This window comes from Dermacentor variabilis, chromosome 5 (genome assembly GCF_050947875.1).
Source record: "Dermacentor variabilis isolate Ectoservices chromosome 5, ASM5094787v1, whole genome shotgun sequence".
Taxonomy (NCBI): domain Eukaryota; kingdom Metazoa; phylum Arthropoda; class Arachnida; order Ixodida; family Ixodidae; genus Dermacentor; species Dermacentor variabilis.
In genome coordinates, this window is record NC_134572.1 from 35,200,094 (window position 1) to 35,272,182 (window position 72,089).

At 45.4% G+C, this 72,089-nt stretch overlaps 1 protein-coding gene across 1 annotated transcript; it reads left to right on the top strand.

Moving 5' to 3' along the window:
* Positions 1–7,983: 7,983 nt before the first annotated feature.
* On the top strand, positions 7,984–52,955 carry LOC142583493 (ATP-binding cassette subfamily G member 4-like). The gene is made up of 13 exons (XM_075693980.1): positions 7,984–8,005; positions 11,784–11,966; positions 12,787–12,946; positions 21,492–21,681; positions 23,930–24,075; positions 33,308–33,431; positions 37,619–37,733; positions 41,331–41,593; positions 42,537–42,614; positions 44,533–44,701; positions 46,874–46,974; positions 49,211–49,366; positions 52,477–52,955. The coding sequence occupies exons 1-13, from the start codon at positions 7,984–7,986 to the stop codon at positions 52,828–52,830; spliced, it is 2,061 nt and encodes a 686-aa protein (XP_075550095.1). The 3' UTR covers positions 52,831–52,955.
* Positions 52,956–72,089: the final 19,134 nt, after the last annotated feature.

Consider the following 72,089-nt stretch of genomic DNA (forward strand, 5'->3'; position numbering starts at 1 on the left):
ATTGGTTCGCACATGCGCACACTGATTTTTGTTGCCGTGCACTATCTCGCAAGCCTCAATGCTTGAAGGTCTCTTGATCCCTGCCCCCCCCCCCCCCCCCCCAAACGTCTCCAGAAACGTTTTCCTTGCTTTTATGCGCAGTTTCATTCTCACTCGCGCACTCCTAATCCCACCCGCACTTATTTCTACAGAAACGCTTTTCCCATACCGTGAGGAAGGGACGCAGCTGTATTTTAGTACAAAGACAATGAAGCCCATCTAGGGTCGCCAAGGGCAGAAGACCCCGAACGCCACCCTTGATTTCGCCGACTGTCCGTTGAGTGACGACAATGGAGCAACGCGCGAGGCTACAAAACCAAAACAGAGAGTGAGCGCGGTCGTTAACCTAAACCGTGCTCCTGGCTCTCGTGCAGGCCATTTTTATGACTTGTGCCTCCAAACGCTATACGTGTAGGATCGTCCGGAACATTCCGCAACAGGGGGGGGGGGGGGGGGGAGGGGAGGGATCCCAGGTTCACAGTCTACACGTGCAGCAATGACCGGCTGGCAGCTGGCTTGGTTTATTATGTTTGTTACGTCCCAGCTGGTGCATTTAATGGGTGAAAGGCAATATCGCTCTGTGTAAAGTGCCGAAAATACACTAAAGTCCTACAGGCGCATGTGCGACGTATATACAGAGAGGTTACTTCGATATTGAAATTGATAGGAATTTATTTAGCGTATAACGATGAATTGCGATGCTTGAAGCTTCCGCGCGAATTTCTCATGCGGGCCATAGACGCTCACTTCATTCGTGTTCGTGAACTTCATGCACCTTCCTTTAACTGCAGTACATAAAATGCTTAGCTTCTAAGCTTGCATTCCTGGTATTCTCGGCTACGGACCTTGAGCGTAACAGTTCATTTTGTGTAAATGGCTTAAGTGAGAACAGTTTACGTATTGTGATCTAAGTTATCTCGCTGCGATTTTATCCCCGTGAGTTTATCGTCATTCTTCAAAAATGTAATTGTAGAATTTTAAGGGCATAATCGACAGGGGGCCTTTAACCATATCGATGAAAGAACGTAGGCAGTCATTCGTTAGCACAGATAAATTTTTGTAGCACACCCTTGCTTCTGCAATGCGCGTAGGCTACTCGAAGAACTTCCGTGCCATTCACCCGTGCTCAAATAACATAACTGCAGGATACACTTTTAAGTTGTTTTTCTTGATTACTAACCCATAACACTTGACAGATTTCTTGCGCATGTCATGACACTAATTTTCTAAGAGAGCCCCCTCACATGCGACGCGTCCAGTTGATACGGAAAGTCTTGGAGATATTAGACCAAGAAGACGGTCATGAGACGGCAATGTAAATATAGGAATCAAACCAAGAGTAAGCACACTGGAAGCTGGGCCGACGTTTGTCCTTATGTACATCGCCGTCATACATAGCGCGAACGCGCCTTAAGCGCAATTTTGATTTTCCTGCGAAGGCACAAGTGATTTCTAAATGGGTTGCCTTGAATTTCTTAATCCAATGCGACTACTTTCCAAAACATCTAATGTTTGTTCATTACAAACAGTGTTTGTCCTAGTTTATCCGCTAGAAATGTGTCTTCCGGGCTCGTGTTAAGTCTGACGGCGGCTGTACATCTTGGACAGTAGTTCTGAAGTGAGCGCGCGTGCGATAGTACGCGTCATTGTCCTGCGTACTGAGCTCTCCAAAGAACTTTCACTACTCCTTACTACAATGAGACAGAAATTCAGAGGGAAAATGGCTGTCCGCTTGGAAAGGCAGTACGGTGAAAGATTTTGTCATATACGGACGGCGCGAACGATATTTAGCATGTCCATATTACACGCCGTGGTTGCTTAGTGGCTATGGTGTTGGGCTGCTAAGAGCGAGGTCGCGGTATCGAATCCCGGCCACGGCGGCCTCATGTCGATGGGGCCGAAAAACGAAAACATCCGTGTACTTATATTTAAGTGCAGGCTAAAGAACTCTTGGTGGTCGAAATTATTCCGGTTCCCCCTCTACGGCGTGCCTCTTAATCAAATCGTGGTTTTGGCACGTGAAACCCCATAATTTAATTAATGTGAACTATACATGGTTATACGTGATGGCACACACACGTGACACAGATTTGAACTTTGAACTTGAACTTTGAACTTTATTTGTATCTATACAACGTACAGATAGCAGGGGCACAGACAAAAAGCCATAAAATCGGCTTGACTAGGTCTGTGTCCCTTATTGGTTTCTTTGGCATCACGTAGCAATGCGTGCACAAGTACAAGATGAACAATAAAAAATATAAACAATATGTGGATAAATGGGACTATTTATACAAAGTTACTTCGCACTGCGGCGAAAAAATTTGTTCTACAAAGTCTGTTATTGTGAAGAACCCGCTTTGGCAAAGATATTTCAGCTGGCTATGTCTGCACGCAAGAAAAAAGAAACTGCTTCCCTTTTTTCCCCTCTGCGCTTGCCTTGGGATAAGGCGTTATGTGCCACTGGGGGTGCAGCCGTTTGTGGCCTAATCTCCAGGATGATTTTGTGCCACTGTGACAGAATGGGCATAAAGTCTTAGATGTATTTACTATTTAGGTTTGTGTTATACTTCTCTGTGCAACGCACTCCTCATCAACATTCTTTCCTCGGAGATCATTAGACATGTTCTTCCTCCTCGTGACGTAGGCACTTAACACCTAGAGGCGATGAGCTCGTGTCATCCGCCACTCTTGCTTTCTTTCGAGGTGAAAAATGCTTCGCATGATTTAAATTTTAACGTTGTGCTGCATCAGCGCGTGTTTATATTAGTTCAAATAGATAGATACACATATGACAACAGACGCAACAACAGGCTCGATATTGACTGGTAGTAGCGATTTTCATGTGCATGGTCGTGTAGTAGTAATATTCTTTATAGTATTGTTCCCGCCTGACGCTTAACTGGTGCATTAATTTGTCAGTACCAGAGATTATAGATTAAAACGAGTTATTACAATGCGAGCTAATTTATCAAAGCCGTTTAATGTACAACAAATTATTTTAGGGAAAACAAAGACAACGAGCGCTGTAAGGCGAAAGAAATTGTAAAAGACGTCGAACGCACTGCTCAATTTAAAAGCTGACTATAAGTAATTATGGCTTCTTCAAAGGCGTTCCGTGGAAAAAGACTTAAGCTGTTGTGGTTAGCTTCTCTGTTATATAATAAAAACGGAAAAGAATACTTTTACACAATTCTCAACCTTGATGCAAACTTAATTTTTTTTTCTTGATTTCTTTGTGCTTCAAATGAAAGGCAAGCTGTTTCGCTTATCGAATAATGCGGAATTTCTCTGTATCATAAATTATAGTGCATAGCTTCTACCGGAACATTTCTTTTCGTGCTTCGGTGACAATTACGGCGTTAGAAAGTTGAATTAAAGACCGAGGAGAAGCGAAGGGGGGAGGGGGAAGGTCTGCTGTGCGCCATGCAGACTGAAGAAGCAGAAGAGAGGAAAAAAATTACTGCACTGTAGTCGCCGGAGGGTAACAAAAGAGAGGATTAGTTATGTGGCGTAACAGTCGGAAATTTTCTTTACTACTTTTGTTCGTTTCTTCTCCTGCACTTTTCATTTAGCCCTTCCTGATGCTCTCGTTTCGGCTTTATCTTATTCATCCCACGTCCACCTCCCTCCCATCCCCCAGCGCCCAGCGGAGCTGTTGGCCCTACGGTGAATTACTGTCGTTGCGGTCCTCGCAAGGCTCCATTCTTAAGCTGTAAGCACCCGAATGGTCACGCTTCGTACAGGGGGCATAAATTGACGTAATATTTTATTCGTCCAGAACGATAGGAAGCTGTGAAGTTGTCGCTCTTTTTTTATATAAATTCGTTCTCGTTGGCTTCGAACGTATAAGTCTTCTTACGCGTTCCCCACTCACACTCTGTTTCGTCTTTCTTTTCTTTATTTTTTGTTTTGGCTGCAGTGTTCATCCGGAAGGAGGGGGATTATTAGGGTCAAACGGAAACCCGTGATTAATGGGCGACATTTTCCTACAGGAAAGCCGCCATAATCATCCTTGGTATGAATGAATCAACCGCTTCGAGCGAGGTCGTTGGTTTTCTGCCTGCCAAATGACTCCCGAATTTCTTCGAAGGAATCTCTAGAGAAACTTTTTTTGTGCTGTTATGGGGAAGGGAGAAAAAGCGCTAGTGCTACCGTTAACTTGAAAATGGAAGGTAACGGTGAGAGTGAAAAGCTGTGTAGTAAAGAGGTGAACGTTTGAAAAAAAGGAAAATAAAGAAAAAGCATTAGTACCGACCTCACAGCCAATATTGCTTCCATAATTCGAGGTTTGCTTCGGGCGCTGGAAAGCACGCAGCCCAGTAAAATACTGCGAATATTTTAAAAGCTAGAACTATATATTAGGCAGCAATAAGTCAAAAATATAAACAGATTTTTGTGAAGGAAACAAAACTGATTGGAATCGGGGCTGCGTGGTTCATACCATTTCTCGTTAAAGTCTCGACGAGGGAGTAAAGGCTGGTTGGGATAAGGTAAAGGTTCTATGCAGCCAAGAAATGGCTCCTTAAAATGCTTTGATTTTCGAAAGCACACGCCAAAGGTAATTAGCTACTCAGAGTGACACTTACGAAGCCTCAGTGGTGGCCTTTCTTTTGTCTTGCACCGCTATGTTCGGGCGCCTCAACACAATCAATTCAAATTCGACGTCAGCACTTGCTGAGTGTATCAGAACAGCTCACACGGTGAGCTGTACAGATATATATATATAACAGCTATATACTATTTCGCGTAATGTTTCGTTTTAACATTCGATTCGACATTTACAGAATGAGATAAGGAGAGAGATGCAAGAAAACAAGATGAACGGTGAACTCGAACTCGAAGATGAACTCGAAGAACTGGTAGTGTTCATTTTAGAGCGCAGCTCTTTGGCGTCCGTTCCTGGGTTTCGCGTCGTCGTCGGCGTTGTCGTCGGCCTCGTAACCAGCTCCGCCCCCCTTTCATCCCCCCAGCGCTAGCAGCGACCGACTGATACCGCTGGATGCCGCTGACGCCGCTAGAGAGTCAAGATAACGAGACTGCATAGAACACCGTCGCCGCCATGCAGAAAGAGGAGGAAAGGGTCCCCCCCCCCTGTTCTTGTGTGGCGGATAGGGTGCTCTTCAGTTGCCGACGCGCCGGTTATTTCACGTAGGCCCCGGCACGTCGACGAATACGTGACCACCTTCCCACGGCTAGACCTGGTTCTTAGCGCTGCGGAAGCGAGGGTATCATATTGTTTGTGTCGGCATCGGCGGCGTTGTCCCTGAAACCAACTCCGCAGCTGGGGTTGACTCACTATCGGCGTCAGCGGCATCAGTCAGTCGCTGCTATCTCTTCCCTCCTCCCTTTATCGTGTTGTCCGCTTGCTGCGCGCGCTTCTGCCCCCATCGTTTGCCGCTGGGTGTACACGCCGCCCCCCTCCCCCCTCTTCCTGCGAGTCTCCGGTTGTCAAAGCACCGGCTCGAACTTAATTCCTTTCTTCGCTCCTCCTCCAATGCAACCCCTGTGCGGTGGCAATCAGAGAGCCAGATCGGTGGCGGCGGATCTGTATATGTGCACCGCCCGAGCCGAAATTGCCGCTGCCGTTCGCCCTGTGCGGTGGCAATCAGAGAGCCAGATCGGTGGCGGCGGATCTGTATATGTGCACCGCCCGAGCCGAAATTGCCGCTGCCGTTCGCCACTGCGAAATTATCTGCCAGTTCTTTCTGAGCCATGAGCGAGACGACCGATGGAAGTCCTCCGTCTGCTGCTGCTGCTGCTGCTGCTAAACGAGCTGCCAGAGCAGAGGCCCAGCGCCGTCGCCGTCAGAATCCAGAGGTGCGTGCCGCCGAAGCAGAAGCTTAGCGTCGCCGCCGTCGAGATGATCCAGGAGTACGGGAAATATAAAAAAAAATTCTTTGATAGCGCGCGCAGGCGGCCGCGTTTCGAATGCTACAAACGGACTCGTATCCTTCACGAGGCCTACTGAGTCACTATAACTCAGACATCCCGGCAAATTGCCCAGACTGCCAAGAACTCTATTGCTCACTCTCGCACATGCTATGGCAATGTACCGCGTTACCAAAGGGCCCTCTCTCTAGTGAGCCCGAATGGGAAGCAGCCCTCAAAAGCCCGGACCTCAAACTCCAGCTCAAGGCCGTCCAGAGGGCCCAAGAACTGGCGGAGCGTCACCACGTTCCCGTCCCGACTTGGGCGTCGCCTACGGTTTCGGCCCGAGGAGCTCCCCGCATGGGATCTCTAACGGCTTGAAACTCCTCAGGACCTCACTGAAGTTCTTGACTGACTGACTGTGATAGCGCATACATGTGTTGCTCGATTTCTTTGCCTCAATCTATCGAAAAGGTGAAACAGCTTATTTGCTGCGCTCAAATTTCGCATTAGGAAGTAACGTAATCGTCGGTAATTTTTTAGAAGAACAATTAAGTGAACGAAGTGATTACAAATATGAAGAATATCAAGGACAAGATTTTATGCCCTCGTTCTTCTTTATACTCGTAGTCTTTTCGTGCGCCGAATTTTCTGAGCTCATCAACGTGAAACCAACTTGCGCATCTTTCTTCATGTCAACTGGCCGTATCTGTGTTTTATATGCATTGATGACACATCACTTCTTTCGACTGCATAGGGTGGACACACGTGTTTTAGGCAACCAGAATCACAAATGCCCGCACTAATTTGAAACACATTACGCAATAGTGATGTTAATATGAGCGAAAATGTACACTCTGGCGTGCGATTAAGAGAGGCGCTTAAGCGCAGTGCTCGCATTACAGGATTTCCTTTTTGAAGACCGGATTATGCGCGCAGGCACAAGCAATGTACATACATTCACCGATCAGGTGCAAACAATGGCGGGAGCCAGGCCTTCATCAGTGCTTATTAGAGCTTCGGCATCTGCTGCCAAATGAAATTTACTCTCTAATCTCAATGTACACAGCAAACGTATTCCCAATTATTGACCTCTGCTGTCAGTGAATGTACGGTTCGCGACGCGCTACTGGAGCAGGTTGAAGCAGCTTCGTTTATTCTGCAGAACATCAGCTTGGTTCTTGCTCTCACGTTCAGCCTGCTCACGTATACTGCCCTGCCTATCCGACCAGAGCCCTGGAGCAAATGAATAACTCGCATGAGGACTTACGAGGAATGAGGCGAAGCCTTTTGAAGAAGCCGATTAAACTTTTTATCATGACAAATCAAACGATCGACATTTGTAACAGCGCGTTTACGGTCCAGGCTGCTCAGACTAGTCCGTTAACAATTTGCACGCAGCCGCTCTGCGAAAGCAATAGTGCGTATTCCCACAACGCTGCTACGCCAACGAAACGCAGAACGCTGCCGACGCTTCGCTACGAAGACGATTAAACGAAGCGGGAGGTTACGTGTATTTGGCTTCTTTGCCGCTTTACAGCCAAGCTAACTTGGAGTGGCTGGCGGTTCTGGGAGACGCGAGGGTTAAAAAGGCGTTATGAGTAACGCTTACAACGCACGTCTTCGCAATTTCACCATTATGGTCGATACTAACGGGATGACCGTATCCAACCCGAAAAGTAATCATGTTAAGCAGGCAAACAGTGTCAGCGGAGCAGAGCGGAGCGTAGGAGAGTATCTGCTAAACTGGCCTAATATATATACTTCGGACCAGGAGCAAAATAAAACGTGCCTCTAAACCGAAAATGAGATCCCTCACGAGATAAACCTTACAACGTATAGAGGGCGTCCTTGGAAATATTGCACTGCGCTGAAGGACACCTCTACGATTTGTATCGTTACCAGTAGAACAGAAGAAATCCGACCTCTTGGTAGCCGTTCTTCTGAACTATATAGCGCACAGTGGGCATTCCAACCAATGGTAAAGAAAAAGGAAAAAGAAAACACAGATGAATATGGCAGTGCGCGCGGTGCGCGTGCCGAACTGGCACCACGCCCAGCAAAAGCGCCAAGATGGCAAGCGTCAACACGTCAGGTAGGCCTTTCTTATACCTTTGCTTAGCTTCTGTAGACCGACGTCCCTCGGGGTTCACTGCACAGTGGCCATTTGGGAATGCTAGCAATGTAGCGGTCAGCTAAAGTGCTTCGTAAGCTGTATACTCTCGTTGTAGGTTTTTCTCGGGTTTTCTTTTTCTTTACACATACTACAACAACGCCTACTCATTTAATGACGGTCAGCAACCAGGCATCGTACGACCAGCGTTAAACTCTGCCAGGTGGAAGCGTTCACGTGGTGTTCCGCTCAGTAGTAGTTCAATTTTGTCGCTCTTTGGTGCGAGCATTCATGAGCCAGCACGCACCTGTCTGTCGACAATGTATCACGTAAGTGAGCATAAACAATCTTGTCAGTAGAAACGCTTCGTGGGTTTGGGACACCTGTCTGTCGACAATGTATCACGTAAGTGAGCATAAACAATCTTGTCAGTAGAAACGCTTCGTGGGTTTGGGACACATGCTTTCAATTTTTTTTTAATATAGCGTGTGCTTACTATGCGACACCACTCACGCTATATAGCGGCATGCACCGTGCACATCTTTATCGAAATTGCAACGTGGTGCGATGAAGGCGTGTTTTTCGTGTGCCTTCACAAATCAGTTCGCCTTTATTCCTCATTTTTCCATGCGAGCGTGCGCGATACCATACTGTCGTAGTTATAGACACTGTCATGTCATATATGGCTTGACCTTGACTTATTTGGTGGAACATTTCAAAAATTTGTTGTGCCGCCAGGACTTACACAAAAACAACAAAAGTCTCACAATACGTACCGTGTTGTTACTATACAGTTACTTTGCCATACGTGCCGTTCTATTACTGTGAGTTGTATCGTCTCTGGGTAAGTCAGTGCGATAGTTTTTGAACTTTTCTATCAGCGCGATTTGGTACATTCTTATCTTGGTGCAAACTATTCTCGATACTTTTGTGAACGCTTTGTTCTTGCTTTCTCATCAGTGAATCACAGAATTTACCAGTTCCTCATAGGGTTGAAAGCATGTTGATATAGACTTCATTAGCATCTGTGCAATAAAAGTCTAATTATATTTGTGTTATTTTTTGTCCATTTACACAGCAGAGAAAGGGACGCCAACATCTCCAACGAAAGATGACCTACAAAGTCAGTGCACCTTCAAGCCTTAGCTTGCAGAAAGTTACTCTTTGTTCGAAATTATGCTCATTTATCATACTTATTGGAAACTGTAAATTTAAAGCTCTTCGTTACTTCATTTTGTGCTGTTAGGATGTGCGAAAGTCTGATCCATGCATGTCATGTCCTATGACAGAACTCCAAGGCGGTAAAGTTGTCTTTCATGACTCGTACTTGTTGTATAAGCTACACACACACACACACACACACACACACACACACACACACACACACACACACACACACACACACACACACACACACACACACACACACACACACACACGCACACACAGATATATATATATATATATATATATATATATATATATATATATATATATATATATATATATATATATATATATAACCTTCAGGTCATTCATCGAAGACCTGGCACAAATGTAATACCCAACCCTCATATAAAACCCCGCACCAGGGGCATTTGGGGTATAAATAAATAAATAAATAAATAAATAAGTGTGTGTGTGTGTGTGTGTGTGTGTGTGTGTGTGTGTGTGTGTGTGTGTGTGTGTGTGTGTGTGTGTGTGTGTGTGTGTGTGTGTGTGTGTGTGTGTGTGTGTGTGTGTGTGTGTGTGTGTGTGTGTGTGTGTGTGTGAGTGTTTTCTTTCTTTTTACGTTCTTGTCGGGTAAACGCACTCCCTTTTCACTTTCATTGTTCGACAAAACTTCGTGTTTTCATTTTTTTTTCTAACTTTTCAGAAAAAGGAGGCGCGGCCAACATCACACCAGCATCCTCTAGTCATGGTAATCGAACGTGACATTCTAAAAATTTTCTAAGTTTTCAACCTTCACGCTACACGTGTGTAAACTTATAGAAACACTTCTTGAATACACTGATGTGGGGTGCCTTCACTTCAACTGTGACGCAATAAAAGAAAAGTGGGCGAGCGTACAAAATTATTCACTGCTATTATAGGTTTTCAGACGTTGAAGGCTATTTCCTAAAGCTAAGACACATTTTCTTTGGACGAGCGAGCACCTTGACGTCGTTTTTATATTTGTTTTTGTGAAAAATGAAGAACTAGGAATTTCTGAAATTAAGCGCGCCTCATTGTACTTCAATACGACCTTCTCTTAAAACATAAAGAGCACTGAGCTGTATAAAAATTACACCAATCACAATTGCCTATACGTTTTCCGTCGCAGTCAGTTTCTTTCCTTGCACCTTTTATTATAAGGAATATACATGTAACCAGTAGAAAATAGAATGTAAAAGAATTTAAACATTTAGTTATAACTTCCTCACCGCAGTGTGAACTCAAACGTAGTTGGACATGAGTAAGATAATTCAAATACTGTGTTTTTACAGAATTAACATTCCCCGTGATTTTCCCCTTCAAATGTAAGATGTGCTTATCGGTGGCATTTGTTTATTTAGAAGCGTGTTGCTACTCAGTCGACACAGATGTGGACAATTTATCTATATTTGGCTAGTTTCCTAATTTAATGTTGAGCCATAATCACCAGTGCAGTGGAAATGCACAACTCAGGAGTTATTTGTCGCGTCTGTCTCTCGCAGATTCTCTTTTTCGGCCTGGAAGCCGCGCTGGTGAAAGCGTAGACACAAATATGGTGAAAATTGTAATTCACCTTATGCAGCGTATCTGTGTTGATATATTGAGATTTGGCGTGAGGTTAAATTTCTGTAAAATGTGAATTCTGGTCGACAGAGAGGCTAAGTAATTTGACGCTGCTTTCTCGCAAGCATTGACCTTAAATGGCCCTGTGTTTACTTTTTCGAGGTTCTTGTTCTATACGTTACAACAGAGCAGGGACATAGTGGATGGTGTAGATTGGATAGAATACCTGTTGGGAACTTGAAGATGAAGAGCTACGGTGGCATTGCTCGTGCGCGACGTTATCTTTGGATTCCATAACAGCAGCAATGCCCTGTATGAGTTTGCTTGACCGGCTTTCTCATCTGACGTGGTGCCATCCACGGCAAATACCTATCTACCACACGGCTATTTGATTGTAATAGACAGCAAAGTAGTGGAACATCAGGTAAAAGAAGCCCCTGGAGGTAGTAGTTTTATTTGTAGTAGACAGTAACGTTACAATCAGTAGAGCCCCTTTAGTCAGTATTTCAGTAGCGAAGCTTCCTAACTGATACTGCCTCTAAAGGGCGAGAGTGAGCGCTGTCTTTAAGAGCACTGCACAGGAACTACAGCTACGCCACAGCAGTTCCAAGCTAAGGAAACATGGTATGGATAAATAGAAGGAAAATGTATAGAACTCAAATGATAATGCTTGCACAACTGTGTAGAGCATTAAAAGAGTCCAGCGCCCAGCTCTCTTATCATGTGGGCGCGATGCCTGCAAAGCGAAGTTTATCGTTCAGCCTTATTCGATCATGCTCCCAGCACCTCTCAAAGTTGCAAGGTAAAGATCAAGTGCTTGTCAAAGTTGCACGCGGACATCGCCTCGTGCCAGTAGAACAGGCTTGCTACTGCCTCATAGGAAAAAATTCATTGCTCGAAATGAGTAGAAAAATTGGAAGCGACATTACTAATCAATGAACTTGTATTTGCACTTTGGTGGAAGCGTCAAACGAGACAGTGCCCGTTCGCTCTCTCCGCACAGCTGACAAAGGCACGGCTACCACATTCTCGGACTCGGAGCTGCTGCGCAAGGTGCAGTTCCCGGTTGCACAGGGCGCGCACGAGACGACCGTCAAGACGGCGCCTCCTGGAAACGGGCTGGCCGAAGAACTGCGCACCACCATACGCTGGAACGACATATCCTGCACCGTGCCCATTGTTAGGGGTACCTTGCCTTCTCCCCTCACGGCCCCGCAGGAGTTGTAGGACGCGCTCCTTTTCTCTCCGCGATACGTGCTGGTATTGAAAGGAGCAGGTCACATTTTTTGTGCCTTTTCTGCGCTAAGCGCTATGTTCTGCTGCAGCTAGCACTAAAAAACAGCAAGGAAATTTACATTTCTACTGCAAACCCTTGAGAACAATTTCACAGCCAGACTTCTTACTATAGATAATACTTTATTAGTATTTTCAATACGGCCGTTCATAATGGAATATTTCAACCTAATAGTGGTGTGCCGCATGTAAAACAAAACACTGCGTGAAAAGAACCCCAAGAGTGCGTGTAATGAGTCTTGCGCAGTCGTTGTACTTTTCGTTTCTAGTTGTGCAGGGTATTCTCGGGCAACAACCATTTATAGCTATCCTTCAGTAGCTAGTCCAGACATGTATATATTGTTAGTGTAGCGATTTGTTCTGTCATGCGCTAATTTCTTCTTTCTAGTGGTGCCCGGTGAAGTTAGCTGGCCGTAAATGTGTAAGGCAGAAACATTCCTTGGTTTATAAATTCAGGAAACATGTCTAACATTTACGTGCGTGCTTTTGCCATTCGTCAATTAGAAGCAAGCTAAAACTTTACTTTCTCCACGAATTTGATGCACATTCCGTAAAGAATCTTTTGTACGGATTTCATACAATGGCGTGCCAAACAGTCAAGTTCATTGAGATCCTTGTGTTGATGAAGTGTGTATAATGTTCCTTATAATCACGCGCGAGAGGCGGCCGGGGCTGTGTTTAATCTGGTTCAATTCTCACACCCACACGCGCAGGGATTTTTGAGAAGACAGTGGACTCGATCACGAAGCCATCGCGGAGGAAGACGGCTGTGCGGAGCATGAGCGGTTGCGCCGGGCCAGGTGACTTGGTCGCCATCTTGGGACCACCAAACAGCGGGAAGTCCACGCTGCTCAATATACTGTCCGGATATTGGTAATGTGGCACGCGCATAACTTGGCTTCCTTTCTTTCTCACCAATGACTGTGAACGTGCCGTGCCGTTATACGCGACAACTAAAACACAAAGACGAATCGAAAAGCGCAGCTACGCCATACTTCAACCGCGGCACTCGCCATGCGCTGAAATTACACCGCATGTTAGGAAAACGCGGGAACCTGGAATCCTTCGCACTAGCCGGGGCTGACGCCTTGCAAAGAGCGCGAACTAAGGACGACAGCCGCTTGGCGTAAAGAAAAAAATAAGTGATGCAAGGTACAACTGAGACACGTGGTATCGCAACTGTAGGATTCGTACTTCTCTTATTATAAAGCATCCCAAGGTGGTTTTCTACAAAAAAAGAAAAAACACCATGCAAATGAAATACGCCCGTAATACGACGGCTGAGTACAGTTCAGCTATATTACTACTCTCCGTGCACGTAACTGTTCTCAGTCAAGTAGCATTTTTCGTCAGTTATTTTTACAGGACTATAACAAAAATCTTGCGGACTAGTGTTTCGGGATATAACGAAATTGTTGTGTCATAACTAAAGGTTTTAATACATGCAACTTATAGGGTCACATGTTTTAACGCGACAGCGTTAAGGGCCCCGTGTCGTCCGGTGTCAAAAAAGATACTCGAACCACGCATATCCAACCACGCAGGTCCTCCATGTGGCGCAAGGAAATAACTGAACTAATTGAATTTCTCAAGGTAGAGAAATACGTAGAAAAATCGTAAAGTACGAATTGCACACAACCTACAGACATGATAGCATCGTCTTGTAAAATATGTGAGAAAACGCAACTTTGTTACGCGGAAACTCAAACGCAAAACCCTTTTAACGCGATAGCGTTTTCCAGCTGCCGTTTGAGGTCGGTCGTAGTAGGATTGGCGCGGCCTCCTCGGTTCCTTGAACACCATTAAAGAAAAAAAAAAACGAAAAGCTTGTTTTTGTGCATAGTGTTCGCCGCCATCGTTTCCCGGTGAACATTACGGTTACTTAAGCTGCATTTACCAGGACAAGTAAGAAGCACTCAAGGACCTTTGAATGCTATAGCATTCCACTCGTAAAGGTGAAGCTTAAGCATCCTCCAATTTTTTTTTATGGAAAGCTTATGGAGGGACACATGTTGATCGCACCGATCTTCTACATCGTTTACTGTTGCGCCATGAAAACAAAACAGAAACATTAAAAAGCCATATATCGTTCAAAATGATTAAAATGTGGACTTATCCAGCTCTCCATACATTTAACATTCACACCTCAGCAGTGACTCTGTAAAAAAAAGAAAGTGGTAAGTTAGTTTCAAACAATTTATTACTGCCGAATGCACACCGATAATTTAAACTGAATGCACATCTGGCACCAACACGTAATTCTTTCTCCTTACGTGTGACTATCCAATATTTTATGTATTGCCTCACGCGTTACAACCAATAAATTTGAGTTCATTATCGGCTTTCTGGTGGACCGTGAAGTAGCCGTAAATGTGGTTACATTATTCATTTGAGCAACACAATATTAACCAGGCACCGTCGGTAATATTTTATCATGGGAGAAGATACAAAAATGACTTGCCTGGCGTGCTCTTGGCATGTGCGGATATCAATTAGTGTTCCCGTCATTGCAAGTCCAGGCAATCGAACTAGCGAGAGTGACGCTACAGCCGAAGTGCTCGCTTTCACGAAACGCTGGTTTGGAGTTCATTATCTGGAAGTGGCGCGCTGGGCGCGCTACAGAGAAGTCCACGAAAGCAGTATGTCAGCAGCCACAACACCACTTTTTATGTCTTTTTTGCCTTAGCGATCATTCTTGCGTGGAGCCACTCCGTCGACCGCTAATCTTCTTCGAGTACATGTCACAAGCATTAATCACTGTCGTCCCCAGCGAGGGTGATGGATTTCGCAGAGCTCCGTTTTCGGTTCTCGTTGCGTGTTGTTTGGTGCATTATTGAATATCGTCTTTCGCTCCACATTCCACGTTCGCTCATTCTGCGTCTTGTATTTTTCTGTTTTTAATCTCTTCTTCGTCCATCGCGTGGTTCCTGACGGAGCGATTCATCGCTGTGGGTACCCTTCACTAACTTTTCTTTCACTAACGAAAGAAAAGTGCACATGAGCTGTAAGGTTGCGTGCTGCCGATAAGGGAAAAGTCTCCTTGATCCTTTCGGAAACTTGACGAGTAACGTTACCACCTTATCATTATTCTTTTGTCAGATAAGCAGAGGAATTTCTCACTTTAAACTTCATCTTTCTTCGCTGTCTTCCCACGATAACTTCGCACTTCCTTGGAGTAGCTTGACTTTGTTCATCTTGCTGTTTATTATTTTTGTTGATTTCTTTTTTCCTCTGCAGAAATACCTGTAATGTGTGTCGAGGAGAAAATTTCATATCGAAGATATGTATCGAATTGCACCTAATTTGCGAATTTTGTCTTCCACAAGGCCTCGACCCCCCTCTTTTTTTGCTTAAATGCTTTGTTCTGCAAAGGGCAATATATTCACCGTCGTAATGTCCGTTTAAACAACGTGGTACGAATACCTATTATTGGATATATGTTCTATGGCTGTGGTGAACCGGCACCTATATATATCCAGCACAAATCACTACTTTCCTTAGCGGGGGGCGGATAACGCACCCACAAGTCGGTAACTAGGCATTATATCATAAGTATAAGTGAACGAAGGCTGTCGGACTATGATTGTCTCAAGCAAGCAGATGCACTGATCGAATTGACGGTAACTGTAGCCATTATAGACCGACGACTAGGATAAACTAACAGGACGACGCTGTTATTCCGCCGTCATCCTGTGAACATCTCATACGTGTCGTCCTCGTTTGTTCATTGATGTTGAGCCTGGTATCACTGACTGGTGTTCGAGGCAATATACACAAGGAACAGCCCATTTTGGCGTGGTCATAGCCTCCTATATAACTTATGTGCCGACCGGATCATTGGCGAAGCAATGAGAAGCGGCCATCGTTTGACTATGGCTGCGGCGCCAGTTACGTAGGGTTGTTTCGAGCGCACTTTATACATTTTGTTGCTCGCCGCTAAAAAAAAAAAATCCATGTGCATGAATAAAAGGACAGTAGCACACTTCTACTTGTCGAATTATTAGCGAAGTAATAAAACGCGGCCGCTGTTGGAACTTCTGCTGGGGAACTTCTGCTGCCACTTACGTTGGGGTCTCCGGCGCGCCATTTGAACCTATGAGGACATACTAGATTTGAACCGCCCGCAAGCGCAGCTCTAAACTTTTATTACGGGAAGGGTGCAAACAACCTTTGCTGTCTGCTGCCTCTGCTCGGTGGCAACACCGTACCATGGTCGCCTAGCGCCTGGTGAGGGCTATCGCTACCATCAATATGCTTAGTATAACCTTACGTAAGCAGCGCTTCCATAAACAACGGCCGTTTTGCGGTCATCCAGGAGGTACGGATTTTATATAGGAGGCTATAGAGCAAGGTGTACAACTTCTCCGCTTGAGTAATATAGGAGTAGTAAGTATCAATGAAACAGAAACAGAATCGGATATGTAAAAAGCGCATTCAATCACAGGGTTTTTAAAACATTCGTACGTGTTTAATTTTAGAGGCTGAAGAAGGGCAACAGCAACTGGAGGAGCCCCAGTTAATTACACTTTGCTTTATTGATCTAAAATTGGCGATAACAACACTCGCGGCCACCGTGTCCTAAAGACACGGTGGCCGCGAGTGTTACTGTGGAATCCAGTAATACGTACCTTTGCTCAGCTAGGTTCGCAATGCATGAAGACTACCACAGTTAGCTCATACCGCGTCACACAGTGCTATTTCAATATGTGCGATGCCATTATGTCAGTGAGTGCTAAAATCAGTTCCTTTGTTTCTTTTCACTGCCTTTGGGCCACGAGATATTTTTCTTATTGCGGGACAGAAAAGCTCATTCGTAGCTGTCAACGGTGACAACTGTATACTGCTACCAAAGCTGCGTGTAAATGTTGGCAACATCAATAGGACAAGTAAAAAAAAAACAGTCAGTATAACAATTTATATATACCACCGTCGGAAAGGACTTTCGGTCGCAGTTACGAAACAAGTCTATTGCCTGCAATGTAGAAAAATTGGCAGTGGCTTAGCTCAGCTATGCCAGGATATACGTAGTGAAAGCTAAGGCATAGCATGGTTAGCCTTGGTTAATCTTGATTGCAAGTCCAGGTTAGTGTGGTTGTCTAGCTATGTTGCGGCGTTTAGCCAGTCGTTCGGCGCGCTGTTCGTCTGTTTTCTGGGCGATTCGTTTCCTCTTCAGCGGGTTCCGATGTCGATGCCTGGCCTCCTCCTGCTTATCAGAATTGTCGCCGTCCGTACTGCTGCCTCAACTGCGGTTGCGTCGCATGCGAGCTCTCCTTTTCAATCCTCCGACATGTTATCAGGCATGTGACGCAGCTGGCGAAGCGAGTGGAGGTGAGAGCAACGACGAGGAACGTGGTGTGACGTCACAGGAAACGGCGGAGGCGGAAAGGCGCGGCGCTGCGCAGCGGCGGAACACCTGTGGCTCGGTGCTACTAGTATCGCATGTGCAGTACTGACTAGGGAGCGAGAGACAAATATCCACGGCGAGGCGCGCGTTGTGACGTCATGTGCCTCCTCGGAGCACCACCCCGGCGAAATCTCAAGTTCGCGGCAAGTAAAGCTTTCGCTTTAAATGTGGTGGGGTATTGCGCTTGTTATTTGCATGGTGATCCATGCTCGATCGCTTAGTGCGTATGCTGCTTCCAACGTTCCATTTATTTGCTGCGTAATGTGCTGTCAGGTATACCAAGATAACGATAACGCCAAAAGGCAGTTTTAATGACTGGAGAAGACAATTTCATCACCAGTTGTGTTTAATCGTCCGAATTAGTCCTTAGGAATATTGTTTAACTAAGGAACGAAAAGAATGCTGTTCAGGATAAACGGAGGTGCGGATTTTCAAAGAATAAGTGATGGTCATTTAATTCCCTCATTATAATTTCTATTTGGAGATGTTCTACACGCGAGGTTCCAGAAAAGGTAATCTTGACGGCACTCTTCGTTTGGAGTGCAGTCTTTTTCATGCAGAAGTGTATTGAAGTTCTCGATCCTTCATATTGACCAAATAAGCTAAAGGTCACCCGGGGTGGTAAAAATTGAAAGCTCATCAAATTCTCCACGTTCTATCAATATTTCCTCAGATTAAGCTTTGGCAAATTTTGCAGAACATCAGTAACGTGGAAAGTTGGGCTAGTTGGTGATTGATCATCATACCTTGCTGGTGAAGCAGCGCACTGACACGGAGCGAGTGTCGTATTGTGTGTCTTTGTGTCCGTGTCAGTGTGCTGCTTCACCATCAAGGTATGATGATTTGCCGAACATGAGCACCGCAAAATGTTCAATATAGCTCGTATGAAGGAGGCTGTCACACAAAATGTTGCTGCGATGGCTAACCAAACTCACACTAACTACTAAATTAGTAGTTCATGTAAAGCTTTTGCTGTGTCACACCAGTAATATTTCCAGCGTTTTAACCCTTTCAGACGCCACTTTGTCCCGTTGATTGAAAAGCTGCTTTCATCACATCTCTTGCGTCTTCAGAATCATAAAAAGTGTACAGCTGCAGAAAATATTAAGAATTTTCACTTGTTTAGCGAGTTTTGTCAAGTTTACAAAATTTCGACTCCATGCGAGAACTCACTTCAGGAACACAAATTATGAGAACATGTACTGTTTCGTGTTTTGAAAAGCTTGAAAAGCACTTATCCAGTCACTTGAAAATTATGCCTGGTGCATGACATTGTAAAAAAGAATGAAAGATGTGAACCCGCTACATACAGCATACACCCAGCCGTCCACCTTCCCACTCATTTCGCTAAAACATTGTGCACCTTATTAAAAACTGCAGCGCAGTTCCAATATTAAGTGTTTCAAGATGCATGAAACATATTTTAAATACCATTACTTTCATCAGCGCTTTTGCTATTGATGCACTCTCCTGCTGCGCACAATTGTGTAGACAGCATCTCAAAGGGTTAAGTAAAGTTTTCTCGCCAGTACGTACACATATTCTATACAAACACACAGGCTGACCGCAAAGCTCGCACACAGCTCAAACAGCCCGCATACAGCCCGCAAACAGCCCGCAAACAGCCCACACACAGCCCGCACACAGCCCACACACAGCCCGCAAACAGCAAAGCCCGCACACACACACACAGACACAGCTTTCGGCCCGAGAGCTGAAGTGTGACTAACCTGCGGTTTTGCTCCTAGAGCTCGCGCCAGGCATATACTATTGTATCTTTATACAGTAAGCGTGAGCATTTCAGAATTTTTCATTTTATCTTCGCTCCATCCAATAATGATACATGTTGTTCTTGCAGAGTACCTTGTTTTCGACACTTCCGTGACACACGCAAGAAGGTGTATTTAGCCTGCGATAAATATCAAAGCCTTTGCTTTTTCACCCAAGACTAAGTAGGGAACAACTCGAAGTGTTTTCGGAAACTTCCCAGCACTAGCATTTTCTATCGTGTCTCTCTTTACCTGTGTGCACCCGTAGCGTACGTTTCTCCCGAGGAAGCGGTGATGCTAATTAGCTCCCAAACGTGGCCGGAGCCCTCCCCGTGAATGCCCCCCTGCTTGTTCCGGACATTTGTTCTACCATTTTTTTCCGTACTTTACCACTCATTTCGGCACTTAAGTGCACTAGGAGTTAGAAAAGTGCCCTGGGCCAGATGGCGCCTTGCTGATGACACTTGCACTTCCGCGCAACTTCCGCATTACTGAACGTCAAACGCAGTGCGCTTTGGAGGCTTTTGCGGTGCCCTAAACGCGTTCCCGCTGTTTTTGCTGGTCCCGCTCATTTCCTGCAGCTTGTGGCGTGTTACTGTGGAAAACAATACTAATAAATGATGCAGAGCCGGTTTAAACTATTTGCGAGGTCGCTGCTAACGAGATGTTGAAGGCACACCCTTGGTACAAGTAAATTTATCCTCAGGCATGGTTTCGTGTAACTAAAGGATGGTACAGCTGGCACCCTTGACAATCATTTATTCTATCTTTTGTGATGTTTTCTGATACTATGACAGCGTTCAGGATTGCACACAGTTTTTAAAATCAAGGGCACCTCAGAAAGGGCATAACCTCTCCGTTTATTTTTTTCTCTGACGCATTCTCTGTTTTCTTCTCAAAGCGAGCACTCTGTTTAATACATGACTGGTTCAACGACTTCTGTGCACATTGCACTGTTTCTAATCTCGAAGCAGTGGCGTTATGCTATCGGCTTGTAGAACAACCAGTCGGTAGCAGGAGGCATGAGCTCTTTAAAGGTGACATGTCCTAAGTAGGCGGACGCTTATAGGTACCGGGGTTTTGAAAAGAAGTGAACACGCCAATTGTGGTACATTGGCTGTATTTAGGTGTATGGGTTCTCCACCTTCGCGGTAGACGTCACACGAAAGCGCGCAGGGCTTCTGTCACACAGATGTTGACTGGCAATCCGGAGCGTAAAGGGGACGTTGTTGAGCTAGCATAGATGCTTACCGTGACCACCACTGCATCGCTGTGCACATTACAATAGAGACACCAACCCATTGGCTTGACGCCAGAGCTCTGATCCTGCAGGTAATTACTATTTAGAAGGACATCGGACACCTTCAACAAAGCGCGAACAACATCATGGCCCATTTCTCTATTTGGCATGCTGCGTCTTGCTTGTTACTTCAGGCGTTGTACATTTAAATCTGGAGCTATACTCTGTCAACCTTGAAAACAACCGGCAAATGATGGATTTCATGTTTGACTGCGCAGCACGAAGCCTCAAATATGAAAATCAACAAAGAAGTACAAAGTGCTGCAAGTGGAAAACGTAACAGATTCACTTTAAACAATCCGTAGTGGATGAGGTAGCATACTATATTGAAAGGCAGCTTTAACAGGTGAAGTACAAGGTAAACGAGAGGCGGTGCAACCAAACTCACTCTACTGTTTTCTTTTTCTTTCGTGCTGCCTCCTGGTCATGCTGCAGTTATTTTTGCTCAATATATATCAAGTCACCCAATTTTCTATCTTGCTAAAGAAACATATTACTCTAACAGGTCGTGTAACACTCGCAATAATCTGCAGCGAGCTCAAGGACATTCTCAGAACTCACCTGGTTGCTGGCGATGGCGGTTGCCGGTGATGACGACCGCAGCCTTGGCGAACTTTAGAACGTCAGGTTTGGGTTTCCCTCTCACTTAGTTTCCCGAGAGGACTGAAAGTAAACGATGAAGAAAAGAAAAACAAATCAGAAGGGGTATAAACCCCCTGTTGTGATTATTGCTTTAATTAAACTAAGGGGTGAACGGAACAAATGGCATGTACTACCCCGAGCGTACTGATCAAAGGCTGGCTTGCCGACAGTTGGCTAGCCGCCACATGATTTAGGATTCTTTTTCCGAGTCTTTACCTCTCAGTGTATACGCGAAAGCCTAGCGAATTATGTTACCCACATCCCAAACTCCCTCTCAGGCGCTGCCTGCACCTTGCTTTACAGCAGAGAGGGCTACAGCGGCGAAGTACTCATCAACGGCGCCCGGATGGGTGTGGAGGAGCTGAGCGATCGCAGCTGCCACGTGCCGCAGACGGACTTGCACCTGGACTGCTTCTCGGTGAAAGAGACGCTGTGGATCGCCGCTGAGCTGAAGTTCCCCACGTCCACAGAGCGCAAGGACAAGTTCCGAGCAGTGAGCCTCGGCGCAACTGGACTGCGCATTTGTTCGGTGGCGCATATCCTTGGGAAAGCGTCCCGCTAGAAAAATATGTATGGTTTAAACACAAATCGACTGTCCCAGTTCGATACCCTTCCCTCGTCTTCTTAAAAAAATTTTTTTTGGCACGTTCTGCTGCCACTGTAATTATTTAACGTTTGCGTAGGCCTCTCGTTCGTATCGGTAGCGAGGCAGCTAGCCGAAAGGAAGGATCGCTGTTATCTGATGCGCTAACTTGCGCTGACACTAACGTCGGCAGCCCCCAAATCTATACAACCCCTTCCCTGTTATTGAGAGTCACATTTCATAAAAGTGAAACACATCGGTGAATCGAAGCACGACTTGTTCTTAAGTGCTCTACTTTAAATGTTTTTCTGCAGTGTGGAATTTCTTCTACAATGTAGACAAAAAGGCTTGGTACAGATTTGTGTGTACGAAGAATATGCTCATGATGACTACACGAGGAGATTCTTATAACGTGTGCGGAGACAAAAAGTAATAAAATCAACAAAGCAAGGAGCTTACTATTTTCTGTACATATATTCTCCATAGAACAATAATATCATGTAGCCTTGATGATGCAAGATCTTGCTTTTATGGTAAAGAAAAAAAGAACCAAACAGACAAGCATGTACGAGCGTTAACGTCGTTTTGTGAACACAAAAATACTGCGCTCCAAGAAATTTTATTCGCTTTCTTCGCATGACATAAACTTGTAACCAGCATTCACAATATGCTTGTAGACTAGGGTAATAAGCTTGTAGGCGTAATAACCACTAGCATAGCAACGAAAGCTAGCAACGCTTATATTCGGTATTGGCACAATGCCAATACCAATCCCCTATCGAGGACAAAAGCTTTGTCACAGAAGCACGAAGTTATATGGGTAGATCAATACTACAAATATCGTGCTTTACAGAAGTTTTATTTTGCAAAGGAACAGTTAAGGATTTAGCTTACATCCATAGCGACCATGCAGCGCCATAAAATACTAGTATATCTCAGAAGCTCTAATCTTTGCTTCCATGCTTTCGCACTGAATACAAATTACAATCTAGTAAACACAATTCGCCAAAAATCCTTAATAATTCACGCTACTAATTTTTCTCGCAGGGAATTGAAGATGTATTATGTTCACTTGTATATATATATATATATATATATATATATATATATATATATATATAAATATTCTAATTGTATGGTGATCTTAGATCTTTTTCTTAATCTTATCAGATATGCTTGAATGTTGTCTGTTTCTGTATTGCAAGACAATTATACTGTCAAGGGGCTTACATATGAAAATGCTCAAGTTCACTTTGTACGGGGTGAACTGCATTTGTTTGTTTACCGCTTACTTTGGCGCAGTCTGTGGCGTTTACAAAGGCACTGTCATGTACGACAACGCCTTTGGGGTCCAGACAAGCTGCTTATGGCAGCGTTGAACCCAAAAGGACGTCTCTAGTGTATACTGGAATAATTAATAAAGTTGAAGTTGAAACGGTTCCTGTCATAAATTCGAATGATCTCATACTCAAAAACAAAAAAAGAACAAACCCCAGCAGCTATTGGACACGCTCGTGGAACCATTATTGATGATTGAACCATTACTATAGTTGATGATTAGAAACTTAGTCCCTCATAACGAAAACATAGTTATGTTATATTCATCTATGTTAGCTTCAACTTCTGTTCTAAAGCTGCCTATTTATTTGCGAGCACCAGCCTGAATACATCTGCTTTTACCCTTACTGCGTCTAGGTTAGCGTGTTTCTTCTTGACTAATCTCACTCTTTTTCTCCTCAAACTGAGATATATCCTTACCCCACTAACGTATGTGATAGTCATATTTTAGTCCTAATATATTTTACGCGCATATGAGGCGACTGATTTTAGGTCTCTTAAAAATTGTGTCCTAGCAGAACTTTCAGGGTATCTTTAATATGGGAACATTTGCTTATCACTTTTGGCTTAAACGATGTTCGTCTCGATTATATTGCATCGCACGTCGGTGATTGTGTAACTCCGAGTCAGAGTAATCATCATATGGCTGAGATTATATTCGTTTGCTGACTGTACTATAGGGCAAAAATTTCTTGTGATTGTGACAGAAGTTGAAGATGCATACAACCATGATCAAAGTGGCGTGTATTATGTTCACCTGTCGCGGCCACTTGTCAGCATACATATCACAACCTTGTGAGCCACGCTGCCTCTTCGTCAGGTCGTGAACGCGATGGAACGTTGGGGACTGATGGACGTGCGACGCATCCCGGTATCCTTGGTTAGCAAGACGCACCGGCGCCTGCTTACCTGCGCCGAGCAGCTCATCCGGCCTCAACCGCTCATATTCGTCGACGATCCCACAAGGCAAGCGCTACACATTAAATGATGATATTTCGCCCTGCCAAATACCAGCGTGCACTCTTGAAGACAGCATTGTTTCAAAATTTGACCAATCCTTCCTGTTGTACAGACATGGTTTCCTGTTGTACAGCCATAAATTTCCTGCTGCCCCAACACCTCCGCAAAAAAAAAACGACATGAAGCACAGCCGCTTCACGAAGGTCAAACTATGCGTACGCGCCCACGCGCCTCACGCATGCTCAGGTGGTGCGGGACAGATCGCACGTGTGGAAGCGCGGCGCGAAAACAGATGCCTAATATGTAATCACGCTAAACAATAGTGTTCTCCAACATGGCGACACCCATGGCTCCCGCTTCAGAGTCCATCCTCGTGATAGCTACGTTCTCACTCTCGTTGATCGCAAGGAACTATTGAAATGAGCTTTCGCTTTCTCTAAACTCACCTGAAACGTTCGTTATGAGCGCATAGCGCGTCCACTTTGTGAGATCGTTCTGCCATTTCGGCGCACGTAGGCCTAACGAGACGCGTCCGCATAACAACGACACGATTACGGTGGCCGACCGACCCATAGAGAAACCAGCGTTGACAAACACATACATGACCAACCCGTCTGGAGCGTAGTCCACCACTTCTCCGCATCATGACACAAAAGTGGTGCTGCACTCAGTACAATGGTTCTCCGCTGCGCGTGTGGTCTGGTACACTGGTGGCAGAAGGCACACAACAAATAAAGCTTCCAGAGTGAAAAACCTGTCATGTGTAGCCGTAAGTTTGTTCAATGAGGAGATATAGGTCTCTGGTTATTGCGTGTTTGCAAGTTGCTAAAGTATGTTGAAGCTTCTACTACGAAAATGCGAGCGGCATGGTTAGGGGAGGGGAAGCTCATCTCCGATGGCGAATAAGTGCAGTCCGCACCAAATTGCGGTGGTATTTGTGCTTCAGAGAAAATCAACAAGCACACTTATTTCTTTGCTCTGAACGCTAAGTCACAGGTACCTAAAGTAGCATTCTTCTAGCGCCGACAAGAGCAGCAGTGGACACCGGTTGCGGGCGAAGGACGCTGTTAGGAACAGTTCCTCAAGCGCGATTTCACCCATGCTGTGGACTAAGAAATGCTTACCACATATGCAGTCATATAGTGCTTCCGCTCATGTCTATATGATGATGCCCGAGAAAATAAGAGAGATATGTTTTTGGGACTGTGACCACATGACGTGATTGTGACCCCAAATCGTCGGAGGGGCCAGAGCAACAAGCTGCGCAAATTACGACGTCAAAGTTTCCGTGCCGGCTCTTGCGGAGCTTGTCATCGCGTACGAGTTGCATCATGCTCGGCCACTGGATCTGGAAGTGGAAGGTTCCACGGCTGCTGCAGTTTCTCCTTGAGCGAAATTAGTTTTTAACATCACCCTCAATAAAGTATTCTTCCTTTACGCTGCCGTGCGTTAAACTGAAGGTCTTGAAGGGACGCACTCCAAAACGTCCCGCGAAGGTGCTTGCGCTTAATATATGTAAACCGACAAACGCTATTCTATCTTCTCCAGACAGGTATCGGTGCTCTGGCGGCCTCACAAAAATACGAAACGATGTCTAACAAGGCGAAAATGTAATCTAAGTCGAGTTGGGCACGTGTTGTTGGTTCAAACCGCCATTACTCGCGAGGTGTGGCAAACACAAGGTGCGCTGGTGCGAGCTTTCACGCGCTAGCAAGCGTACGTGTAGTTAGGCCTCCATTTTCCTTATGCAGTAGCTAGCTAGACGAAACCAGACCCTATTTGTGTGTAGGCAGTGTGTGCTTAGCTCAGTTCGTTTCAGGTCGAGACGTACGTCGAAGAGTGCGCGTGAGGGAAAGTTATAAAAATACAAGTAGCGTAGTGGTCAGATTGCTTAAGTTAGTCTTGCCGCTGTACACTTGTCTTATGCGGTAAAGTTTATTAAACCTGGAACGAGGGCACTTCTAGGGGACATTGTACGTGTCCCTTCATTACACCCACGTCAGTCACAGTACGACCTCCGAGACCTCTAAAAACTCCACTGGCGGCTTTTCAGAGAGGTTTCTGATGTTGTTGTGGCCCAGGAGTTAAAAAAAACGCAAAAATAGTTTTTGGCAAAAGCGTCGCAGTTTGGGCGAGTGCGTATGTCATGACTGTTTTAGGCTTGTAGCGCAGCTCAGAAAGATCAAAAAAGGAACGAGGTAGGGGTAATCAAAGATACGGAAAACGTTCCCTTTGATTCCCTCTGTTCCTTCGTTCCCTCTGTTTTCTGTTCCCTTTGATTACCCCTACCTCGTTCCTTTTTTGTTGCTCTTTCTGAGCGGCGCTACAAGCCTAAAATAGTTTTTGTCGTCGCCTTTTTGAGAACATGCGATCCGTGCATCGCGCTTGAATCGCTGAGCACTGCACATAACCGCTTGCCCGTCGGCACGTGTATGGCGCCATAAAGTAGGTAATCTTCAATATTATTTAGTATTTATTTACATGATTCATCCAGCCGCTCATTTGTCAGCAATGGCAGGGGTAGATCACAACAATAATGTATTTATTTAGAAAACGAAATATGAAGTAAAGCAAGTGACAATGCGCGTGAAACTTGAATTCACATTGAGGCTTCACGCGATTTTATGCGTTACACATATAATTGAATATAGCGCACACAAGTAAAACTAAACACAGAACTATCTATAGGCAATATGCGTCTGGTCTAGGCAGAAAAATAAAAAAGTAAAAAATACTTCTACAAAGAATTTAAACAGCAGAAATGAGAACGTTGGGTTTTAACGCAGCTTGCATTTGTCTAGGACGCTTGTAGAATACGAAAAAAAAAAGGAAAACGTGATTATACAGATACCGGTAACGCTCAAAGAATAAAAACGCAAAACTAGCTCCGAGATAAGTGACGTCCCAATAAGCGAAGAGCGCAACGTAAAACAACATCTTGTGTCAAGCGTCAAATTTGATGACGATAATACTGCCTCTACGAAAGATTCCACTTAAGACAAACACATGAGGTTATTCATAAGTTTATTCCAGTCTGAGATAGATGTCGGGAAAAAGTAAGATTGATAGGTGACCGTTCTACCAAAACGCGCTAATATGGTCCTTCCGTGTTTCCTGTGACTTGGTCCTGCACTATTAAACGCCATGTAGTTGCTAAAGTAAAGTTTTATTATTAATTATGTTGCGAAGCATTCTTAGTTCGTGTAACCTACGGCGAGACTCTAGCGTTGGTAATACAGAACTACTGCGTATTCCTGTTGTTGGCACACGCCTTACGCAGGCGTGATAAATAAATGTGAGTGCTCTGTTCTGAATCCGTTGAATGCTAAAAATGCCAGTATACTTATATCGGTCCGAGACAACATGCGCGTATTCCACTGATGGTAGGACAAGTGAGATGTATGCAATTTGGTTTTTCTTGTTGGGTGCTTTGTTTGTATTTTAGCAACGACAAACACTTAGAAGCTGCTCATATTGTATAGGCAGTGTGTGTGCTCTAGATTATATTACTACTAAATGTCGTACCAAAGTATCTAAAGTGGTCCACTGCCTGAATTGCTTCATATAATAACTAAAATAATTGCACCTTTCTTGCGTGTTAAAGACATTTTGGTACATATTGGATAAATGAGATTGATACTCTAGACGCGGCACCAATTAAATACAGAAGTTAAGGAATCGTTAAGAGCAATGTGAATGTTCTATTATAACTGTAATATATGACACAGTCGTCTGCAAAAAATTCAAGCATAATATATGCAACTGACGGGAGAGCCCAATCTCCAGTCATTGAAAAAATTAAGAAAGAGCGGTGGAACTAAAATTTTTGCCAGCGGAATGCCTGAGAGTACTTGAATAAAATAATATCGGGAACTTCCTGTTTGAACAAATTGGCTCCTTTCTGTCAGCTAACAATTCAGCTAGTGCAAAACTTGTTCATTTTGCAATAGGTGTTGGATTTTTGACATTAGCTGACGCAATCTGCACCACGCAATCAAATGCTTGAGTAAGCTTGAATTAAATATAATATAGTGTGTTTGTGTGTTTCTGTGTGTGTGTCTGTAATTATTTCGGAAGCCCGAAGTAGTCGAATATATACAGTGTAATGCCTTTGGCGTCGCTTACTTCCAAGTGACGGCAAACAGCATTACCATGGCCCTGTCCAGCTACGTGGCATTTGCATATTTTTAAATCTTGACGGATGCTAATTGGGACACCCGGTATATACGTGGATCTACGTACGTTGACATGACGTCGCCTGTGCTAACAGCATGACATCAGATCTGCAAAGCAAAGTATACATAACGCGAGCTTAATAACGCAATCATGCACGAAACCAGCAAGAGTACAGCAGCGTCATGTGATTTACGGCATGCATACTTGTGCAGGGTAGAGTGGGCGTAATTACGCTGGAGGGGTCTTAAAAGATATTCTTGTTTCGTTACCCTCGTCTCGGAACCCTAGTTCGGGTTTACTGAAGCGTCCAAAAGTCGGAGATGATCAGGAACAGCGCCACATAAAAACGATCAATAAGCTTCAAGAGTCACTTTATTCAAGCGTGTAGGCTCACGTAATGGATGGACTAGCATCAAATGTGAGCAAGCCGTGCGCAGACGGCAGGTTACTCAAGAACTACAAGTATACAAATGAAAAGTTTACGGTGCGCCCCCCCCCCCCCCCAGTCGTGCGGTAGTAAGGGGCTGCATTTAATAAATAATTCAATTTATTAAACTACATTTAATAATTAAAGCTGGCCTCAGAAATCAGTGGGCAAAAATAGGCGCACGCTGAATGCCCTTTCTTATGGCTAAGGCAAGTTAGAGCACATGCCCCAGATGCGCATCAGCTAGGCGTTCAAACTTGGCGCATTCCAGAGTGTGCGTTTTTTGAAAACTGTTCTTTGACTCGCGTCGTTTTTGTCACGTCGCGGTTCTTACTGCGCATCGCAAAGGTTGAGCGGGGTGCATACGCTCCACAGTAGTAATATAATGTATTGTCACTGTCACTACCACTTGACAATACATATCGCGGAGGGGTTTCCTGCAGTTAACCATTTGTTAGTAGTGTTAGCTGCGCTAGGAGCAACTGCTAGCGTTACGTCTGGTGTAAGTAGTAGTTGTTTGCAGTATTATTAGTAGAATAAAGTCTAACATGCGCAGTCTATGCACGCACAGTGAGCTCCTCCAATTTTATTACTTTCTTGCATAAATCATTGCTGGAAGCTCGAGCTTACGAGCATTCTCCACCTGTCGATCCTTATCTTGTTCGCTTCATTTGGCCTTAAATATACATACTGTGGCTTCATGTGTGGCATACATTCCTATTTAAAACAAAACACAAAGTATTGCATTTTTTCTGGCTACTGTACACCTTTAAACTAAAACAAATACATTTAAAGTAATGTGCTTGGACATTCGGTCGTTTACGATTCAGCACTGGCTCTAACGCTTTTTTGCTGATGTGCCGCCTCCGCCCAACCATATCCATGCCGCGTACATCCGCCGATGCGTTGCGGCATCGCAGGCTGCTTTAAATGTAGTTTAGTATGAGAAGGCTGCTAAATACTGCTTGTTAGCCAGAGTCGAGAAAACGAAATTGAGATTATCAAAGGCAGTTGTGCGTGATAAAAACATATATAGTGACTGCGAAACGCTGCGCCGCTGGCTTTTTCGGTGTTGCGTGTGGCATCACACAACTGTACACGTGACGTAGGAAATGCTTTGTGCGGAGTTTTATAACCGCATAAGGCGCTTTTGGTTAACAGTGCTTCAAATAGAGGTTTAAGTAGGTGCCTTTGTTAATGCTCAGCAAGTAGAAACGTTCTTTCTTACATTTTTTTCTCCCTGTGTTGCACCCATGCGGTTAGTCCCTTTTAAATGATTGTACTACATGGAACCGACGAGGCCGCATGTTTGCCCAGGCATCCGAGCTTACATAAGTGCTCAGCCCTAGAGCACAGCGCGCTGCACTTTGACTATTTTTTTCGCCACATATAGCGCATGCGTACTTGTCCGCGGGAATGTGGACGTTACAAAAGCCATTGTTTGCCAGTGGACACCAAATTGACTGTTCTTTCACTGGCCGCTCCTACAACTGCAGCCGTTCATACAAGTGATCTCGCACAACTCTTCTCGATCAAGTGGCTCATTTAGATGCATAAGCAATTAAGAGGAGCTAGCAACATTGAAATGTTGGCCATCTCCGCCAGACAGGACCGAAGCGTTTGAGTGCAGTATCTGCGAAAGTTGATTAGAGTAATATAGCTTACGGGGGAAAGTTTGCGAAAATAAAGCAATACTTCGTTGCACGGTGGCTTAACTAGCGCTATCACACTGACTCATGAAGAGCGGAACCAATCTGGGATTGCTAATTGCAATGAGCCACTCTGAAAACATAAATCATTTCTAGTCTATTCTGGTTAGTCAGAAGAACGCAGAACTTAAATTCTTAAGCATATACAGTCAACAGACTATAGTCCGTAAATATGGGTTGATGAAATTCGTTTTGTTTAATATGTTACAATCAGGCACCTACATAGGGGGGGGGGGGGGGGCCCTCCCCGCCCATGCCACCAATCCTCACACACATTCTTAAAGCGCCGTCAAATCAATGTTGAGACTTGACAGCTATGCGCTGGTCAACATTTTGCTGCCTTTTCCACTCCCTTTGGATGACGGTATTTATCGGCATCTCCTGGGGTGTGAAGGCCAGTTTCCTCATCGATTCGGTGCCCGCGCGATTAACTCTAGATGCGTTCAGTTGTCACTGTCTATTGAACAATCTCGCGCATGGCTCTTGCTTCGTTAGTTCAGCCTTCTTTGGTTAGACTGATCTAGGGACTAGGTTCGTAGTAAGGGGGTCTGTATGCTTCACGAACGAGTTGCAGACATAGAAAACGCCAGTTGAGTTAAGCTTTTCCTATTTCTTCATTATTTCCTCGAGTGGCGGCTCGCCGCGACGCTGGCAGATCGTCGAGACCATAAACCCGCTATATAGGTTAACTGAAGTGCAAATTAAAATAATGCGGAACAGCGTCCATCATCAAACCCTGCAATAACCCTTAAACTGATAAGCAATACACGACTGTCACCCGTTACCTCGTCTGGTTTTTACCTAACTGTACAGCGCTTTTTGTGCAACATTGGCAACTGGAAACAAGAGTCGCAAGGAGTTGAGGAATTAAGCCAAGGCAACAGCCAAACAGGAAGGAAAAGCAAAAATTAACAAAGTTAACCATCGTTTATGAAAATATTTATGGATCAACATCTTTTTATTTAAAAATGAAGTAGAAAACACGCTGCCGGCAGTGGAGAACAGCTCTGTGTATTTTGAATGACGCTTCTACAGTTGTCAGTTGAGCCGCCTGACGTAGCCACTTCTCTGCTGTGCTTATGTAGGTGTTTTTCTAGCCTTCTGCGATAGGCGCAGTACGTCTAGAACGGCAGCGTCCTGCGCTGTACATGGTTGTACGGGACTGGCGGCCACGCATCATTGCGACACTTCCCAAATAACAATACGAGTCGGATTTGGCACTTCAATTGGTACAGCAGTAAACGAGGGATCCAAAAGAACTGTGATTGTTCCGCAAATATGTACTTCTCCATACTTCTTCCAGAGCTAATAAAAAAAAAACGCCACTATAGTCGGATGAAACTTAAGTCTGCACTGAAGCCCCGCCCACGCCCTCATAATTGTCAGCCACTGTTCCTCCGCAAAGTTGCAAATAATTCCTACTTCAAACTTTTCCTGTTACCCAAATAAGGCGGTAACCATAAAAATAATATTATCAGCGCATGATTTTATACGTTATCCCTCGCCTATTATGGTGGATGGCGAAAGCCTAATTCTTTATTTAAGTAAAAAAAAAAATGCTTGCTTCGCTGCAACTATGTATTGTCACGTTTCACTTCAGTTGGCAGTGAACTTTCATGAGTAAAACGGTAAAACGGGCTCAGCAGTGAAATGAACTGTACCGCAGACTTTTGAAGACTTAATTAATAATGGGGTTTTACGTGCCAAAACCACTATCTGATAATGAGGCACGCCGTAGGGGGGGACTTCGGAAATTTGGACCACCTGGGGTTCTTCAACGTGCACCTAAATCTAAGTAGACGGGTGTTTTCGCATTTCGTCGCCATCGAAATGCGGCCGCCGTGGCAGGGATCCGATCCCACGACTTCGCGTTTAGCAGCCCAACACCCTAGCCACTGAGCAACCACGGCGGGTAGACTTTTGAAGAGTGAAAGGCTCAGGCTCCATACGCTTTGTCGATGTCTGTTGCGCACCTCATTGCTTCCGTCGATGAAAAGACTTCAAAAACAGCAGACGGCCCCGAGATATCAGGTACGACGCCATATTGAAAAGGCCGCATGACGACGATTTTGTTTACTTCTGTGATTGGCTGGCGGAGTAACACAATCCCACGCGGTGCTTGTGCATTGGTTGCCAACTGCTGTATGTTTAAGTTGTATGCTACTATAGAAATGTACTATAGGGAGAGGCCTTTGTCCTGCAGTGGACATAAAATAGGCTGACTATGATGATAGAAATCTTTATTTTACACTTTAGTTTGATTACGTGTCCTTGGCAGTGTTTTTCCTGCGCTTCTTTCCTGCGCGAGTCCATTCGATTTGGGTACCTGTTTGCCAAGTATACAAGAGGTGTATCTTACAGGCGTACCTGTGAGAAACGCCTTATTTCATTTCTCTTTTGCGGGTTTACGTGTTTTTATGGCGAATGGCGGGCGTTAGTCACATCTTGTACTAGTAAAGGCACCCCCCCCCCCTCATTTGCATCGAAATGTTACCTTGGATTGCCCCCCCCTCCTCCCCGAAAAAAAATCTCGGGTACGTGCCTAATTGCAATCGTGAACTGTCAACTGCATCCGAGGTATACGAAAAGCAAATCTCACCTGGAGTGTCCGCCAGCTATTGTCTGCAATAAAATGCTTTCCCTAAAGATCGTCCACATTGCCAAAAGTTATTGCATGATAAAAAGAAGCTCGATAGACACCCTCACATTTGAATCGGTGTTCGATGTCGCGTTCAACTGTCTGCGCATTTGAAGCCACGTTTCTTTAGCTAGAATTTTGTGGAGAGCTTTTCTATAAAGCCAAGGTTGTACTTCGAGCGAACAATGCCGCACCTTGAGCTATGGAAAGACTGGTTTTATCAAGTATGAGTTCATGCTGTCGAAATCTTTGACCGAGCGCACGCCATGCCTGCACTCCCATACGCAGAAACGTGGACGCGATGCAGGCGCACATCTGCCTGCGCACGCTCAAGTATCTGGCTTACAAGGGTCACACGGTGATAGTCGTCATCTCCAACCCCACATCAGTCATGCTTAAGTACATCACGAAGGTGAGTAAGTTGCCTTCGCTTAGGCTCTGTACAAAAGAAATGAGCCATAACCACTATGTCACGTAAGTGCAGGTACGCGCCATTTTTGAGTGAACGTATATGTCAGCGTGAAAGAGATTCAAATCGAAGCTCTTCACGGGAAATGCCTCAAAGAAAACGCTGCTTCCTTCACAACAGCTTCGCAGTTTAATTGCATTGGTTCCTGAGCAAAATATCGCTAAATGAGGTATTGCTTTCTATGTCCCTTTCTTTTCTTTTTCTCTTTTCTTGTTTGCATTGTTTTGTAGTAATCTTTACCCTGTTATTTGTTGTAGTGAAGGTATGCATTATAAAACAATATTTTAGTGCAGAAGTAAAGTTCATTTTGATTATTATAGTCTGAGAGTATTCGCGGTAACTAGTTCGCACATAAACATTTTTGCTAATGACTCCATTGTAGGGCTTTTTCTTTAAGCTTTCGAATCTTACAGGCAAAGCACGCTTTACAGGCGTGCAGGCTATTTCAGGGGAACCATAACAAGCCACACACTCTAAAAATCATTGCACCCTTTGGGGCGTATATTTGCCATACAACAATAATCGTTATCTGTTTTACTCACATTTCCTTTCTTTAACGCTGTAAGCCTGGAACTTCCAGGCCACGAACGACATGGGCGTTACCATAATGACAGAGCATTCTCGACAGGGACGGAACGAGCGCAGCGTTTTCAAGAAAGGAAACGCAAGCAAGACAGATGACGATTATCGTTGTGTGATAAAATACACTCCAAAGGGTGCAACTGTTTCTAGAGTGCACGAAGCATGGTGCACATGTCAGCCTACAGTTGTCATTCTTGTGGGAAAGAAGAAAACAAAATTTGAGTTCTATAACAGATACATTTCTGCATTTATTTCTTCTGCATTTTATATACAAGTTTGCAAATTTGTCGTGATATCAACATTACACTTAGCAACATATACAAGCTAGGTCGATAGATATGTTTAGCGTATGTTCAAGTATTCTATATACAATGTGGCTCGCAATTCCAAAGGTAGACTATAACAATACAAAAAAAAAGAGCCAGTGGATCGAAGAAGCTTACAGGTGCATGAATTTAGCACTCATGTGTACATGTCATCTGTAGTTGCGAATATTTTTTCACACTGCTACAAACTTGCTCGTACGTGCGTGCAGGAAATTCAGAAGGGCGTTCAATAACAGTCTCCGTGGTGATAGGCGGAGACTGTCACCATAAGCTTGGTGACAAATACAAACTAATGCAACACGCTGTAGGTCACCACACTATTGGTTTGCGGCAATTTATATCCCTCCACGTGTACATGTTTGGTCCACATGACGCTAGGCAATTGCCTCTATGCGATTACTTCTCTTTACGCAAGCTTCCTGCCCTCTGTGTGATAAAGCGCCCCCCCCCCCCCCCCATGTCGGAACCTACCTCACGAAGTTGTTACAACTAATAACTTAACGCACGCCTGATTGTGTACATGCTCCTTGTTATTGGGTTGGTAAAGTTAAAAGGGTGGCCCCAAAATCTACTCTATTGTCCAGTGTGGAATTCCTGGATTTCGCTGGGCCCTCATGAATTGTTGCTGCTCAATTACTTATGACTACTTCTGACGACTTGGTATATATGACTACATTATGGGGCAATTCCAGAAAAAAAATAGAGCTTCAATTCGAGCGTTGGTTAGTTCTATGCCTGCTCCAACCATTTAAGCAAAAAATATGATTACCCTTATTTCTCTGATGACTGCTGATGCGTGGAGATCGGCAAAATAGTGCAACATCAGCTAGACCCTACTTAAAGAATAACGTCGCAAACAGCTGAATATACGTCGAGATTTTCGGAAACGTAAGTGCAATACTGGTGAAGTACTACGATAACTTTGCTGATTGGTAATGCCTGTCGCCTATGCGTAGTGCATAAACAAATATTTTTTCCTGCGAGAGTTTAACATTTTTTTGTCAGCGAGATTTTTAGAGGTGAGCACAGAGTCATTTAAAAAGTTCTGTCGTTCGTCCATAACGTGGTATAAAACTTGCAGCAGCCTGTTAAATATGAACACACCATATTCGTGTGCATTCACCGTGAAGCGACGTCAAGAGCGTTCGTCTGTGTATTCGGGTGCTGTTCACTGCGCCTGGGTCCCCCAACCTGCCATATTTTTTTGTTTTTTGGAAAGCACTGCTAGCATCAATCTTATTTTCGTCCTGTGGCCCAATTTTCCCATGACTTTCAACAAACACTGCCTCCTCTAGGAGCTGTTGGCGCCACCATTAATTTGCATTCAAGTTTACAGTGCAGCGCACTTAGCCCAGACAATCTGCAATGCAAATTCACGGTTAGCACAATATGCATCTTTTCTTTCTTTTTTTTTCTTGGTGGTTATAAAACGTTATTTCGCGCTACACTGCATTTATATAGGAGTCTAATTTTTTGTATTGCTGGCTAAGAAAGTCTCAGAGTTCTGCGCATAAAAGTGAAGATGCAAAATTACCTCAACTTTTCTACGAGCGCGAGAAGAACGATTCTTTAAATTTAATGCTTTACTGCTTTGTTTTATGCCATACATGAAAGTTAGAAATTCACAATGAAGGAAGTCAAACGCTTTCAACAAAAAAAAATCGTTAAATGAAATAAATTTTCTTTGTGTAAATTTTAAAAAATGTTGCCCTGATTGGATTTCATTAGGTAAAAAGTTATTTAATGCTGCTATTTCGCGTGAAGTTTAAGCAAAAAGAACAAGTTCCGAAACGCCAATAAATACAAGGCACATGCACACGAATCACTTGCAGATTTAGATATGGAAAAGCCCTCTTTTAAATTTATTGTCAAGGTTTTCAGACTACAAGCTTTAGACCTTGGTGAACTGCTGATTTTCAATTTCGTAATTTACCTGCCTGAAAGTGAGCCAGATACACCGTTTCCTTTGAAAATCCACAAGTACCTATTCTACGAGCAAATAAAGAACATTGAAAGTACGTTCAGTGCATTTCATCTGAGAGAAAAAAGAGATCATGGTTGTTCTAATAAAACTCAATATGTTATTAATTAGCTGCGCTATCCAATCAATCAAATCAAAGGAGAAGTGACGCTTATGTAACGTTACACCCAATATGCGGTCTTGAACGATGATTTTGCGTCAGCAGAATATTGAAGTAGTGTTGCTCATTGTTTAACTACCAAAGTAAAAAAAAAAATGGGAAATAAGGCTACGCTTTTTCATTGTGTGCCGTAAGGAACAGAGAGCCTTATTTTCTCAGCGTTTACTCTGGCAATGACTTCCACGTTTCTACTAAACTTCTCTCGATATGCAGCTTCGTCTCCCGGGAGCGGCGGGCAGCCCTTTCATTCTATTCAAGACGTCACAGTGCTTTGTTTAAGGATTGCTAAATAGAAATTTAGACTAATAAAGTACTCTTTCCGAACTTTCTTTTCTTTAATTTCGCAGTCTGACTAGCGGAAATAAACATGAAGGTAAAACTTTTATACTCTGTAACCATACGCTGGACAGCAAGAAATGAAATTAGGCTAGGTTCGCTAATATTTAATTTCATGCCCAAACCACGGCTCCGGTACATGATTGTGATATCACAGATTCGAAAGCATTTTCTCAAATTTGGGTTGTGGTGCAGAAAATTGTATCTGAGCTCGAGAATTTCAGTATTTGGCTTCCCTGGAATAGAATAGTTTATGATTACATTTTAAATATTAGCTAGGCTCGACGCGCTCCAAATTCATAACTTCACGGCTAGCTGGTACGGGAACTTCGAAGCGACGTCGCAACCAGTCTATTGTTCCGCGTCTTTTATCTTCTTTTCCTTATTTTTTCGGGTAATGAAGTTAAGCATGACTTTATTGGTATTGTAGAATCAAAATTTACTATTACCGCCCAATTTTTTTATTCATTCTCCCTTTAACGTTTTCCATTTGGTACTTGCGACAATGAGTGAGCTCAAATTGCGCTTTTAAGAGGGTGCTGATCAGCAGCTCAGCGATGACGCTGAGCTGCTCGATTGAATATAAAATTAATAATATACTTTAAGGTGTTCCTAAAGTGCAGTGGTTGCAAAAATTGAACCACGGCGACTTCTAAAGTCCAGACTCGTATTGTGGGGCAACGTTCCAGAATAATGCGGTAGCTTTTTGCGATAAGACGCAGCCTGCTATATTATTTCGCGCCAGGTCTACGTGTTGGCCGAAGGCAGGCTAATCTACAGCGGCGTGCCGGCTGACCTGAGGAACCACTTGGGCGCACACGGCTTTCTCTGTCCAGCGGACGTTTCGATCACCGAATATCGTGAGTACGAGCGCTAGAACGTGAAATGCTTGGCAGTCACGGTATTTTTTCAGTGCAGACAGAGGTCTGCTGAAGTAACAAAACCAAATGCGACACAAGCGCAAGCGCAAGTTGACAAGCGGCAATAAGAAAGCCATCATTTAGGAATTTTGATGCGCTATATATATATATATATATATATATATATATATATATATATATATATATATATATATATATATGAACTACGAGGAAGAGAAGTCACTACCACATAAAGTAGACAATGACTGCCAGGATTGGGTAGGGGCAATTTGATATTTAATTGAAAGGCAGAAGTTTTTAATCAACGATGAGGAAACGGACGAAAAAACATCTGGCCATAGGTGCGGTGTGAACAAACGTGTTCGCACTACGCATGCAATTCTCTTTCCAAGTAAGCTATTATAGTCCCGTATGGTATGGTACGAAGACCTTTATTTAGGTCCTGAGGGATCAGTCTGGGACTGATGCGGGCCGCTCCCACGTCGGGGCAGAGACGCCGAGCCCCTCTGCCGTTACACGGGCCCTCTGGACAGCCCTGAGTTGGTCCGCACAGAACTTCACTGTTCAGCATCCGCTGCCACCACTGTTCACCTCGAGAACCATCACTGGCCAACGCCAAGCAGCGCCAAAGCATGGGTTCTAAGTCGAGCAATCCCCCACACTTACTACAATAGACTGAAACCCCGCAGTCCGGATTAATTTTATTCATGATGACCAGGTTAGGGTACGTTCGTGTCTGCAGAAGCCTTAATGTAACCGCCTGTGGCCTATTTAATTTAGAATGTGGAAGGGGGGAATGCCCTGGTGCCCTAAGCAATAGTGCTTGGTTATCTCTTTGCAGGTTAACAGTTGGTCCCTGTACTCAGGAGCGGGAGATCCAGCCCCTTCAGGGAGTACACGGCACACTAATTCTCGTGCCTCCCTGTGCGCCACCTCGTTGAGGTTACGCGGGGCTCCCTCCACTGTCGCCATGTGCGCTGGGAACCAAGTAACTGTATGCGAAGTGATATCCCTACCCTGTAGCAGTCTGTTAGCCGGTTCCGCAACAAGTCCTCTCGAGAAGGCTTTAATCGCAGATCGCGAGTCACTAAACACCAAAACTCTTCTTGAATCAATTAGTGCTAGAGCAATAGCCACCTGTTCAGCAACCCCCGGATCTTTGGTATGAATGGAAGCAGAATTTCTAACGCTCCCTTTGCCATCTACCACCACCACCGAATAAGCATTTTTACCATTAATCCATGCGGCGTCAACAAACGCAGACTGCTCCTCCTGATCCTTTGCCTCTCGCAACAAAGCACTAGCTCTCGCGACCTGCCCCCCTACATTGTGCACGGGGTGCACATTCTGCGGAAACGGACGAACCATGATATTTGCCCTAAGGTTCACGTTCAACTCGTGTAGGGGCGCCCTATCGTGCGACACAGCCACCGATTCTTCAACTGACTCTAAAATATACCTACCCGCTGGTGTACCTAGCAACCGCTCCCTCTGTTCCGTACGCTGAACCTCGGCAATTTCATCTAAAGTATTATACAAACCCAGTCGTAACAACATATCGTTTGACGTAGTCATAGGCAGACCAAGCCCAGCCTTGGCTTTTCTGGTTAATGCTTCCAAGTTATTTTTCTCCCCCCTATTCCAATTTAGCATAGCTGCCACGTACGAGGAATGACACTTAATAAATGCGGGAACTAAGGGCATCGCACCTTCTTCTAAACTCCTATGCGTATTAGAGATCCTTCTTATTAATCTTATGGTCTCCTCCGTCTTCTTGGTAATACGCTGAATGCTTCTAATGTTCGATCCATTCGCTTCAAGTACAAAACCCAGGACCCTGATTGCTTCAACTTTGGGTATCAACGACCATTCCCTAGTATGGATATTAATGCAAGTCTCAACTTCCGGTGCTTCCGAACTTCCTTCGGCCTACGACCTAGCTTCTGAGATTTGAAGATCAAGAGCTCCGACTTTTTAGTGGAGCACTTGAGCCCCATGAGACCCAAATACCCCTCCGTAAGCGTTACCACCTTCTGCAGCCTAGCCTAGCATGTTTTTTCCTGCCGCGAGCTGTCACGTGGTACGTGAACTTCTGAAAGGACAACTGACCGCCCTCGTATGTGACGTGAAGGCACCAAAGTTGCTATAAATAAATAAATAAATAAATATATATATATATATATATATATATATATATATATATATATATATATATATATATATATATATACAGATATTGCTAGAAATGCAAGCGCACGTAGAGAAGCACAAGAACAAGTTTGATTACGAGCAATAAAAACAGTGCTAAACAACAGGACGAGTGCAGGGACAAAGACAACAGCATACTCATGAATCAACCAGCCCAAATGCGTACTCTTTTAAAGAAGTTTGAATTTCGACGTTTCGGCGATGGCAAGCATCCACAGCTGAATTTATACATTTTCTCTAAGGAAAAATACAAGTTTAAAAAATGAAAGTATAGACTATATATATAACGCAGATTTAAGAAAACTACAGAGCGAATGTGTGCTAGAATGATGATCCGCAACTTAAAGTTCCAAGATGAACAACGATAAGTGCTCTATCTGCAAGAAAAAAAACTGCCTATTTTGAATCGGCTGCTTACAGCAAGGTGACTGACTTAATCCGCCCTTTCATCGCACTTCTCCTGCGCTGTACACATGGTTGTTGAGTACCGTACGACGCTAAACCTTCCCCGCCATCGAATCACCGGAAAGTGGTCATCTCTCTGAACCAGCATCCATGCGTCTGGGTCGTTGAGAAAGGAGTCAATGACTCTTCCTGCCCTCATGGGTGACCTGGGGACAGGTCACTCCAGTGACCTGGAGAGCGAACAGCAGTCGGTTGATAAGCACCAACGTCGTGAACGGGGATAAAGCCACACACATACTGTGAAGCACAGCAGCTCGGTTAGTTTCGCTGTCCTTAAAGCGCAGATAAATAAAGCGATTTCAGACGCATTTTCACTGCGGCATTACGGCGCTTGTTCCACGCCACGTGGTGTCCTGTTACAACATATCTGAGGTGTCATTTCAGAGCACTCCAGGGGCGCTACAGAGGCCATGGAAAGCAGCAACTCAGCTCCAATGGCGGTAATTAAGCCAAATTATGACTGCTAGACGCGCTTCTCCTACTATAGCTTCAAAGCTGTTGTGTTCTTCTGCAATAGCGCACCCCGAGTGGTCTCACGGCCGGCAGAATGTGCTATTACTTACAAATGCGCACGTGCAGGCTACGAGTTTGCCGCTGTAAGGTGATATCTACTGAAATGCAACAAGAGCTGATCGCGGCGCAGGCACAAGATTGAAAGGAACAAGCACACGTATACCGCGCCAAAAGGACTACATAATACGCAAAACAGCGCGAAAATGGGACAAGCTTCACAAAAAAGGACGCGACGGGCGTTTCTGTCATTTCACTCCCACTTTTGTGGTGCTTGCGTAGTATGTCTGTATATGAATTAAGCCCGGTTAACAACCATTTTGCAGTCAAGAGTATGTGTGGTGCCGTGTCCGCTTCAGCCTCACGGAACTCTCAAAACGTCCTTTGCCCCAGTGCTGCAGGTGGCTGCCAAGATGTACGGCGGACTCCGCGCGCTTGCCGAGACAGAGACCATGAAGGCCAAGGAGATGCAGCAGCAAATGAAGCAGCCGCTCCCTTCGGCTGAGCCTTCACCGATCGGTGCCCCGCCAAGTGACCAACCGCAGGGCGTGACGGTGGAGCCACGGCGTTCAAAGGCGGCCGAGGCCGTCGATGGCAACGACGAAGGCGGCAAGGCGTCCGGAGGCCGACGGAACAGCCTTGGCAACATATTCGAGGTCGGCCGCTGCCTTATTTTCTTACTAAATGGGAAGTCAATATTTAGAAATAGCACCAGTCTTAAGGAGTTATCTATTGCAGCAAAGCCAGTGCGGGTGGTTTTGTGGATGGTGCGAAAGCGCAAATCTTCGATCAGGGATTTGCACAGTCAGCCTCGCTCTTAATTACTGAAAGAAGTAATGTCAGCGATCATTTCTGTTGGCATTTATACAAGCACAATAACGAGTCTGGATAGTTTAAGGCGTTGCAGAAGCTGTTTTTTTAGGTGCAGGTATTCAGTTCTGTTCGAAAAGGAGTTCCTGCGTTTCGTTGAGGAAACTTGTATTTCTGTGAGGTATTGAGGCCTGCATGATGGCAAATTATGTATGACGTGCTAAATATTAAATCGTAAAAATATATGCTTTGGAACGAAATATACTGCAGTAGAGCCTTTCGAAGACCGCCTTGGTTAACATTTTTAACAAAAGAAAGAAACGAAGAACCCGTCACATATATGAGTTTGATAGCTCAACATATCCTTGCTGTTTCAATGCACAGCGCTGATCGATCGAAACGATCGCTGGGGACGCAGAGCTGGTGCACTGTGGTACAAGATGGAAGCGAGAGCTTTTGTGACGCATTGTAACTGCATTTGTTCCCCCAGCGGTTACCCAGTGCCTACAGGTGGCGCAAAAATGCGTCGGAAGCCGCGCGCTCCGCGTATCGCATTTCGATCGCCGAGCACAGTACACGTGCGAAGTCATTTTGCGCTAAAACATAAATGTATCTCTTGTGCGACGTGGCTGTTTGCGGAAGATGTTAAAATGCTGCGGTATGGACAACCGTAGGGCATTTCACACATCTCATTCTTGCCTGATAAAAGGAGCTTTTACTCAGACCACGTACGTGCTCATTTCAAATGTAAGGCATATCCCTTTCTTACGTATTATTTGTCTTTTCCAGGGTCGCGAAACGGTTGACAGCAAGGACCTGTTCTCCCTTCTTTTCAACAGGTTCATCTTCTACACTTTCCGCAGTTCGGTAAGCGTGCTCCGACTCCCTCTATTTATTGTGTTAAAATTACGTTTCACTTGATTCACCTTGTCATTCTGTAATTTGCACCGTTGCATAATTCAGCGAACCCCTAAATCTTAGAAAGTGATAGCTTATGACACAACGGTGAATACGGATATAACCAATCAGAATGAAAAGGATCACAATAGCTCTACGTAAGGATTATTGTACGCACACAAATCAGTAGATGTAACTACTAAGGGAAAATTCCACCAATTTTTACAAGTCTGTTGTCGAAATAGCCTGCACATTTAGCTGCACCGCGAAACATTTTATTCTTTCACAAGGTGGACTTAGTTTATGCACTAAGTAATGCGGAAAAAAGAAAGTACTCACGCTCTGAAGCGCTTCAGAATGTTCAGACTTTATAGCCTCTTTGAACGCGTCTTTTATTACTCACACTCAAATATGATAGACCATCTTGGCGACCAAGTAGATGTACTTTACTCACTGTTTGAGTGACTCGTCATGTGATATGTGGTGCACGTCGTAGATAAGTCTGTGGTACGGCAAAGTTCGCCGCGCTTCGCTTCATTGACTTTCCCTCACAATGTGCGCTGCGCGCTTAGTACATCACTAAGCAGCCATACGAAACATACCGATGGGTACCGAAACTAAACTATGCCCCTATAATCTTACCGCTGATGATCCATAATCTCAAACATTAACTGAACGATAGTGATTTCTGAAGTAACCTGCGATGTGCAGCAAGCTTCATGAAATGGAAGCTAAATCCACCCGAGATTACATCCGAGAAATCCACCCGCTACAAGGAAAACCTTGTCGTCGCCGCCGCCGCCGTTGTCGTCGTAATAATAATAATAATAATAATAATAATAATAATAATAATAATAATAATAATAATAATAATAATAACTATTATTATTATTATAATAATAGTTATGTTATTATAATAATAGTTATAATATGGTGATCGCTTGGAGAAGACTTCGTCTTGAAATGAAGATAATAATAATAATAATAATAATAATAATAATAATAATAATAATAATAATAACTATTATTATTATTATTATTATTATTATTATTATTATTATTATTATTATTATTATTATTATTATTATTATTATTATTATTATTATCTTCATTTCAAGACGAAGTCTTCTCCAAGCGATCACCATTTACTCATGCCTTTTATCACGCTAATTTCCTACCAATGCCGAACTTAACAAAGATACCCATGATCAGGAACAAAGCACCGTAACTCAATATACGCTAACTTGTTTCAAGTGTTAAGTGCTTCTGCGACGCTTGAACAGTAAAGGGAATGAGATAAGAGGATGATACAGTAAGATCCAGTGCCGATTTAGGAATGTCGTTCACGGAGCGATCGCTGATCGTTTGCAGGTCTTTTATTAATCGAAAGTATTTTACTGTTCGTTGTACCAAATGGCCGCTTCCTAATGTAGTGTACTTAACGTTCCTTGGGCGTCATGGCCAATTAGTAAGCCCAACCATATGTGTCAGTTATCACTCCCATGCCGCAGTTGATCGCAGTTCTCTTTTTCTGCTACCGCACCGGTGGTACGGCGTACAAAGACCTTCGGTGTGTAAAATAGGATAGCGAAAAACTACAAATGGCGTTTAAAAGACCATGTGGCGGGACAAGTGCAGTGTTTACCTTAATGGGGTGCGAAGGCTTCATCTAGAGCACTTATATTCGACTAGGACATATAGCTTCTACTTCCTTTTCCAATGTTGGCATAGGACTGAGGTGGGTATTGATTTCCTGCTGGCATGATGATTCTTATATAAGCTGTGGCATCGGAAGGATGGGGCTGCGCTGGTGCTCTCCCTGCTTAGTTCCATGCATGCATTGCACGAGCCTTCTAATGCATTCTGCCATATCCCTTTCGGTGCGCAGGTGTACATGTCATACAGGCAGTTCATAAATATCTCGTTCATCGTCATCTTCGCGAACGTGTTCAACTCGGTGGGTGTGGAGCACAATTTCACCGACATGAACGTCGCTTTCGTCTTCCTGTACATGTCCTGCCTATCTGCATTCTCGCTCCTGAGCGCAACGCTCAAAAGTGAGTACGCACCGCCCGCTCTATTCCGCTCCGCTCAACAAGGTTAAATGGACACTACATAGAAACAAAAATGTTTTAGCTGTATTAGTAATTTATCCTTTTACAATACCAAAAAAAGCCATTTTTACACTGAGAAGCGTCTTTGTAAGCTAGGAAAGACTCAAAAATTAAATGCGGACGGTGACGCCGCCTTTAAGTTCACGAACGAGCATGCCGTGGAGCCTTGTTTTGACGTTGTCTTGTCTGGCATAGCAAACATTTATTGGTTCAGATGGAATAAAGTGTATCCTAAAGGAGCCAAAGAGAGAACTTAGTAAATTTCGTGAACTTTTACAGTGCCGTGGCACACCAAATACGGAAATATACTCGTGGGAAAGATGCTAACGCAATACACGAACAAATCGCAACAGAATCTTTAAAAATGAATCAATGAAATACACCGAGAAAGAAATGTAGGCGCTTGCTACAGCGGTCCGGAAATATAAGGAATTGGTAGACTTTACGCAGCAGGGGAAAGAGAGACAGGGAAAGCAATTGTGCAATTGGAAAGAGGTAACCACGCAATTGGTAAAACAAGGAAATAAAGCAAGCTATAGAAGAGCATAAGCAGGCGTCTAGGGTTATCGATAAGCCAAGAAAATAGGATAACAGGAAGAAAAGGAGAAACTCCTGATGTCACGCTGACTTACTGGCGCTCATGTTTCGATGACACATAATAATAATAAAAGAGAAATTGAACTTCGACATTCATTTTCTCTACTAGTAATCAACCTACTACGGTGGAATTAACTACAACGAAGTTTCGAAAAAAGGCTTTATTAGTATAAGCTGATTAGTGCTTCTGCTTAGGATCCAGTTAAGCCTTGCCCTATGCCAATAGAAAACTTGGCCATTACGCTCAGCCACTATTACTCTTGACTGCAACATGAACGCAGAGGAGTAAATCTAACCGTCTCCTACGTTTGACTTGTTGAAATTATGACGTACGATTTTAACAAATGGATGAAAATCGAAAGCGTCCTAATCATGAGGAATATATTTGAATGAAAATATTTTTAGCATGTAACTTTCATTATCAAGTTTAAACGTGCACTACATAGAATATATATATATATATATATATATATATATATATATATATATATATATATACGCTTCCTGCTTGCGACGCTAATGAACAGGATGAACTGAACACAACTGGACTTGCTGCCTATAAATGCTTTAATGGCGATATAGTCGTGTTCTATTTAAAGGGACAGTAAAGAGAAAAAGTATTTCTTCTGTATCAGTGAACTACTCTGCCACAAAATCAAAAATACCACTCCTACCACAATAAGACGCTTGGTAAACCCGAAAAAGGGCACTAACAAAAGACAGGTGGCGATGCCTCTTTGAAGTTCCCGCACGAGCTCGTTGTGACGTTATGCATTCTCACAGCATCTTCTAGCGCATATAGTTAATTATTTAGCGGCAAGGACAGAATACATTGTGTTCTAAAAGTGCGAAAGATTTAACAGGGCGAGTTTCGGGAACTTTTCCTGGGCCAAGACGGCCTAAATACGAAAAATACTTTGAAATTCTTGACGTCAGAGTCACGTACCATCGTTGGGGATTCCGTGCGAAATTAAAAACTGAAAACTTGATCTTCCCTCTATCGTTTAATAATCAACCTATTATTTCGAAATCAACTACAACCACAGTTTTCAAAGAACGCTTTATTCGTTTAAACTGAATATGTCTTTCGCTTTGGTGTCTCTTCAAGCTCTGACAGCCGCAGATGGGAGCCTTTAGGCTCAACTCACTCAATAATCGTATGTCCAACACACTTCATCGCATACTTCGACGCCGACAGTCCAGCATTTCTTGTTAATAGGAATAGAATACAGTCTTTAGTTAACCAATCCAAGGTTAAAATTATGCCAGCGACAATAACGGAGCATTTTTGATAACAATGGAGTCATATCGTATTTATGTTACTCAACGACGCTGCACATCAGAAGCCAACTTTACAAAGATATTCATTCATAAAAGCACTGTTTGCCGGTGGCCAACGACTTTCGCTTAGTAACGGGCCGACACGATGATTCGCTGACAATTGCGCTAACGACAAACTGCACATAGTGCAAATCGACGGGTGGTCTGAGTGACGCACTGCTGTTTTTTGTGATTCAGCACCTTTGCTCATCCGGCACGCGATCCACGAGCAGCGCTACTCTCTCTACGGCAAGAAAATTTACTTCCTGGCCCGGGTCACATGTGACATCATGTACGAGGTGCGTGCTCACCACCCCTCTCTGTTTGCTTATCCGTGTCAGTCAGTGTGGCAGTCAGTGAGAAAGAAATTTTAAGATTTCTTTTGCGATTGCCGCTGCCTTCGTATCCCTTTGTGCTTTGAAGCCGCCGCAAAAGTTCAGAGCAATATTCTTGTATTTTCCATCGCAGTACTGGTATAAAGGAACGATCGTGGAATGACGTATGCAAAGCATGAAATTTCAGTCTCCCCAATATACATGAAGTACGCGCGTTCCACATGGTCCAGCAGTTCTATTATGCTCACATTAGTCGTGGGCGGTATGAAAATGAATGAGTGCGTAATTTAGCCAACAGATAGTGAAGTTACAGTGGCTGCTTCTTTTTAAGTAACTTAGTTTATTAGAATTTGTAGGCCATACTTTCATGACCGCTTATACACTCCCTGTGGGAGCATTTCTAAGCTCTCTCGTTTGTTGGCATAGATACGAGTCAAAAGACAAAAGCGAGTGAGTATTTGTAGCCATACTTTTCCCCTCAATTCTATATAATTTATTAAGCATTCTATTTCCTTGCACCACTGGTCTCAGGTTAGCAACACCATTCCCAACTGACGACTACGGAATGTGGCAGATGTAGCAAAGAAGCCATCGCTTGAAACGCTCGTGTATATTGCGTGCACGCTCTTGCCTGTTTTTGCAAGCCTCAGCTCGATCTCACGTCATGTACTGACACTTCTAAAATTCCAAATACAGTAACGCATAATGATTTAGGGGGGAAATAGTGTCAAGTATCTATCTGCTAGATAGAATAGATTAAAATTTGCATGATGAGAACAAAGTGCGGCCACATGGATTTACCAAGTCTGGTATTACCACTCACGCTGAAGGAAAAACTTCCAAAATTTGCAATAGAAGCGAAAGATTTTTCCAAGGTTGTGTAACACGTCGTACAGGTAGCAAAGTACGTGAACTCTAGCATGTTATCCATCGTCCAGCTTCACTTTTCGCTTTTGACATCTAGTTTCCGGCAGTGCCGCACTGTGAAACGCTACAGCCACCAGCCTTTCGTTTCCTTCATTTCTTATCCTTTAAACGTTGGTGAAATGTGTATTATACTTTAGTAAACTATGTAGCTTGCAGCTTAGACAGGTAGCATGTTTTGCAAGGTAGCATTTTGCATTGTTGAATTTGCGTCTAGGGTCGTGCTTACGTTGAATAAACTTCCCTTTGTTTGTGCTTCGAAGAAATATTGATATGTGTATTACACAAGGGCCGCATTACATTAGTGCATAATGTGCACAAGTTATGTACCGTAATTGAGCTTGTGAACGCGTAAATGCATGATGCAGTAATAAATGCATAAAAAGCATGAGAACACAGAGCTATACTATACAAACGCTATATACTCCGAGCAAGTAAGTATGTAAAAAGGCCACAGTCGTCTTATTTTCTGTAATGCGAAGCAACACTGATTTCATTCACACCTAAGAGCTTTACAGTAAAACCCCCGTACTCTCTACAACGATCTGAGTTTTTGAGAATTTTCTATTGATTCGTATGAGTAAGCATTTTTATCAGTAGTCCGATGCGGTACTACGTTTATTGTAACGCATAAGAACGTCAATAACTACGTATAATGTACGTAATCACCTAACGCTGCTGTAACCACGCGCTTTCATCCCACAATAGATGCACAAAATACCGACATAATTGGTTGTGCGCAGAGCTGTGTTCACATCGATTCAGTCATGGTGTGCCTGTCTTTCTGTGCGAGCGCTTGTTGGAGATACAATGTCACGATTTTATTCCAATGCTATAAATACCTTATCGCGCTGCGCCAGCGGTGCGAGCGGTGTTCCGCCTGCGTTATTACTAGTATCAAAATGCTGTGATTGGTGTATGATAGGAAAACAATAGAATGGAGCAAAATAAATTGCTTCGTTTTACCGTCCAAGGTTCATCAAGTGCAACTTCCACCGAACTTCCACTGTCTTCTGCGACCGTAGCACCAGAGTTCAATTCTCGTAGAATTTTGCATACAGATCTTTCCGCACAAGCCGTTCACACATGTTCTCGTAAGTCACATGGCTTAGGGCCATTTTATGAGAGGCATACTCAAAGACCAGTAGATTTGCACTCTGACAAGTAAAGATCAATCAATCAATCAATCAATCAATCAATCAATCAATCAATCAATCAATCAATCAATCAATGTCGTTTGACCCAGTGCTAATAGTTTTCTTCGATTCAAATGCAGATCATGTTCTCGGTGTCATCTGGAATATTCGACTACTACCTAACACACCAGCCGAAGGAAGAGAGCCGGATCTTCTTCTTCCTCTGTTTCGGCTTCCAGGTGTCCGTGCTAGGACAAGCTTTGGGCACGCTCATCGGAACCATCTTTGAGTACGAGGCAAGACCCCCGCTGTCTCAATGCGATGGACACTGTTAGAGCTACTAATAGCATAAACAGTAAATTCGCATTCCTTTGACAAAATTAGAGTGGAGGCACAGAGCTTAGAGGAACAGAGCAGTAGCACAGCAAGATTATTACTGCTTCTTCTCCTTTGAAACGTTCCGTGCGCCTTGAGGGCAGGTGCGAGGGCGAGTGTGGCGAATGGGCAAATGTTCAATTGACGTGGCCAGATTGTTTACCTTCCCGCGCTGATCGTCAGACTACCTTCGCTTCTCAGCCGCCATCGCTGCCGCACACTGAAACAAAACAAGGGAAATATAATGAAAATTGAAGGATATGACGCATTTGCCTTACGTGACTTCCTTCGCACTCCGCTTTCCGCTCTGGAATAGCGCAAGCTTTTCTAGATTGATCTCGGCATCGCCAAACTGAAGCTGTTCTCCTATTGTATCACAGCGCTCATGCATCGGCTGGCCTATTGGAAAGCAGCTACTTTTTAGAGAGCATTTTGGGCACGCTTTTGAGTGCTCATGTTCGCCCACTGGAGTGCACCATAATGAATCAATTTCAACGAGCACCGCTAGATGCATTCAACTTAGGTATAAGGATTTTTACGCGAAATGGCCTACAGTATTGTTTAATTTTTTTTAACGAAACTTGATGAACCTCTCTGGTGATTCTTCCTGGTCACCTCTAAATACAGCTTAATGTCTCCACGGCAGCAAAAAAAAAAAAAAAAAAAAAACATGCCACCGATACAGTGCCCTGAGCATGGACAGGAATACAGTCGACAGTTTAAGCAGAGTCTCATATTTATTGTCAACCGTAGACCAGTCAGGCAGAGTAGGCAGTCAGGTATTGCAATGCGTACGGTCATTAAGCTACACATGCCTTTAGGTTTAATGCCAGTTCATTTCCTGCCTGTGCGCATACAGTGAAATTCTTGTGAAGATGTTTGTTACCCCAGTTTGCTTATAGTTAAACATAAGCCATATTCACTAAGTTCATGCACTATACAGCGAATTCTAATAAAAGGCGTCGGCCAGTAGTGACAACGAAAGTATTAATAACCAGGACAGCTGTCCAGTGTAAGCTTCCGAGACCACGCAAAATCGAATTACAAGTTCACGCTGAGTGGTGCCCACCTTCCAAGCGAGAGGGTTTCGCCAGTTACTAACGAATTCTTTTTCTCTTTTGCACTTTTACATGTTTATTTGACTCGATTAGATAAGTTCTTTGTGGGAGATGGGGAGCTCAGTGCCTCAACCGCTAACAAAAATGGGAGGGCGGGATATAGAGTGTGTCTATCTGCGGCTGTGCCTGTGTCTGCTAAGTACAGAGTTCCTGATCTTGTGTGAAAAAAAGGAAACGAGAATGGACGGAAGCCCGAAGGTGAACTTTGCTACTCTCCAACTGTAGAGCACACAAGTTGTGGGTAACTGTGCGCAAATTCATCATTAAAGTTTAAAGCGCCGGCACCATTATAAAGTCCAAATTCGCTGCAAGTGGGCGCTGGTGAAGGGAGCGTCATGAGTTGGCACGCTTCGGCGTGGTAGCCTTCTAGCCCTTTGCGACAGATTGTTCGTTTCGTGCAGCCCCGTCTGAAACCGATGAAGTGCAAATGATGCGGGGTGGTGCACTGATAACAAATATTTCCTCCAAATGCCCGCACTGTTGTATGCTCATAATCCGCCCAAACGGTAATTTTAATGCGTTCGCATGCTTAGGGTACTTCACGCATTTTCCGGTGGCTGCTGGCTGGCTGGCTGTGCTGGCTGGCTGTGTTTGTATCTAACCGTTCTCCCACCTACCTGGGTCAACGGGAGGTAGTGGCGGAATGGTAAGCCCATCGGGCAGCTGTGCTGAGGTAACAGGGTTCGAAACCAATCATCGGGCCAACATGGGTCACTGAATTTGTGGCACAGTGTATATACGTGCCACCCCTCAACCTCCTTCACGCCGAGATGGGTTAGTGTAGACGCGGAACTGAGTAGGTACCGCTGCTCGAAGAAACACTTGGACGCCGACTTGCAGTACCGGGTACAGGTATGTGCCACTCGATGTGTGTTAGTCTCCAATGAACCTCTTTGATGCCAACTTGGATTACTGGGTATATGAGTAGGCGTGTGCTGTTCTTCAATTAACCTCTTTGATGTCAACTTGCCTAACATGGTAAGTGCCACTTGAAATATGCCGCGCTACAATGACGAATAAGATCCCCTAAATTTTTCCGATGCTGAGCGCAATCGTACCAACGTCACAAGGGTTGCTCAAGGGCAGCAACTCCACAGATTTGCAGGCTGCGGCACAAATACGCTGGGTACGTGCCGCTCTTCAATGAACTTCTCGCCAACTTGGGTTACCGAGTAAGTGCCACTGAGTGTGCGGCTTGCTAGAGAACAATTCTCATCGTTCGCTGCATGCACCGGCACACCATGCTTCTAGTCTCGGAAGTCACGCGCGGACTTCGTGGCAGTGCCACTAGATAGCGCAGCGTGTTCAGAAAGAAATACGAGGAGCCCGGTTGTTTTACATGACGCGCTTCTCAAGCGCCATGCATTGCTGTGGCGGCGCTAGGTAGTGCCGAATGTTCTCGTGGAAACACGAAAGAGGTGTCCCAGTGCAGTACATTCCTCATAGATATGTCGTTTCGAAGGTGGCAGTAGGTTGTGTCGATATATTGATTCATTGCTAATGCATTTCCGTTGACAGTCATCGTGAGATAAGTTCTGCCACAATTTTATATTAAACGGCAGGACAAAAACTACGAAATTAGGAAGAAGCATAAGAGAAGTGCTAGTGTGCGACGCTTTACCAATTGAAATGCCACATCAGTCATCCTTCCGTCCATCTTAGAGGTAGCAGTAGGTGAATCGGGAAACTACGGCACGCATATTGCGGGAGATGTCGGTTCGGCTCCCTCCTGCGGCAAGTTCCCTTTTCGTCCACGTTCATTTCCGTTTGCGTTGTTACTTCTACATGTCAAACAAAACGAAACTTCTAATTAAACGTTAACGTAAAAGCATTGCCTGACTTCATTGTTTGCTTTCTTGATATCGAGTGCACATGTAGTCCTTTCTTTATTGGCGCATTTCTTCCCACTACAGATGGGCTGCATGGTGGCGCTCACAGTGTTCGTCTACTCTGTGGTGTTCGGCGGCTACTTCTTCACCCCCAAGCAGCTGGCCTCCCACGTTATGTGGCTGCCATTCACGTCGTACCTGCGCTACGCCTTCAGCGGCACCCTGACTGCCCTCTACGGCTGGAAGCGAGGCAACCTCACCTGCCCCACAGAGGCCAACCGCACCTGCCCGTACGCTGTCGGCACCGACGTCCTCGCCGCGTACTCCGTATGCGAGAACGAGTTCTACATTGGCCTGGTGACGTTGTTCATCGCCATACTGGCCGTTTGGCTCGTTGCCTGCCAGCTGCTCGCATTCAGAATCAAGTGGCGCCTTTGAAGTGAAGCGGAACGCGCCCGTGCTCATTTCATAAAAAATGTACATGCTGATGTAGCCGTGTTTGTTGTCCATGTGCTCGGGGTCTACCGATCTGTACCTTTACGAAATGTAAAGGGGGCAGTAGAATAAAGACGTGCCATTATCTTTTTGCACCTTGACCTATCTAAGCGAGGTGAAACTGTCGGTCTGTGCTGTGCATGTAGACGCAAATATGTGAAAGACCAGAAGCCCCGTTGACATAGAAATCGGCTTCAAGTGGCGGTTCTACAATGAACTTTAACTGTCCCGCAAGGACAGCTCGAAAGGTTGCCACAGTAGTGTTGTCGGTGCGCCCTTATCTCTTAGGACCTAGTGACATGTCATTTTGTTTCCGTCACTTGGTGATATCTCAGCCCGGGTCACATGCAAATGAACCATCACCTGTGACATCTCATTTGTAGCTATGTGAGGAAACCAAGAATATGTTTCCATCATCTTCAGTTAATCAGCTTCGTTTCATATATAGCATAAGCACTGTTCTAACAGGAAACATTTATGTGCGGTTACATTAGTTCATCTTAGTTCGCAAGTTTGCACTGGCAGACGTGGTCGATGTCGTCCGCCATCAGGGATGTTACGAGGTTCGAGCAAAGTACTAGACCACTTGTCGTGTAGCAAGTCGGGATGCTCAGCGGAATACACGAGCTAAGAATGCATGGTGTATAAAACTGGTCAACTTGATATCAAGAGCAATCGTCAAAGGCACCGTGGTGAACGCTGATACGAAAAGAAATTGTAGATGAGTGTGCTGTTAATTCATATGGGAGGTTGCTGTTATTACGCTTGCAGCATGCCGCGAAGTTGTGTTGAAGCGTTGTGTGTGTGGAATTGTTAACGTGAAAGCAAATGTTGGTGCGCCCCGATTGAGGCGCAAATAATGTATTATTGGGGCTGCACGTGGCCTATATCTCCTGAACGGCTATTTTAGCACCTTCGAGATAGCTCTGATTCAGCCATAACGCATTGGTGGGGACCTATGATTATAGCAAAGAGTAGAAATCTTATTCACGAAGCTACAGTATGGTGCGCGTAGGTTGCTGCATAACGCTTTCGTTGATATGGAAATGGCTCGCAGTGTCGTACGTCGTTATTATATTTTCTGGACGTGTGCGAGACAGGTACGACGAAGCGTCCCGATGATTGAAATTGAATAGGAATATTGATATTTGACTGCAATAAGTCCAGCTTTTGCTATTCTGCTTTCCTTCCCCCCCCCCTCTCTCTCTATCCTCTGGGGGGACACAGGCTGCCGGTACGCTGTTTTCCGTGGTAACTGCATCATTGCAGCAAAAAAAAAAAAAAAAATCGGCACAACACATGTCACTGTGACTACTGACGTTAATGGGATTATCGTTCAAGCAACGTAGCGACACGGTGTATTACCACCAATGAAGAGCGCCATGTAGGAGCCCTGTACTGCAACCAGGCTCCTCACTCCAGCTTCGAGAACGATGATGATGACGAAGACGACGATAATAACTAGATTGTTTTATTAGAAACCCATTTGAAGCGAGGTAGCGACAAAAACTGGCCTACATTGTTTCATTTAATCCCGTTTTACGACATCTGCCACAATCTACCATTTTGTCTATCTCTCCTTGATCATTCTGTTCTTCATTAAAGTGTATATCTCTACATTTACTGTCGAATAAAATTGCTTCCAATCGCTCAATCTATATTGCACAGTTGCACATGGCTCTGACGATACCGCTTTACTTCTTGGCCACGCTGCGCCATCTAGCGGAGTAACCTAGCGCCTTCTAGTGAAGTGACCCCTCCAAGATTCTTGGCATCCGAGACTGCACCAGTGGTGCGCCGGTGCGTTCTAACGGTGACAGTTAATCTCTCGATGCGTGCGAGTATTCATGGCGCGGCGCTAAAGCAACGGACTAGTCACACTGCCTCATCTTGTGGCGCGCGCGCGCGAGGTTCCGCTGCAAAATTGTGGGGTCGAAATTGCGCGCTCGTGCGTGCCGTTACTGAGAATTATTCCTTCTCGGCCCACGGGCATTCATGGCGCAGGTGGTGGTGGTGGTAAAAACGTTTATTTCCTCTGAAAAGAGGGAGTTACATGGAGGGTGCTCTGGAGTCAGGCTTAGTGCCCTTCCCCTCACAAACACTAGGTGGAGTCCCTAGTACGGGACCCCAGTGGCTTCCGCTGCCGCCATAGCTCGTTCGACCATCGCCTTTTGGGCTTTCAGGTCGCAACAGGCGAGTAGGGTCGCCTCCCAGTCCTCCCGGGTGGGGTTTGGGTGTGGAGTAAAAGCAGGGTTGGAGGGGCACGCCCACACCATGTGGTAGAGGTCCGAGGACCTCTCCCCACAGTGCGGGCACTCCCCGGAAAAGGCAGGGTCAAAGTGCGTTAGCGAGGCCGGGTACATCATGGTGTTCGTGACAAGGCGGAGGAACAGGCGTTCCTCCGCTCTCGTTAATCCTTTACACGGGTGGGGGTACAGTTTATGTCTATCTTTGTATAATTGTGTTATTTCCTTGTAAGTGTAGGTCGGCGTGGCTTCCGCTACTTCTTCAGAGGAGGCGGGGGACGAGGTTGCCCGGTTAGAGAGCGCGCGGGCGGCTGCATCTGCTGCCTCGTTTCCTCCTAGCCCCGAGTGGGCCGGAGCCCAGACTATGAAGCGGTGGGATGGACCTCCTACGTACGAGCTATTTTGCAGTAGCCGGTAGGCCAGGTACGGGACCCAGCCCTGTTGGACGTTCCGACACGCCCCTCGCGAGTCGGTTATGATTGTCTTGGAATCGTAGTGTGTTGCCGCTAAAGCGATGGCGACTTCCTCTGCTTGAGTGACGCTTCGGGCTTTGAAGGTGAGCCCGTTCACCGTTTTGGACTCGTGGATCACTGCTGCCGTGTACCACCCGCCATGGTGCGGGCCGGATGCGTCCACATAGTATACCCCGGGTTTCCTTCCGTAGTGGTGAGCTAAGGCCTCTGCCCTGGCCCTGCGTCTACCCTCGTGGTCGTCCCTGGACATCTTAATTGGGAGTGGTCTTACGTGCAGGGCGTAACGCCATTCCTGAGAGAGTCTTACTCTCTCCTCGGTGAGAGTCGTGTGTTCTATGTGCAGACGGGCCAAAAGGCGGCGTCCTGACGGCGTCTGCGATAATCGCATGTATTGACCTGTGAGGTGGGCTTCTCTAAGTTCATCGAAGGAGTTCGTCATACCCAGACCTTGGAGTCTCAGGTTAGACGTGGTTATCGGGAGGTCGAGGGCCTTCTTCGCCATTTTGCGTATTATCACCTCGATGATGTTCTGGTCGTGTTTGTTCAGGCGGAGATAGGGGGTCGAGTACAGGATTCTGCTTGTTACAAAGGCATTGGCCAGCCGCAAGGCGTCTTTGCTTCGCAGTCCCCCTTTCTTGTTCGAGACTCTGCGGACCATTCGGCCCACCTGATCTCCCACCTTCTTTAGTTTGTCGAGCGTGGTCGTCGCCAGCCGACGCTGGTGGATGAAAAGACCTAGGACTCTAATTTCTTTTCTTTCGGGTATCGGTTCCGATCCAAGTCTCAATTCTATCTTGTTTGTGCATTTTTTGTTGGGGCGAATGTGCACGAATTCGGATTTTTGAGGGGAGCAATGAAGGCCACATCTTTTCGCGTACTCGTTCGCCGCGGTGGCCGCCTCCTGCAGGCTGGCCTCCATTTCACCGAGAGAGCCCTGCGTGGCCCAAATGGAGATGTCGTCCGCGTACAGCGCGTGTTGCACACCCGGGACTTTCTCCAAGTGGACCGGCAGGTTCTTCATTGCCAAGTTGAAAAGCAAGGGGGATAGCACCGCTCCCTGTGGCGTCCCTCTCGTGCCTAATAGAAAGGGGCCGTGTTCCGCGTTCTGGATCTTCACGTAGGCCTGTCTGTCCGTGAGGAAGCGTTTTATATACTCGAAAGCGTTCCTGCCGCATCCCGTCTCTGATAGGTGTGTGAGGATCGCCTCGTGTGTCACATTATCGAAGGCTCCCTTCAGATCTAGGGCCAGCACTATCTTATCCCCGTTCGGATGTTCGATCGGGTTTAGTACCTCCCTGCTGAGCTGCAGCAGGATGTCCTGAGCCGATTTATTTGGCCTGAAGCCGTACATCGAGTCGGCGAAGACTCGCTTGTTTTCTAGGTACTCAGATAGTCTGTCTCTGACCATAGCTTCCATCAGTTTGCCCACGCACGAGGTGAGAGAAATAGGTCTTAGGTTATCCGTATCTATGGCCTTGCCCGCCTTGGGGATGAAAGTTATCAGCGCCGTCTTCCACTCCGTGGGAAATGGAGCTTCGCCCACCCAAATCGAATTAAAGTGTTCTAGGAGGGATTCGTATGTGTGGTCCGGCAGATTGGCTAGGAGTTTTACCGAGATCCCGTCCCTTCCTGGCGCGGTCCCGCGTTTCATCCTCGCTAGAGCGGCCTTGAGTTCGTATATTTTGAAAGGTTCGTCCAGCTCAGCATTTTGGGCTCCATTGTATCTGTAAGCGTCTCCCCTTGGATCTTGGGTTGTGGTCAGGTACTGGTCCCGAAGCTTCAGTGCAAGCTGGGCCGTATTTCCTTGAAATGCATGTACCGCTCTCTGCAGGTGCTTGTGCGTCTCGGTGCGCGTCTGGTTGGGATCTATGAGTGCCCGGAAGAGGCGCCATGTGTTCTTGCTAGACATCTGCCCAGCGGCCGCGTTGCACCTATCTACCCAGTTCGCGTCCGCGAGTTGCGCCGCGTACTCCGCCGCTTCTTTAGTGATTGCCGCGATCCGAGCTCTTAGCTTTCGGTTATGCTTCTGTCTACGCCATCTTTTGACCATGCTGCGTCTGGCTGCCCAGAGGTGGAGGAGGTGGGTGTCCACGTCCGTCACCGCCTCTGAGAGCTTTACCTGCGTTTCCGTCGAACGCAGGTTGATCAGCAGCTGTTTTGTCCAGGCTTGATATCCCTGCTCCTGGATGGAGCTTACCTCGTATTCCTTTCTAAATTTCGTCCAGTCCGGCAGCATAGTGTGCCCCGTAGGCCTGGTAAGGGGTTTCGTACGGATCGTTATGGTGATCAGGCAGTGGTCACTACCGAGAGTTTCCTCCGTATTCGTCCACTCCACTCGCCTCGCGTTTTTCGTGAAGGTTAAGTCGGGACACGTGTCCCTCTGCACCGAGTTCCCTATCCGCGTGGGGCACGCCGGGTCAGTGTGTAGGGTTAGACCTAACGCGGACGCCGCCTCCGCTAGCTTCCGTCCTCGTATGTCCTCTCGATGATAGCCCCATGAGGGACTCTGCGCGTTGAAATCTCCCATTACTAGTAACGGGTCTCGTCCTGCTTCCCTGATAGCTCTGCTCAGGAGTGTGGAGAAGGTTACGTTTTTTGCTTTAGGTGGGCAGTACACGTTCAGGATGTGTAGCGGCGAATCCTCCTTTTTCAGTGGCAGAAGAGTCACCATCACGTGCGAAAAGCTGGTTTGTAATTCTAGATCTACCAAATTTGCAGTGTAGTTTTTGTGCACAAAGATGCACGTTAGGGGGTCGAGTTGGAACGTTTTCTAGTTTGTGAGGCTCACGTTCCCGCCAGGTTCCTGTACGGCCACTACTGCCGGAGTATGCTCGTACGTAGACAGGTGCATCCTAAGATCCGCTCTCTTAGTCCTCGATTTCAAGCCTCGACTATTCCACTGCGTTAATGTTATGGGACTCTTTTTAGTTTGTCTCGCCATGTTGTATCTGGAGATTGTTGTTATTCTGGAGGGGAAATTGCTCCTGGTGGTCTTCCTCCTCGTCCTCGCTTATCACCCTACGCATCCTGTAGGCTCGGGGAGTTTGGAGTCTCCTCGTGTTAGCGTATTTGCGAACCGTCATCGCTTTCGCTATCTGTTGTGAGACTATGGTGGGAATGGATTCTTGGACCCTTCGCATCATAGCTTCTAGTTTATTTTCAAGACTAGGTTCTGTGTCGCTTTCCATCGTCTCCTCTTGCTGAGGTGGCTGGGGTTTAGCTAGCGCACTTTCTAGTTTGCTCGTTAGCACCGCGATCTGCGCTTTTAGGGCTGCTATCTGGTTTCGTAACTCTGTTTCTACTGGGTTGGGTGTGGGTGGAGAGGAAGGTTTGGGAGGAGGAGGAGGAGAGGCGGTCCCACTCACCTGCCGCATCCCGTTCTGGACTATGCTGGCCCAGGTCTTCTTTTGCTTGGGTTGATCAGAAGTCGACTCCCTGCTAGGTGGAGGGGGCGGGCGATTCCCGCTTCCTCCCTTCTTCGTCTTCTTGTTTTTTTTCTTCTTTTTCCTCCTCCTTTTCTCCTGATTGCTGGGTTGTTGCTGCGCGTTCGTGCGAAATTTCGCCGTGCAGTCTCTGGAGTTCGTGGCGTGTTCGCCGCCACACACCGCACATTTTGGGTTGCACAGGTGAGGGGACCGCACCCCCTCCACAAACGGGGCTAGCGTTCCGCAGAGTCCGCAGTTTTCTTGTCTCGGTGTCGGGCAGGTATCTGGCCTATGCCCCACCGTGCCGCACAAGTTACACGCTGGTATGGTGCGGCGGTACCTTGCTACCGGTATGACTTGCGCGTTGTACAGTACAGCTCTGGGCTTGTACTTGCCTTCGAAGGTGATTCTGGCTTTGTTAGAAGTTCCGAACTTTCGGATCTCCAGGATGGTGCTTTCTCCGTGAAAGCTTTTCACCTTCCCTCGCAGGGACTCGGTGGTTTCCAGATTGGCCACTGTGATGACTCCGTGAATCACGTTGTCTTCGCTCTGTTTTACGTGCCCGTGCAAATGGAGGTCTGCTCCTTCTTGGATTTTTATCGCAAAGTCCCCGACCAGTTTGTCTGCCGCGTGGATGCTCGACGTGCCCACGATGATCAGGTTTTGGTCCGGGGATATTGTGAAGTAAAAGTTGTCCGCTTCGGCCTCCCCGACTCGCTGTCGTAGGGCTAGGCCTAGCGCACCGTGTTGTAAGTTCTTCAAGCTTGTCGCCGTTAATGGTTTGATGATTAGCACCACATCGTCTGGTCTAAATCTGCAGAGAAACTTGGGTTTCCATGCAGCTTTGACTTGCCTTGGGCCTCCGGCTGCGCGCTCATCGGATGTCTTGTCGGGTTGCGCATGGTGGCCTCCGTGAGCTGACGTGGCCTTCCCTTGTGCGCAGGCTTGGAGTTTCTGGGCTCTTGTTTCAAAGGCCCGGATCACATTAGCGTTGCAGGCTTGGTCCCGACTGGTCTGCGGCACAGTTGTCCATGCCATGCCTTCCGGGTCGTAGCCGTGTTGCTGGTTTGCGCTTGCCATGTTGGCTTGGAGCGGCCTCCCCGCCGCCGAACGCCGGCGTTCAGCCTTGAGGCTGCGTCGCGGCGCTATGGCGGATGGGAGGAAAAACGCTTAAAAAGGTCAACAAATCGGCCCACCGGATTGGGAGTGGTCTCCCTGCGTGCCGGCTGACCTGCTGGTCCTGTCAAGTCCAAAATTGTCGGGATCAAACGCGTTGGGCCGCCGCCACGGTCGAAAATCCCATTCTGTAGGGAGCGGCGGCTGAGGAGGACATTGAGGCGTCGTAGCAGCCGCCGGAGAAGGACTTCATGGCGCAGCGCTAAAGCTGCTGGCTGCTGCGATTGGGGAACCCGTGTGACGCGTGTGTGAATACGGCCAGCGCCTGGGAAGTCCTAAACCCAGACTACACGTACGCTTGCGGACTCGCGCAAGCTCGCGTCCGCGCGCCTACGCATGCGTACATGTTGCGACACGGCTCCTACGCGTCGAAACGCGGCGAGATCTCGGTGATCAGTTTCTCTCTGTTATCACGCGCTAGGACTGCCCCGCGTCGGTGTGCCTGGCTGCGCAGCTTCGGCACGCTACATAAAGCTCTCGGTGAATCAGATTTATATCATGCAAGAAAGTGCTTCTTATTTCCCTTTTGTGCTCATCTAACATTTATAAAACTAGTACATTACGTTTATAAATATCGAAGCATTTTGAAACACTCTCGATGACCAAGTCCAAAGTCGCGCCTGCCAAGGCGTTTATGAGTGAGCCCAGTGAGCACGCACTGTCGTGCGTCTTTGCGGATTCAAACTACCATGCCTCGCTGGCGCGGCAGGCGCAAGGCGCGTAGATGCGAGCTTGCGCGCGTTCGCAAGCGTACGTGTGGTCTGGCCTTTAAAGAATTTTTACGCGCAAGTGTATCGAGTCCGCCCCTAGTGAAGCCGACGATGCGATGTTTGAAGCCGAAAACGAAGCGAGCGCCGGAGGGGTAAAGCACCTGGACATGGAGAAAATCGCGCGCCTGGGAAGGTACGAAGGAGCGCGCGGCAAAGGAACGCCAGCTAGAGGAAAGTCTAGGTGGCGTTGAGCGAAGTGGAGAAGAAGAAAAGGCGAAGCGTCGCGGAGAAGAAGGGTAGGCGGAGGCGAGCTAGGTTAATAATAATAATATTTGGGGTTTTACGTGCCAAAACCACTTTCTGATTATGAGGCACACCGTAGTGGAGGACTCCGGAAATTTTGACCACCTGGGGTTCTTTAACGTGCACCTAAATCTAAGCACACGGGTGTTTACGCATTTCGCCCGCATCGAAATGCGGCCGCCGTGGCCGGGATTCGATCCCGCGACCTCGTGCTCAGCAGCCCAACACCATAGCCACTGAGCAACCACGGCGGGTCCGCGAGCTAGGTTGTCCTCCGCTACCGGTGTTGTCTACGGAAACAACGTACCGAGTTCGTCTCGTGATAACATCGTCCACGCACGCCGTGTACTGTATGCGCAAGTGAAAGCGTGCGACAGCGAGCTGACGATGGCGGCTCAATCGCGCGCGCAAGAAAGGAAAGCGGGGAGGAAGCGCGCAATCGTCCCACCGGGAGGGAGGGGGGGGGGCAGCTGTGGCATCTGCGTATGGCGTGGCCGCAGGAGCCCTATCTTCCAAGCGACCTGAGATGCGGACAGTTAAGGCATCTAGGCGCACCGACGGCCGATAGCTTCGCGTGCGTTATAGCACCCATACACTTGCGCGTCACCGGCGTTCCAGAAGTGAAACGTCACTTACTTTTTTTTAATTGAAGAGTGGTAAAGAGGCTCGATAGACACGAAGTGACTGACCTAGGCTAAGAACGCTAATCCTTTTAAAGATCGAACACCTCGCGTCCTCTAATTCTTCTAGCTTACTACTTTGCCTGGAATCTGGCGGGTCGGCAAGACTTCGTCCCCGGAGTGAGTGAGAGCCGTTCGTGAGGGCTTGTCCTACTACCGCACGTGGGCTACATTTATAGTGGGCGACCATGGCATGCAATGCGAAACACGCACCGCACATTGTACCGCCGTTTGGTAACATGAGTTAGCGCACGCGTATTAAGACCACAAGGTTTAATATGAAATAAGAGTTCAGCACTCTTACAACGTGACTGTTGCGCTGAAGGGAATAGTTTGGTCCAAAGTTACTGCTAGCATGAATAAATATTTCGCTCCCCACATGTCGCGAAGGTTGTGCAGTTGATCTCACCTTTGGTGAAACTATTCTAAAACAAAATAAAATGAATCAGTCAATTTATATGGTGCTTTGCAAATGCGCGACGCCAAACTCCATTACCCACAAGAAGTTGTTACGCTAGGATTGGATTGTTCGTAAGAGCGGATGCCAGCCAATCGTGATTTTGGACATATGCAAAAGTCGGCAGGCCAATGCCAAAGCTCACTTATGAAAGAAAAGGATTGTGAATTCGGCCATATATTTGTAGCGTCAAGACCCCGAAAGCTGGAAACAAAGAGTGGTGGCTTACGCAACAACGTTCCTATCCGGAGTCCCACATTTAAGACCCTGCGAGGAGCCATTTAAAATGTTCTGAGTTGTACACAAATTTTGAAATATGCTCACTGTGCTCATCGAATCTCAATTCCCACACAACTCCGGTAGGTGGCACCAGCCAGAGAGTTCCGGTGAACTATAATCACAGCAACGGAGCTCAAAGGGGTGGAACATGGCCAGTTTGCTGCGGGGTTAACTGCGGGGAAATAAAGCACCCAGGCATCGAGGAACCGTAACGACAGTCACCGACGACGAAGCGAGAAAAAAAAAAAAAGAGCGAGGCTCTTCCAAATGCGATTTGGCCTAAGTCATGCATCTCTGCAGAAAGAAAACAGGCGTGGGAGGAAAAACAGGTGCCAGCACGAAGCTGCTACCACAATACAAATTTTCTAGCCATAGAAAAACAAAACCTCGACGTGCAGTAATTGAGTATGAAGAGAATAGCAGGAGGAGAGGCGCGCTCCCACTGTTATGTAATAATAATAATAATATTTGGGGTTTTACGTGCCAAAACCAATTTCTGATTATGAGGCACGCCGTAGTGGAGGACTCCGGAAATTTTGACCACCTGGGGTTCTTTAACGTGCACCTAAATCTAAGCACACGGGTGTTTTCGCATTTCGCTCCCATCGAAATGCGGCCGCCGTGGCCGGGATTCGATCCCGCGACCTCGTGCTCAGCAGCCCAACACCATAGCCACTGAGCAACCACGGCGGGTCACTGTTATGTACGGCAGGAGAGGTTAAGTTCCTGGCCGATCCCTTTGCATTGTTTTTTATATAAGAAAGTACAACGTCCGAAATTATTGTCCGAACTGCCTTCAATCTATTTCTCTGTATTCTGGCAGAGTGTATATGCCTGTGTTTGTGAGCGCGCGAGCGTGTATATGCCTGTGTGTGCGCGTGCGTGTGCGCGTGTGTGTGTGCGCATGCGTGTGCGCGTGCGTGTCCGCGTGTGTGGGTGCGTGTGCGTGTGCGTGCGTGAGTGTGCGTGTGCGTGCGTGTTATGGAAATGTGCCGCTGAAACAACACCTTGTCTCCGGCTCAAACAACCCACATCGTCAAAGAAGATAGCAGTTTCAATAAGTTACAAGACCGGGCTGGTAGGTGTTCCGTCTTGTTAAACGGCACAAAACGGGACAAAGAACAGCGAAAACGTTTGAACAAAGACAAGCGCGTCTCTTCGTCCCACCTTATTTGCCTTCCTTTGTTTCGTTTCGCGCTGTATAACAAGATACAATTCGAACACTGATTTCGTTGAATTCCGTTCTGCTCCACAGAAGAGAAGTCCATAAGATCAAGGCTTTGCTTATACAAAAGCATATCGAAAGCTTGCCAGACTTGAAACATCCTGCAAACCTAAGCTGAAAATGTTCGACGCTCATGCCTTCTTATGAAACCATAACAGTAGCTTATTTTCTTTCCGTTGAAAAACGATTACAAATTCTTAAAAAATCAGGTATCCAGTCCACTACATTTCCTTGCGGAGCGAGAACGAACTCCGAATGTCTAGACTAGAACGTGTCTACGCTTTGATGCCATACAGCGTGTTCTTAGCAGGAACAACAATTTAAGAAAAATAATAAATGTAAACGAAGTACGACGGGACACAAATGTTCTGGCTTCAATGTTCCCTCTTTCGGTCAGGTTTTTCGTCACCGAGGATGCTACACTGCGTTCAAATTCGAAACACGAGTGCGTAGAGGAAATTTGAGTTTGCTACGCTGAAATTTTTATTGCATAATCTGCATACGCAATGACACCCAGCCCCAGCTGCCACGTTGAGAACGTTGCCTGAATTCGGATAGCTCTGTGCTCGCAGTATATAGCATTTGTGCTTGGGAATCTAGAGGACAAAGACCAAAACAATAAATGACGAGGCAGCAACCAAGCCTCAGCATGAACTTGCCCAAGAAAAAGTGCTGCTATAAATACGGAGAGAGAGAACTATTCTAAAATCTTTTTTCATTGTTTTGCTTCTCGCAGCTACTTTCTTACAAGAGGGAATTGCAAGAATTCATGCACACGCGTGCATTCGGGCGACAGAATCAAAATTGGAGCTGAAATGGAGGCAATTTAGCTATGGCAAAGAATTTTTATTTCCAGTGTTTTGTGCTTGTCCATCGCACTCGTATAGAGGGAAGGCTTTGAGAGCGAGGCACTGCAGTGCATAGGCGCCCGTTGTGTATTTCTATGAAACATATGAGTGAAGCTGCATACAACGAATAAAGAGATTGTAAGGCAAATGAGGAAAGAGTAGGTAGACTCGTAAAGTGAGCAAGGGAGGCGGTCTTGGTTGGGATATCAGTCCACACGAACGCAAGTTGGAGGAAGCTTTTATACAGCGCAGGACTCTGTAGCCTGGCATTTTCTCGGCGCACCGATGGCTCTGGGCTGCGAGTCGATTGGGAGGTCCCTGTAGCAATAGATTAGGTATAGCGGATGTGCGGGCGTGGGATTGATGATCATTCTTTCAAAGACAGCGATGCTATCGGATCGAAATAGATTTCCGGCTTCGGGCGGGATGTTGTGGTGGGGCATGCTGTCAGCGCCCGCTATCGTCGCCGCGTGCTACGGATGCGAGGGCCTTTTGCGAGTGGGGTTGACACTATGGCCGAATGATGTGACATGAACCACCCGCTTGCGGCCTGCGATCACAAAGGAGCGCAGTACATTGCTTTTGAAGCTCCACAGCGTTAAACTCGCTTGGTTTCCTGAATTTCCAGTTTACTCTCTCTTGGATCACAATTCGTATGCTACGATTCTGGGGAAGCATCTGTGGTTGACGTCACCTCAGGGGTCCCGCAAGAATCTATACTTTGTCCTCTGTTATTCTCATGGTATATAAGTGACCTTCCAAAACATGTTACTTCAAAAATAACTATCTACACAGAGGATTCTATTAGGTGCAGCCCCGTTGGCTCTCTCGCTAATGATCAGCTCTAGGGGATGCCTTTGCTGCATTTTGCGAATGGTGTGCTACCTGGAAAATGAACATCAATTTTAACAAATCTGTTGTAATGTCTTTTACGAACAGGCAGACGCCCTTACTTTTTGATTTCAATTGCAATGGTGTACCACTAACAAGACTTTCTCAAAACACATATTTAAGAGTTATTTTTGCATTCACCTTGTCATGATCCAAACATATGAATTACTTGGGTTGTAAAGCCTTACAAAAATTTGATTACTTACGCCGGACCTTTTCTGTTGCCCCGAAGGGTACTAAACAAGTGGCATACGAAACATTGATTCGCCCAACAACGTATTATGCATTCTCCGTTTGGAGCCCATATAAATCATGCGAAATGATTTATATTGCGTTAGCTCCGAGGAAAACTTTTTTATTTACCGTTGCTTTGACGGAGATTTTTTGCCTACAGCTGCCTTCAGCTCCTTTCAAGACGGCCGCAGATCAAATTTTTGAAGATTCTGTACTCGTTCAAGACCTCCCTTTGTCACCCATCAGATCCGTCCCTTTTAATGCCTGCTGGCCAAACATCAACTAGTCGTTACCATGCCTTAAACGTCAGACCATTCTATCCAGGCACTAACACTTGCAACAATAGCTTTTTCACCTGCATGATTGAAGATTCGAATCTGTTGCATTTCGAAGTCCGATTATTACCTTTCTCTTTTGTAGATGCTACAGCTAATGTATAGCTTTTTGAACATTAATGTTGTATTTTTGTGTTCCTGTCTGTACATTTTTTCCGCTGTCATTTTTTGTACACCCCCTCCTGCTATTGTCTTTATTTACGCATACTGTTGGCCTGTCGGCCGTTACAGGGTGGGTCAGAGCAGCACTTCAACAATTAGTACAATACATGGTATTACAATGATACATCTAGCAAAAAAAAAAAACAAAAAAAAACAAGTCAATAGCAGTATTTCGGCAATTAGTACAGTACATGAAGGCAGTACATGAATAGTGTTTTAATAGGTGAACATAAGCGAACAAAGAAGATACATAAGTGAAATATTATACATATACTCCGATCAATATGCCTATAAACGCAGTGTTAATAAACGAAGTCATACACTCCCCCCTCCTAAAGAAAAAAAAAAAAACACGTATACGTGCGTGCATCTTTCAATGTTGCTTTAAGTTTTTCTCGAATTCTTCCGCACTGATGCTTTCTCGCGTTAACACCGGTAACTGATTCCATTCTTTGATGGTTCTTTGGAAGAAGGAAAATGCGTAGGCGTTAATGTGCATTTGAGGTATTTGAAAGTATTATATTTGCTTTTCCGTAGTGTTCTACCTTGTCGTGCTATCAAATACTGTTCGCTATTGATGTTGAATGTGTTTTTAGCGAGAAGAAAAAAGAACTTTAACCTAGCTATGTTCCTGCGTTCTGCGAGCGTAGGCAAGTGCAACAGTCCGAGCATTTTGGAGACTGAATCTGTGCGAGAATAACGCGATAGAATAAACCTTGCTGCTCGACGTTGAACTCTTTCCAGTCTCTCAATTAACCCTGACTGATAAGGGTCCCAGATTATGCTGGCATATTCTAAAGTGGGTCGAACGTACGTTAAATAAGCTGTTAGTTTTACTGACTGTGAGGCTAACTGCAATTTCCGTCGTAAGAACCAAAGCTTCTTTTCCGCAGTTTGGCATATTTTTGTAACATGGTTCGACCAGCTTAAATTCGCGGATATATGAATGCCTAAGTATTTCAGCACGTCAACCGTGGAAAGCACTGAAGATTTAGCTGTGTAATTAAAATAAAAATATGATTTATTTTATTCGCTATGCGCAATACAACAGTTTTGCTCTCATTTATTCCATTTTCCATTTGTCACACCATTTTTCTATAGCCCTAACAGCGACACTGAGTAATTTCTGATCTTCTGTGCTATTAATTTCTTTGAATAGTAAGCAATCATCGACGAAAAGTCACACCGTGATACATTCGTCAATTGCAGAGGAAATGTCATTAATATATACTAAATATAGTACAGGGCCTAACAGAGACTCCTGTGGGACACCAGACGTTACGTTCAACGGCTTTGATTTAATGTTTCCACTTCTACGTATTGGGTTCTGCCCCGGAGGTACGCGGTTATCCATTTTACTGTGTTCGCGTTTATTCCCATATTAGTCAGTTTCACAATCAATTCTCCATGTAATACTCTGTCGAATGCTTTCGAGAGATCAAGACAGATGGCATCTATCTGTTTCTTATTGTTTAATGCACTGGCAAAGTCATGGATTGTTCCAAGAAGCTGTGTTGTTGTGGAAAGGCGCTGTCGCAATCCGTGTTGGTTGGGAAAAAATGAGTGCGCATTTTCAATGTACGCGTAAATTAACTTGGCTACAACATGCTCTAGGAGCTTGCAGCAAACGCAGGTCAGCGATATTGGACGATAATTTTCAATTATCTGTCTATCTCCAGATTTGTGCACAGGTATAACCTTTGCCGTAAGCCAGTCATCAGGGACTCGGCCTTCCACAAGTGACACGTCAAACATAATGTTTAAGTAATGCGCAAACCATTCCGCATACTTGCGCAGAAATGGGCCTACCGATTTTTTGACGTCAATGTTTAGTAGAAGAACTACAATTCCATCATACGAGACTTCAACGTCTGACATCTCTTCCGAGCGAAGCGATGGGAAGAGTATGGATTCAGTACTGGATTTTGATGGAGCAGAAAACACAGACTGGAAGAACGCATTGTAAGAAGAACCAATAACTCCAGGATCAGAAACTACTGTGTTATCAATAACAATGCTATGCAACTCGTTGTCCTTTTTCGACATGTAACGCCAAAATTTATCGGGAGACGACCTCATGAAATCTGTCAATGTTTCTTTGTAATATTTACTTTTGGCTTCAGTAATCATAGAACGCAGTTGTGCAGACAACTCAGTTATTTTTGGGTGGTCTTTGGTTACTTTCCGTCTCTGGCGCCTTATTCGACGTTTTAGTTGTACGATTTCCCTGTTAATCCAAGGGTTCCGTTTAGTTTCCTTTCTTTTACGAACCGGCACAAATTTGCTAATACAGTGGAAAATAATATCCTTGAACTATTGCCACATGGTGTTAATATCATTTTGAGAATCAAAATTGTCCAGTGGAAATGACAAGTAGTCAAGGATACTTGTGGCATCAGCTTCCAAAAAATTTGGGACATATGTAACTGCCTCTTTATATTTTGATTTTGTCTGGTTATGTGCTATCTGAACGAAGACAACTTCATGGTCTGAGATACCCTCCTCAACCGACACTTCAAACTGGTCAAAGCGCCCGTCAAGGAATACCAGATCCAGGATAGACGGACATTCCCCTGAATTTCGCGCACTTTGACGACCAATTCGTGAACGGTCATGAGTGAATGCAATGCCAAGGAGCAAATCGCAGTGTGCCTGTTCCCGCAATTCTGTTGCGAATGTATCCCAGTTAATTGCAGGTAAATTGAAGTCCCCGGTTAGGAGTAGTCGGCACCGGCGCTTTTTGTTTACTTCTAAGTAACTCTGTATCGACTCTAAGAATGAAAGAGTTGAGTTTGGGGGTCGGTAAATCGTACCGAGAAGGACTCGTGGCGTTCTAATATTCATTTCACACCAAATACTTTCGTGTTCTGGGATACCATTTAGTGTTTTGAATTCAATATTTTCTTTCATTATTATTGCAACGCCGCCTCCTCGAGACTGTCGATCCCGACGTACTATCTTGTATCCGGGAGGTATTATCTCATTGTCTTGAATCTCTGAACTCAACCATGTCTCTGTGATCGTAACAACGTGCGGATCATAGTTCACTAAAATGTACTCTAAGCCTGCAGTCTTATTCACGATACTTCTAGCATTAAAGTTAACTAGACGAAATTCATGATGCCCTCTGTTTCGGTCACTCCTCGCTTACAGCTGATAGAGTACTCTTATTAAGCCTGAGCTTGACTTGACGGTTTTTTCGTCGTCCCAACTGTACATATCACCATCGATGAACATTTTATCATAGTGAAGACGCACGCGCTGTCCTTGTTTTCATTCATCCTGCGCAGAATTCCAAAGAAGCTTGAGTTTGGTAACTGTTTCCTTGCTGTAGTTATCAGCAATGGATATGCCAGTTCCCTTTAGTTTTTTTGCAGTTTTTGTAAACTTTTTACTTTTCTCTGGAATCGTACAGCTTTAGAATAACAGGTCGCGGCTGTTTGCTCTGCCGTTTCCCGATCCTATGTATTCGTTCAACTGTGTGCAGAGTTACGTTCAGCTGCTAGTCAGACAAATCGGTAAGCACTCTTGTAGATAGTTCTTCTGTTGTTTCTTTTTCGCCCTCCGGAATTCCGAAAACCATGAGGGTATTTCGTCTGCTTCTGTCTTCCAAAGACACCAGCCTATCGTGCAGCGTTTTTACAGACGCGTTCAGGGTTTTGTTTGTCTTAGTTAACTCAGCTATCACTTTGGCTTGATCCCTCACAGCCTGCACCGTCTTCTCAACTTGTTTTATTCTCTCGCTCAAGGTGGCAAAATCCGTTTTGATGGCTTGTTGCCCGTCAAGCAATTCTTTCAAGAGCGTTGTTGTGTTAGGACCTGGATTCGTCTCAATGTCACCAGATAACAACAGCCACAGAGAAGCGAATGACAAATAAAGCACTTTTGGGCACGGCAGCACTACAATGAAGCGATTATCATTCTATTAACCATAATACGAATAGAAACCAACCTGTTCAAGGAACAGAAGACGAGTTACAGGTGACATAGCTTCTGCGGTGCCACTGTGCCCACTGACGCAGGCTGCTGAATCCGCTGCCTTTATAGGACAGGACGAAGTTCCCGTGATGCTTCCATAGTATCTGGTGCCGAGGGTGTCGCTGACAGGCACTTCCCTGTCGAAGGCGGCCATATCAGGAACGAATCCAACGATGGACGTGTTGTATGCGTTCTCATGGCAAGATGCGCAGATCAACAACACCTGTTCAAGGAACAGAAGACGAGTTACAGGTGACATGGCTTCTGCGGTGCCACCGTGCCCACTGACGCAGGCTGCTCAATCCGCTGCCTTTATAGGACAGGACGAAGTTCCCGTGATCTTTCCGTAGTATCTGGTGCCTAGGGTGTCGCTGACAGGCACTTCCCAGTCGAAGACGGCCATATCAGGAACGGATCCAACGATTCACGTGTTGTATGCGTTCTCATGGCAAGATGCGCAGATCAATAGCACCTTGAGTGCCGACTTGTGTTTCACGTAGCAAGCACAAACAAGAGTGTCGAGGAGTCTGCTACAAAGTTAGTTGAGTGCGAGGTTTCAAGTACGCCGAGCAGGAAGGCATTATACGGAATGCAGTATGTAATAATAATAATAATAATAATAATAATAATAATAATAATAATAATAATAATAATAATAATAATAATCCGCTTATTTTTATGTTCACTGCAGGACGAAGGAATCTCCCTGCGATGTAGTATGTATGTATAAATAAATAAATAAATAAATAAATAGATAAATAAATCTTGGCCATTGGACGTTGTAAGAAACACTTCACTGCAGCGACACCTTGGCATTTGCAGCGACTGCAATATGCAATGTCATTGTTTCACAGTGCCTAGTGTCTATAACAACACATCGACCGTGTAAAATTTTCTTAGATAAGCAGTTCCGATTATTCTTCTATTCTTCAAGTAGGGCAGTGTGTCGACCATAATGTGATAATTTCTTTGCAGTTAGCCTTTTATCTGATTTGTATCATATATTAGCAGCTAACCGCAGTGTTTGCTGTAATGTTTATAGCAGGAGTCCCTGCAGTCACATGCGTAATGTATCGCTAGGCGACTGCGCAAACCCTGGTGAGCTGTCTGCAGGCGATGACCTCGAAACTACGTTACAGCAAATTCCGCAGTTGACGTAAGCTTGTCGCACACAATACGTTCGGACCTAGTCTCCCTCTCCTTGAACGCGGATTAAAGCGTCACGTGAACAAAACGAAAAGTCTATTTTGATTTGTAAAGGCGTTTTTCTGCTACATTTGATGCTGCTGCTTCATCCGCCCCTACGCGAGTTCTCGTTCCTACAGATTGCCGTAGAGCCGGGCTAGTGATGAAACAGCTTGCAATTGGGCAGTTCGGAAATCAAAGACCGGGGCTCTGGGAAAAAGAGGCAAGCGTGAGTGGTTGTACATCAAGACGATGGCTACAAGAGTAAGATCAACGGTAGACAGGTGACGCCAAATGCTCTCGCGGATATATCTCTTCTGACAGCGAAGCCTTACCCGAAGTCTCACCGAAAGTTTCGCACCAGCTGCCGTTGTAGGTGGCTCATGTATAGCGCTATATTGTCTAGTCTGTATACTATTCTTTACGCTCTTTGTGTGTGTTTGTGCTTGAATGTGTGGGTGTATGTGTGTGCGTCATCGGGCGAAGCAGAGGACAAATAAGTGCCCTAAATGTGTAGGCGTTTTTCTGTAATAAGAACAAGACTACTGGATATCCCGCTTCCCAATATAGGCCTAGATTTATCTGTGCCTTTGAT

Excerpts from the sequence above, each read along its gene's own strand:
- LOC142583493 (XM_075693980.1), top strand. The coding sequence starts at position 7,984 with ATGGCAAGCGTCAACACGTCAG. Across the intron at positions 24,076-33,307 it reads TTCGTCGACGATCCCACAAG|AAACGTGGACGCGATGCAGG; the intron begins GCAAGCGCTACA and ends TCCCATACGCAG. Across the intron at positions 42,615-44,532 it reads TCTACACTTTCCGCAGTTCG|GTGTACATGTCATACAGGCA; the intron begins GTAAGCGTGCTC and ends TTCGGTGCGCAG.